We start from the raw sequence: 72,089 nt of genomic DNA, 5'->3' as shown, positions 1-72,089 counted from the left end.
GAAATAAAAATTTTTACTTTTATAAATGACACGGATAGTTATATATAAAGTCCCCTTTTATATACTGATAATGTAATACCCCATTAGCTCACCTTCTATAGCTACTTTCATAAAGACTTATGAGCGCTTTATATTATCAGTAACACTGTAGTTGATAACAATCTTGTAAAAACCCATTTTTTAAAAATAAATTAGTAAAATAAGATTTTTTTAAAACTAGTTTAAAGTAAGATAAAATATGTATAAATAAATGTTAAGTTATACTATTATATACATGTCCTCTTAATGTCGAGTTATGTTGGTCATGATGTTTTTAAATACACCTAAACCTATATAATCTTCGGCTTGCAAACGCTAGGTTCATTCAAAAAATCGATAACAAATACTTATAAAATATATATATATACTCACCAGGTTTAAATATAAACAAATGATTAAAGTCCAAACTTTTACTCTGATAACGACAACTCTTCTACTTAAACGTATGTACCAGATGGTGTCTAAGTTTACTGGTTCGTTGTTTTTTAGCTTATTGATAAAGTTTTGAAAATCCTTAAGCCATCTTACTTTTATTTGTCCATAAGCTTTCATAAAATTGAATAATAATAAAGTTCGTATCTTTAGAGTATTGTTAGGATTCCTAAAATGACATTTACGTATATCCTTTTATATATGTGTACAAACCGAAGTCAACTTCTCCACGAGAGGTTTAAACCGACCAAAATATGTAGGACAATATCGACGGCTTTTTTCAACGTATTATATCCCTCATTCGATACCACGTTGTTAACATTGTACCTGTAACTCAAGGGACAAGAGTCCACTTTCTAGTTACAATTATAGATATGTATTTTTTAAAATTAATTAACTAGTCAAAAATAAAGATTGAAATAAGATCTATGTTCAACGTAGACAACCAATTCCTACTTTCACCGAGCCGTTGAAAACAACAGAAACTAGCTCTTCGTCTTTTCAATTGATTTCTATACCATTTAAGACAATAACAAAGAAGAAGGTTCCATTCATAAAGAAAGAAAAAAAAAAGATTACGGGAATACTCGTTCGTACTGATTGTATTTGTCTTAACGAGAAAATGGCTGTCCTTAGTTTACTATTAAGTTAAGGTTTCCGATATTTCTACCAACTTCCTTTCTCAATACAGAAGGTTTAAGCAGAGTCACTAAAGTTAAATTTTCTACGTTCGGTTTGTAAATGACATAGTTTTTAAAAGCTTTTACTACATTTAAGAGATTTAAATGTAGGACGGTTCCATTTGTTCCATAAATATTATTAAACGTGAAATATTGCTGGGTCGGGTGATCATTGTTATTGAGCAACCCGGGTTTGGTGGTCGGGTTTTACGAATTCGGGTCAATAATAATGATCACAGATTCAGAGAATATTTGGATTACTATTGGGGTAAGGGTAGGCTACACCCTAATAATACTATTGGGGTAAGGGTAGGCTACACCCTAATAACCCCACAGTGTCTGAGGGGGGCAATTCCGGGACTGCAGGAGCAGTCAGGTTTGTGTGTGTGTCGGGTTCTAGTGGTCCGCTACACTCTGAGCAGAGCGATCGGGCAGTAGGTCTGGGATCGAGTCGGCTCTGAGCGGTGTGTACAGGTTGACCACTTGGCCGAGACTATGGTTTATATTGCTAGGTCGGGTGATCATTGTTATTGAGCAACCCGGGTTTGGTGGTCGGGTTTTACGAATTCGAGTCAATAATAATGATCACAGATTCAGAGAATATTTGGATTACTATTAGGGTAAGCGTAGGCTACATCCTAATAACCCCACAGTGTGTGAAAATATCCGAACTAACAGAGAATAAGAGGTTTATTAAACGAAATAAAGTAGTTGTGTTACATCCTATTCTTTAATGATTGCCTCTTGCTTCTGTTTCCTTTTTCAGACATGTTACTTCCATCGGTTTAATAACGCACCTTTGTTCTACTCCGTTGTCCTCTCTATTACAGCCGTTTCGCCTAGTTCTTCTTTACTTATACAATATATAATATAATGGAATAAAGTCACACTTAATTGTAGAAATACAAAAAGTATAGCATAACAGTACTAACATAACAACGATAATGTAAAAGGATTTTTAATTATAAGAGAAAAGATTAAATTTTAGTTTTTAAAGTTTGAGATTATAAAGTTATAAACGAACGGCCGAATAAAATGAAATAAAAAAAAGAACGGCTTGTTAATTCGTAAAATTTTATATAAATATAAGAAAATATTTTTGAACGATAAATTTTTATAAAAAGAAAGAGGTTTACATTATAATCTAAAGTACTTTTTTAATTTTTTTAATTTTTTTTAATTTTTTTTTATTAAATTTTGAGATAAGTAAGTGGGCAATGAGTTAATAATACAATATTGAGGCACGTACGTGCCCAATTGAACGAACAATCAATTTATACTTAACTCAGAGAAGTCAAACGAGAAATAATAAACATTAAGAAAAGAGTATTATAAGATTTATAAATAACTCATATAAATATATTATTAAAAAAAAAGAGTATCTCAAAAAAAAGTAACAAGAGGTAACCTAATATTAAGATAATAATTTCGAAAGTAATATAAAAAGTAGAATCATTCAGGTTAGTATATACTAATATAAGAAAACCAAAAAGCGGTATAAAAATAAATAAGTAAATTAGACATTTAAAAATGATTTTAAAAATGGCCGCGTAGCCCGCCCAGGGACGTGATTGATGACTCTGATTTTGAGCAATTATTATAGCGTGTTGACTCCCCCCCTTCCCCTCCTTTGACGTCCACGAAATAAGAAGCCGAGGTCGCCCGCCGCCGCCGCCTCGATCCCGTGCGTGGCAGCAACGTTACGTCCGTCTAGGGTTAGGGTACTTCGCTTTCTCTTTTGGGTATTTCTCGTTTTTAGGCTTCTTCTTCTTCTGCTGCTGCTTCGGGAGCCCCCGGTACCGCCGCCACCGCCTCCGCTTCGCCTCCTTTGGATCGTTCTCCTACGAGTTTGAAAAATTCTTCTCCCGGGTTTTGATGGTGAGGCTGAGACTGCTGCTGCTACTTCTTCTTCAACAGCTCCTTCCCTCTTCTCCTCTTCGCTGCGGATCACTACCCTTACTACTCCTACCCAGCCGCCTAAGGCTCTCTCCTCCTCCGAGGCTTCCGCTGCTGCTCCCACTACCGCTTCCTCCTGTAGCACCGCCCTAGTGCTCCAAACTACTTCCCACATCCCGCAAATCCCAACGAAAGAGCTTCTAATACTTCTCCTTCGAGGGGTTACTACGTGACCAAGCACAAGAAGCTTCGTTAAAATCTAAGAAAAAAAGAAAAATAAAAAATATCAAACCAATACTCCCGAACCAAAGGACTAATCCCAAAACAACAACAAAAAAAACATAAATAAAGCCACCATCCCAGGATACAATAGCCGCGTGTTCTTCGACCACCACCTCTTCGACCACCTCCTTCTTCGTCTCGTGTTCCGTTTTCCCCTCCGCTTCTTCCTCTTCTAAAACCACCCAATAAAGAAATCTTCGAGGATAACTGTATAATACGAACATATAACTCTTAAACTTAATTCAGTACACGAACACCAACACTAAGTATCGTCCGTAACCTTTTCCCCGTACATTTCGAACGTTTAAAGAACCTACGTTTCCTCTTCAGAGAATAATTCTAACGTTGTTTTCCTCCATATATCAACCGTTTATTACACGATGAAATACAGATTCAATTTTGACAATACGACGAAACGACTGATTTTTTATAAGGTGGAACGTACAAACCACGACTCTAAAGTCAACATTCCGATAAATTACTCCATTAACTTATCAAACTAACCCAATCAAGGAAAAAACAATGAAATTCTAAACTTATTTCTCAGACCCCAAATTAAAAAATGAAGTTCGACAAAAGGTGTCCAATCGTTCCGTGTTTAAAGAGTCTCTCCAAATTTAGGAAGTTCTTGTTTTCAACGTTTTCCATGAAGAAAAAAGTTACGGGAAATGACGAACACAACAGAAATTGAGAAACAACCTATGCATAAGCATTTTAGTAACTTACATGTCTCTGACATCCGAAGTAGAAGAAAGACAAACTTTTGCAACATCGTACCCTTAAGGAGATAACATTAACAGCAACAACAACAAAAAAAAAAGGACACTACCAAATACGATATATTATTCTCTCATACTCAAACTCATACAATACTAGGATAGTTAATTTATTAGACAGTATACAAGCTCAGTCTTAACTCGTATTAGACATCAATTGGAAGGTCCCAGTAGGTATTTCATTGTAACCGCTCGTACTAGTATTAGGAAATATATTAAAGAATACATGTAAAATACAGTAAATCCTAATAAGAATCAGGTTGAAGAAAACATCGGGAGGTACAACTCTACGAAAAAGAGCGTAGGATTCTAACCGAACTTAGATAGGAGGTCAATACGAATTGGAAATAGACCACAACGACTTAGGAAGATCATTTACTTGATAGAAAGTTACTTTAGTGAATTTATTCCTATAATCCGACAGTTACTTACTAAATAATCGACGTTTTGTAAGTTCGAAAAAACTCGATAGTTTGAGTGACATATCCAGTGTGCGCAGACACATTAAATAATTCACATATACTAAAACTATCTTCATACATGCATATTCGACACTGTACATTTTCATCACGGGAAATGAAACGTGCTTGAATATATAAGTTCGATTCTCAAAAACATCTTGTTCCTAGACGATAACGGATCCTATGTATCAAGACGACACGGATCCACCACCTGAAACAACTTCGAGGGTTTATCCTACCGTATCCCACAATCCGTCCACGAATACACTCTTATATACGGACAAAGATTACATGTGTCCTGTCTCTAAATATCGAATACTTAAACTTATTCTTAGTGACAATACTCAATAACATCATCCCTTTCTATCTTTCTTCTGAGAATCCCCCTAGAAGATGAGAGAAAGTTAGCTTAAACCACAACGTTTTCAACAAGAAACTCAATATTATATGATAGCTTTAATTATAAATAAACAATACAATAACACCAATTAACCAGAAGAATATAAGAAGAATTTTAACAAAGAAATTAAAGAATCTCAACCGTTTCGTTTCTTTTGCCTGGAAGAGTGGTCTCGATTTCTTCAGTAGTTGAGTTCCAGTACCTCTGGTGAACGGTAAGTTAAGTAGGTTCCATGAGTAACAGTAAACATACCAGTGGAAAAAAAATTTACCTAATGAATAATGTTCTCAACTCATAAAGACACAAACTGAAATTGATCCTTCTTTATCATTCAAAAAGTTCACGGGACGAAGACTACTTGAAACAATGGAAAAGAGACGAAATGTTAAACGTCTACAAGGAAAGAACTCACAAAGTACATTGTGTAAAAATAGAACGAAGAAGGTCTAAAAGTATATCTAATTCGTTAATATATAACAACCTTTCTTCTACAATAGTTTAAAAGAAACGTTTCTACAATAGTTAAAAGCAAGAATAAAGAATTTTTTGAAACTAAATTACTATTTGTTTAATTTGTAAAGGATACTACGGGTGTAAACCGTAAAGTAATAAATCATATTATCTCTTCGACTGAGGGAAACCTTTAGCCTTTTATCCTAAATTTCTGGTAAACCAGTTGATGTATTCCGGTGATCAACAACAGCCTGTCATTAAACCATCTGTGACGAATGAAACGTAATACGACCTCTATGTCAAAGAACTTATACGCATACTCTATAGGAGTGTGATACATTAGTTTGACAACCCTATTTTACACCAGCTTAAATGCTTTTCAACAACAGCTTGTCATTAAAACCGGAGAATTAAATAGATCAGTACAGGATTAGTTTACCGAAAAATAGTAAACCGACTAAAACTAATAGAACCTGACATTATGATTATCGCACCAACGAAAGCCGAAAGATTAAGACACCTCTTTCTTTTACTACTACTTGAACCCACCCGCGGTAATGCACTATCAATGTACGAATGATCAAGGTTCAACTTCCTGACCCTGTTTTACGGTCATTCTTAATTGATCCGTAAATAAATAAAAAGAAAAGACGTATTAATTGACTTCCACATATCAAAATAAAAGTTGATAATAAAGAGATTTTTGTATTATTAGAAAAGTAAATCCTAGGACGACGTAGTCAACCAGTCCTACATAAAGGATACCTCTCATCGAGGAGACTGCTCCTTATCTTCAGGGTCTTATTCCATTTACGTCAATATAGTAGTAAGGTATCTTTATTATAAGTGAGAATACTTCGCGTTAGGAATCCACTTACATTTAAAACAAGAAATGATGGTATACCTTTATCTCATCCCCATTACGAATGTAGATTAGATACTAACCTCGCTAAGTCTTCATGATATATTTAACGATCTAACCCGGTCTTAGTCCGGTTGGTTTAAATTGAACCGTGTTTTACACCGACCCGAGTCTGCAACGAATCTAGATAATCGTTTCGATAATGTGTTCGACCCCGGTCTACACGAGTCTTCGGAACGATAAGTGACAAAAAACACGTACATAGTCTTCTGACGTATAAGGTAATAGGGCATCTGTTGTCTTTTGTTGGTTATTCTCCTGAGGACCGCGAGGTCACTGTCCTAAACGGAACTAAAGAAAGTCGTAACTCTATGAAGAAAAAAAAACCTATAATTTAAACACCAAAAGAAGGTATCGTGTAGTACAAACCCACATAATGGAATCAGTATATTTCAGACCTATAGTACTATCATCACATCGTAGTTTAAGTATTCACTCGAATAGAAGGACAAGAAAACGTATATATAGTTAATTATTAGATACAAGGTGCAATAACAATACAATAAGAAGAAGAATTTAGAGGTCCAACAATCACCGAATTTCCGTTCCAGTGGTCTTTAAAAACATCTACTATTTAGAGTCAAACAATACTACGAATTCAATAACTTTAGTTCGACTTATCAATAAACACGTTTCGTTTCCGACAATGACACAGTACACTTCCTACATGTCTCGAAAAGTAGTTAAACCTATAAATGGAGAATACTAAAGATTAAAGTAACATGGTAATCCTCATTTACTTGGCTGATGTTAAGGTAAATTCGTACAACGTCCAAGATCAGTTGTGAATACACCGAGGAAAAAATAAAAACGAAAAAAAAAACCAACTGATTCGTTCAACGTCTACCAAATCAAGGAACGATTTCCAAGGGTAACCAAGACACTAAGAAGAAAACTGTACATTGATGCTTAATAAGTTTAACAAGTACCCGTTTTCTTCACATGTTCGTTTCTTGAACAGTTCTCAAACACATGTATATTAACGTAATGTCTCCCTACTCAACCACGCAACTTTGTACGTTGGGACCTAACCCAATCTTAGGAACAGCCGACGTACATTCAAGAACAAAACATAGAGTCTACTATATAACTCTCGAATGAGTCCGTAAGCTCTAACCTAATCTATTCTTCGAGGTGAACCTTCTTTATTTCAGCGCGAAAGCAATTCGAAAAGTCATCAGTTTGTTGGAGAAGGTTTTAACAATAAGAGAAAATGTAATACGTGTTAGACTAGCAAACTACACTACGTGTATGTATCAACTTTATTTACAAACAATTTATTTCGAAGTAAAACTCATAACAAAAAAAGTAAGAAAACATTGAATTTTTCACATCTTCCAGCTTACAATATCTGTAAATAATACCATAAATATAAATAATCCGTTGTTTTTATTTTTATAAAATGGTTTTGTTTAGATAAATAACTATTATTACTTAAATATAAACTCGTTGGATACATACATATCAACCGCTCGTGTAGACCACGAGTTAAGTTATATATTAAATTACTTCCTAACCGAGCTCTAGGCCAATGAAATGATTCAAACCATTTATTCGGTAAGCGTCCGGATACAACCCGAGCAAGTGTCGGGTAATAAATGGTTGACTTTGAACAATTATTATTGCGCGTTGACTACCCCCCTTTCCCCTCCTCCTTCGACGTTTACGAAATAAGAAGCAAATATCGTGATATCTGCTCTCTCACCCTCTCTGTGCTTGATGAGTCGACCGCGTGTACGATAAGGTGCCGCCTCCGCCTCCGTCGCTACCACCACGGCGGCGTCGGTACCGCTACCGCTCCTACGACCACTCCACAAAGAGCTCCTTCGCCCCGGTCCTGCACGCCGCCTATTTGGGATTCCACGACTCCCTCCTCCGCAGCCTCTAGGGATTCCCTGATATGGTCTAGGCAGTTCCTAGTACCCGGAGAGTGACAGCGGTTGTGGACCTTGAAGCGGTTACATCATTTTTTACCGCTGAACCGATGATGAGAAGAGAAGGGAAGAGAAGAGGAGAAGTCACCGCAACTTTTTTTTTAATAAAAAGAAGAAAAGAAAAATTTAGTTATTCCACCGAAAAGCAAATAGACTGAATTAAACCTCAAACATCCCAGAAAACTACCCACCTTATCATATCCACACTCCCAACCCGTACGTGCATTACACAAGCTACTTAGCAGACAGACTAGGACTCAGAACCTTTAAATTGGAAATTATCAACGATATTAGCTAAACATAACGATCGAGGAAATAGTAACACAAAAGAAACCGTAAAGATATATAAACACAATCAAAGCACAACACTGGACTTAAAGTCAACCAACTATTCCTTATACAGTATATACAATAACTAGTATGTATTCTCCTCTTTGGGCTAACCAAATTATTACGTGAATCACCCTTAACTAACCTGCGCCAATGAGCAGCATTCAAGTGAATACAACCAATTACAGTCTTACCTTACGATTTAGTAACACATGATTGAAGAAATAGTAAATTTTCGTCAAAAAAAAAAACAAAGGACGAAAATGGTAACACGGATAAATGACAAAATCATACAGCGGTTCAGGAACACTACAGTATTACGTAGAACTAAAGACTTTAATTCCAACATCCCTAAATAAGTCATCAACGTACACGACAACGAGCTGTATAACCCTTCTCTTTAGGTATACGCTATTAGACTTATTACTAAATATAAAAACGATCTCTCTAGTAAATCAATGATTACAAAGTAATGAAAGATCAAGACCACCATTTAGACTATTTCGAAAAGTTTTACCTCGGACTCTTTCCCACTACTGTTACGCTTCCTTTCTCATCAATTTTTCAAGGGTCAAGATATGAACTTGTGGATCGACCGGCTAGCTTAAAAACGATACATATAACCAAAACCGATCGATTAAACAACTGATGTAAAATGGACCCTCTCCTTCACTATAGAGAAGTTATAGTTAAACATTGAAAAAGGCGAACAGATCGAAAGTTAATGTGGTACTGTTGGCGTTATCTTTATGAACATAGTTGGTAGTCTTTGAGAGAAGAGAAGAAAAGAAAAGAAGAAGAAGAAGAAGAACAAAGAAACCATACTCGCTTAAATACCTTATACAAGAATAAATGAAAGACCTTTCAGTGTTTCAAAATTACAACATTGAAAAGAAAACTGGGAAAACGACAAAAAAAAAAACATAATACGTTGATCGCGAGCTAAGTAAGTAATTCGTTAGATCCGGGACTTGGAAAAAGATTTGTTGAGTAGATGGTACTAATCAATAACTGTACTTCTTGTATGCGTACGGATAAAGAGAAGATTATTTGTCTCAAGAATCCACAAACCGATAGGAGAAAGTAAATTGTTACACATTCTAAGAAGAAATAGATTTCCGTCTTTGAATACTGTGATAAATTGATAGTTATTCCTACACTCACAATTACCGAAATCGTCGTTTTGGGTGTACTTCTATTACGAGTTTACCTACTGTCCAGCGTTCTACTACTTTGACAGTACATGGGTGTAACCGAGAAGGTTTTTCAAGCAAACAAGCTGAGAAGGACTTCTAGGCTTCCGACGAGTCGGCTGCTGAGGAAACGGCCACTGACTCTGGCACTTTTAAAGTCATGTCCCATTCCTCTCCTCCGGCTTTGGCAGGGGTGGGTTTTTTCCTCCACTCCGAAATACGACTAGAATGTATTGAATGTACTGCTCGAATATAAGAAACGAAAATACAACCTAAACTTAAAGAAAAAACTCTCCCTTCAGTGACAATTTAAAAGTACAACTTAGAGTGAACTTTCGTAACTACTTGAATAACTAAACACTACTTTTTATGACGTACCTACTAAAACTATACGGGGACAACCACTAGTAACGCCATAAAATCACAACAAGAAGACCTCCTAGCAGCACCATAAATCAAGTTACCATTGAGAATTATAATTTGACAACAAGTAATCTATTGCTATGTGACCACCATGGACTAATATAACTCGACAACAAGTACAATCAAAACAAAAAGTAACGTAGTCCTACACGGTATTTAATAAATTAGATCACAAATAGTACATCAAAACGGGACGTTTCACAGTCTTTGAGCAGTGGATATATAGTCTTAAACGTGTTACTTCCTCTTCCTTTTTTGAGGTAAACTAGGTAATTTTTCTTCTTCATATCTTATGTTCTCAAGTAGGAACAAACGAGGTTAACTTACCGCCTAATAGTGCATAGAGAACAAGGAACTACTTAGAGTCGATCAGAAACCTGGGAGTCTCCGCCGCCGGTTGCCCACTAGGTGTTGAACTCTAGAGAAGAGGAGAAGAAACGAGAGAAAACGATGAAGTAAACAACCACGTAGGAGGAACAGGAGCCCGAAAAGGCCGTGGTGACGACTACTGAGCCCGAAGTTGAGAAGAAGTGGTCAGCAGCACCGACCCAGCTGTTCAACCCCGAGAAACCGCAAACGTCGGAGCCGGATAGTTACACACGTGAAACGAAGTGCCAGAGAGAGTACTCCCTTTCTTATATTTCACGCTTCTTTTTACTCCGGGGAACATAATAATGGATGAACTATAAGAGTTCTTCCTAAAGTTTTACAAACCCAACTAAATAAGTCCCAGACAAAGTCGGTCCCATCTAGAAGACGTCTAAACTATAAACTCGTCTCCACTAGTTTTGAGATCGGACATGAAAAGAACCGATTTACGACTGATATAGTAAGGTTTCATCTCTTCGAAAATGTTTTACCTCCGTGTATCCGTATTAATAAACCGTAAAGTCTAACCTGAATCTAACTCATTTTACTCTCCGGCGACAACCCCGTCTTCCAAATCACTAAACTATCGTAGCCGATCTACCCCTCAACTTAAACTTCGTAGGACAACATAAGGCAACTCCTGGTGGGTTGAGGACTACGACGGATGCTCATCAGCGATTAGGGAAGAACACTGGGTTGTAACGTCACATAGTACATATACGTTACATTATCTTAGGCTCTTCGGCACGCACAAACACTCCGGATGAGGTGCTTCGAGTACGGTTAATTAATTAGTGGGTATGAGGTTCGTAAGTGATCACTTGGAAAATTTTATACAAATAGGTATCTGCTACATTTTTACGGTAACATGTGTTTTTGATAGCCCACATCATCCCGAATTAACATTGGATATTTGGAAAAGATTACAAACGAAAGAAACTAGTAGTACCGTAGTCTCGTGATTATATTGGGTTTATGTTCCCTGATTCTTTTTCTTCTAGGTTAATTTTTCCTCCTATCGGGCTGGTCCTGGTTGGGTTTTTTTTTTTTTTTCTTTTCCATTTCAAGAGGTTATATAAGTTTTCCCTTATTGGTTAATTATTATATACCTCTCTTATTAATATATAATTTCCCGCATTTCAAGTTAGGTGAATCCCACGCAAACCAAACGCGATAGAAAAATTCTAAAGATCATTGAGTTATCCTTATTTTTTTATACTGCTACAAACCGATTTGTGTGATTCATTAGATCAACCATTATAACCTAAATGAACCCTTACTCTACGTAGGGTTTAATGATTAGAGTAAGGAAACTAACTGCCACCTATAGGAATATAATTACCTAACCCTATTAATATTATACAGATTAGAGAAAAAAAGAAGGATGGACGGCCGATCAACCATAATAAAAAGAAATGTGAGATTGGAGCATAGAGAGAGATTTGAATAGAAAAAGAGAGATTTGAAGTTGAGAAAAAGAGAGAGATTTGATTCGATAAAGAGGGGGAGAAAAAGATTTTAGAGTTGGGAGAGTAAGAGAGATTAGAGCTGAGATAAAGAGAGGATAAAGAAATTAATACGAGAGAGAAAGATTAGATATAATAGAGAGAAAAAAGTTTCACTTAAAGTGAATAGTAACTCGATTTTCCGGAGAAGCCGCGGTGAGAAGTTGGCTTCTGGCTCGTACCGGACTCTGTTCATAGCAGTCCAATAGCTCGTTTCGACCGGTTCAGCTATTCTGGAACTAATGACGCTGACGAATTTTGAGTTCGACGCACGGATTTCGAGAAAATCCAAAAATACATGTTTTATATGTATTTTTGTGTGTTTCTTTCGATCGGAACGAAATGTTGGATTTTGTCGTGAATCTGCGGTCGATCAAGATTAAACGAAATCGCAGCTTTGTTGTCTCCGAGGTGCTGATCGCACCGGTGCAATCCGTTCGCAAATCTGACGGACGGATCTGCGGAGATCGCACGTTGATCGAGGAGAGGTCGGTAGTGGCAAAACGGTATTTTCGCGAAAGTCGTGATATTTTATGTACCGTTTCGCGAGGGATCGCTCGTGGAGGGGCGTTCATGCGTTTTAGTCGTTCGGTGAGGGACTCGGATTGAAATTCTGATGTTTGAGGGGCTTTCTTGCGAGTTGTACTTTGTTTATATTGTAGTTTCTAGGGTTTTGTTCCCCTAACCCTAACCCTAGCCAGCCCCCAGCTACCCTAGTCGCCCCAGCCACCTTCTCCCTTCCCCCTGCCCTCGCTGCACCACCCCCGGCCGCCGCCGGCTGAGCCCCGGCCGCCGCCGAGCCACCTTCCTTCCCTCTCTCCCTTTCTTTCTCTCTCTCTCTCTCCTCTCGGGTTGTGAGGAAGGCCCGGGGCTGCGCCTCCTGCAGACCCTCCCTCGGTGTCACCCCGTGCTCCGGCGAGCATCCCCGTCGACCGCCGCCGTCGCGCGCGCCGCCGCAGCCGCTCCAGCCGCCTGCAGCAGCCCAGGCCGAGCTCAGGCCGAGCCGGGTTGCCACAGCCGCCAGTGCGTCGCCGCCGCCTGGGAACCCTCTCGCCGACGTCCCCCGTGCCCCGGCACCCTGTCCCGCCGGTCGCCGCCGGCCCAGCGCGCCGCCGCCGCCGCCTCGGCCGGCTGCAGCCGTCCAGCCCGAGCCCAGGCCGAGGCAAGCCTGCGGCCTTTTTCTCTGCGCCGCCGCCACCGTGGACCACCCCGGCCGACTTCCCGGAGCCCAGGCACCCCTTCCCGCCGGTCGCCGCCGCCCCGGCGCGCCGCCGTCGTCGCCTCGGCCAGCCGCGGCCACCCCAGCCCGAGCCCAGGCCGATCTTATGTGCGACCCCTTCCCAGCGCCGCCGCCACCTTGGGCCATCCCGGGGTAACTCCCCCGACCTCCTGCAGCCCGCCTCCGCCGTCCCGGAGCTCCCCGGCCGCCGCCGTGGCCGCAGCAACTCCTGGAACCCGAGCTCGATCTCGTGCGGGCTCGGTTTGCTCCGCCGACGCCGCCGCCGCTTCCAGCCGCCACCTGAGGTGAGCACGGTGTTCCTCACCTCCCTCTCACCCGACTCAGGGCCCCGCACGCGCCGCCGTGCCGCCGGAGGTCGGCCGAAGCAATGTTGCTCCGGCCAAGCCCGAAATAGGGCTTATTGAGTGGGTTTCTTGCTCTGGGCTTCCTGAGCTTCCCCGATCTCTACGGAAGGGAGCACGATGATCCTGGCAAGTTTCTGATCATCGTGCTCACCTTAGTTTCTGTCGGGGAGACTCCGTTCCGCTGTTTTGGCGATGTCGCTCCGTTTCAGCCTGTTTGGCTGCTGTTTTGGGCTTGCGCACGCTTATCCGGCGATCCGAGGCTGTCCTGATGCCTCTGGAGGTGAGAACGGTGATCGTTGGTCAGTGCTGATCACAGTGCTCACCTCACTTTGGATCAGAAGTGTCCGGTTAGTTCTGTTCGGCGCGATCTTCCCTGACTGCGCGCTATTTGCTGAACCTTCGGGTTGCTCCCGCGCTTCCCACAGCCAGCCGCTGTGCTCCGGATCATGAGCACGGACTCCGGTACGTCGAGACCTGTCAGTACGCGTCTCTACGGACTTCGAAAGTCCTCGGTTTGCGTGAACGAGCCGCTTGATCGCTCAAATTACATAAAAGATGAGATTTTATGTAATTAGAGGGGCTCTTAATTATGCAAATTGTGCTTTGCGTGGCTACTGTGGGCAGTGTGTGGGAGTTTGTTATGATCGCTGACCTGATTGTCCATGCGCCTTAGCTTTCGCGAAATCCGGTAGTTCGATTTCGGTGCGTTTTTCGGCGAAATTCGCCGAAAGAACGCGGTTTCGGTTCGATTCTTTCCGACGGTGTTGGTTGCTTCGTTATTTGTCACTGGAGCTCTTGTTGCTAGTCACCATCATCATTTTGTGTTCGATGATGGATAGGTGAGCGACGGAGGGTTCCGGTTTCGAAATAGACACTTCCGGACCCCGGATTCGTACGATATATCCCGAATGATCGTATTGTGTTACCTCGTGTTCGCTGCCAAGGCATCCAAATTGGAGTGCTTTGGCAGCGGGTGACTCATGGCACGATTCGGTGAGTTCGGGACACTTAGTGGTCCCGACGGGCCTCCCGGTGTGGTTTTCGGGACTTCCGGGATTACGGTAATCGTTTTGGGAAACCATTACGGGGATCTTGTGTGGGGTTGTGAGTCTCGTGCTTTGGGTTATGTGTTTGGATACTGACAGTGGTGGATCCTTCTTAGGTCCGTTAGACTTGTGCGTACCCAGTGTTCCGACCGACAGTGACAGGTGGGTGCTTCGAGCTGGTATCGGTAGAGCGTTTCACTTCCTTCTCCTGTTTTGCTATTCCTTGTGTTTAGACCTCTACAAGTCATTGCTTGTTATCGTTTGTTATCGTACCCACTTGATTGCATTGTATAGTTGTGGATAGACATGTAGAGCAGGTTGGCATTTGTATTCAGTATCTCTGGACCGCTTGGGTCCAGGCACACATCGGACTCTCTTGTCGTGGTGTTTCGATCTGGTTGATCGACGGTTCGTTGTACCTCTAGCTTCTATTTCAGTTTGCCATTGTACCCCATCCTGTTGTTGCTTCGCTGGCACCGGCTTTAGCCGGGTTTGTTTTGTTTGAGCATACCAGCATGACTTAGTCACGGCACTTGGGGTATTCATGACACCCGGATCGTTTGGCCACCGATCGAGGTGTACTTATCGCGAGATAGGTCGTCCTGCGGGGCGGATGGATCAGGTCGGTGCATTAGTGACAGGGACGCTGAGGTCTGCGGACCGATACAGCAGCACAGATTGGTACAGTTTCTGGTTCAGTACTTTGAGGCATTCTTTGCATATTTTCTATACAGTAGCAGGTTATTATTGATCTCCTATTTATCTGTTGTAGCTACTGTAGTTCTATTTATATCAAGCTCTACAGTTATATACTTGTTTATTCTATCTCCTTTGGTTTCCGGTGATTACCGACTTGCCTTCGTGGCTCTGTCGTACCCACTGAGAAAACCATGGTTGCGGTTTTCTCCCACTCCCCTTTTCCCCCCCCGCAGGTTACAGAAGACGAGAGTTGGATTTGGGCTATCGACAAGGACGATCTAGTTAACGCAGTAGCGACCGTCACCCTGGTTATTTCTTTCCCGCCTTAGTAGTTTTTCTTAATAAATGGTTCAGTTAGATGTTTTGAATTGGTGATTTCTTGTATGCATGAGATTAAGGATGTTTTATATACATGAGATTGGAGTTTTCGATCTGTTGGTTTTGGTTCTGTGGAGATTTGGTTTTCTTGTAGTCCCTGCATCGTGTTTTCTACCCTCGAGGATTCGTTTTCAAAATACATATTCCGGTGTGGGAACAGTTTTTAAAAAGATTTCGAGATGGCTTTTAATAAATGATTGAATTAAGAGTTTAAAAATAAAGCTTCCGTGTGGGAGCACTTTTAAATAGGGATGTTGTGTATTGTCATCGATCATCCAGCGCCTAAGGAGTGCTTAGGAGCATGCATCATTCTAAGGATTGTTAGCTGTATGAAATACATATCATGCTTGGTTGTGATTGTTAAATGTAGGTTGTGGTTGAGATCTCGTTGTATCGTTGGTACGCCGTGCAAATACAAAGAGACTCTGTCTCGATGGACAGAGGACTTGTATTTGCTGGTCGGTCTGTACGTCGCGCTGTCCAGGTGAGAAAGATATTTCATAAAAAAAAAAAATAAAAGAATGGCACGTTTTCCGCAACTCTGTTTTAAAAAGACTTTTAAAATCGGCCCCGGGGCGTGACATTTCGCTTGATAGAGTAATCTACTGCTTGCCCTTGAAGAAATAGCGGCTCCACTGTCTTGAATCTTCGGCTCGGAGGGTTCGGTGCAAAATGAGAGTTCTGCCGAGCACAAGTACTTCTCCATTGAGGTGGAGCGCAGATTTGCGGGGGTACGCTGGGGTAGCGACCCATTCTGAATGAGGGGTGGGGTCCGAGCGGTCGGTGTCCAAATGCATTCTTATTGGGCTCAGCAGCCCAGTCGGAGCTTTGGGGGCCTAGGAGATGGCACTTGCGGGGTAGAGGAAAGAGGCCTAGTCTGGTAGGGCCCAAGCTAGGCATGTGAAGGAAGATGATCCACTGCGAGTCCGACGAGGTGTTTCCCACGGGAAGGGTAATTAATGCAAACGTCACAGGAGACATGAGGCCCAAGGGAGGGAGGTTGTCGTAATTAAAGCCATGATGACTTTTCGAAATCTCGGGCCCCCCCAAGTTTTCAGACCAGTCTCCTGTGTGTGGACGCGAATCCCCGCAAATGATACTGCTTTTTGGAAGAACCCAAAGGGAGGCAATTATGGCAGAGCTTCGGGGGGGGTGCAAATAGGTCTGAGTCAATCGAAACAGGTTTGAAGCAACCTGTCAACCCAACACCTTTGTTCCCCTTTTGACCCAGTTTCACCAAAAAAGAAGGTCCGAGACGATTCCGAGGCGATCTTGTCGGATCTCTGGCAGCCAGGACTCCGCTAAGCGTGACGCCATCGACCAGTGCTCCTCCGTCCGAGTCACCGCCGACCAGGACCCATCCCACTTGATCTCCACTAGCCAAGGCTCCTCTGGCCAAGTCTCCACCGACCGAGACTTCTCCGAGCAAGGCTACATCGAGCAGGGTTGCGCCGCCGATCGGAAGAGATCCGGCCGTGTAGGGGGGGTCCCCTGAGCATGGACGTCGGACGCGGGGGCAGACGGACAGCGTTTGGCCAGAGCTCTGTCAGCCCGATCTCCACTGCCCAGGATGCGGCCGACCGGTACTCCGTCGATCGGGGCGTCGCCAACCGGGGCTCCTCCGACCACGGCTGCACCGCCGCTGCCGAACGTAGCCGGGGCGTCGCCAACCGGGGCTCCTTCGCCTATCAGGGCTCCTCCAACCATGGCTGCGCCGCCCAGGCGCCGACCGCGACTGCCCAGGATGCGGTCGACCGGTTCTCCGTCGGCCGAGGCGTCGCCGACCGGGGCTCCTCCGCCTACCGGGGCTCCTCCTACCACGGCTGCGCCGCCGCCGCCAAACGTAGCCGGGGCGTCGCCGACCAGGGCTGCACCGCCGCTGCCGCCGACTGGAGACCCCAGAGCAGACCGACCAGGTAGAGGGGCAAATCTCGGGCGCATCGAAGTGGAGGGATGGACGGATGGGTAGGGGCAACGCCTCCTATCCCTAATCTCTGAGGAGTTCCAGGAGTTGCTTGAGTTAAAGTCGGCGGTATTTGACGCTCTCCTCCCTATGCTGTCAGCAATGATGCGGCGCTCGACATCGCGCGAACCCTTCCCAGGTCCGCTGTCGCCGTTCCGGGCCCACCTTTCTAACTGTATTAGCACCGAGATGGAGATATCGCCTAAAGCGATGTCGATGTTCTCAGGGATATCCGAGAGATAGTTGACGGCCACGAGACAGCGATAGCCCGAAAGATCTGCCATCCGCCTAGTAAAATCGTCCGCTCTGATAAATCGGCCGAAGCCACTGACGAGGGCCGCGACAGTTCGGGAGGACCAGCATTCGTACGGAAAGCTGACCAACCGAATCCATGCGTTGTAAGACGGCTAGAAGCGTTGGACCTCTCGATACGGATTCCAGACAAAGCACCTGATCCTGATCTCGCCCAGGCTGATGAGCTCCCAGCGGATGAGGGATTCGGCGGGGACCCACTAAGGAAGGAAGACAACAAAGTCGCGCTCCCTGTACCTGGAGACCAGGAAATTCGAAGGGTAGCCTCCAAAGCAGTTCGCGAGGACGATAGCAGTAGTGTCCTGCGCGAAGTGGTCGAAGGTCGCCGGGGGTACCACGTCGACGAGAATGGCATTGCGTCACCTAATTTGTCGGGCGGAGAAGTCTTCAGATAGAGGGACGAAAGCGCTCAGGTATGCAGGGCGCGCGCGCATCGCGCGGTAGACGCTGAAAGGTAGACGATCTATGCAATGGCGAGCTTTGTGGCCCGTTTTAAGACACAAAGAGCACCTAACCGGGTCGCGGCAGTTGGCAGCCCAGTGGTCCCTTCCTAGGCAGCGGAAGCACCTTCCTTTGAATGTGAAGTTAGAGTGCCTGGGAGCTCGGGCAGTGGAGGAGCGAGGTGGAGTTCGATGTGGTGTAGTTGGGGAGGTAGAGAGGAGAGCCTCCTTGAAGCTCTTCTTACCCAGAGAAGTAGGTGTACTCTTGGTTAAAGCTTGCCCAGTCCATTGCTTGTCATCCTTAATGATTCCAGGGGTGGTGGAGACATCTTTCTCAAAGATGGTAACTCGATTTAATGCTGAGCCGCAGGCATCCGTCCAGCGCACTATTTTGGAGGGGGTGGAGAAGCTTCCATAATGACTTGAATGTTGGAGGTGGGTGGGAGCTTTAATGCCGTAGCCAAGTTTACTTCTGAGCATCTGAAACCTCGTGTCAAGATTGTGGCAGAGCCCAGAGGAAAAAGAGTTGGGGGTCTTCAGGCTCCGGTTCTCCAAAGATTCAAAAGCCGTCCCAATTGCCTTCCCTTGAGCTTGACCTCCGCCGTCTTCCTGTCTTGGGTCGCCTCCTCCGTCTTCCCTGTCTGCGGTAACACCGTCTTCTCCGTCTTCCCTGTCTGCGGTAGCTCCATCGTCGTCTTCCTTTTGCGCCAGAGTTTAAGCTTCGCCTCCGTCGTCTTTCCTTTTAGCTTCGCCGCCGCCATCAGAAACCGAGTTGATCGAGGAACAAGATTATTAATTTCCTTTAAGCGTAGAATTGATAAGCTAAAAACTTAGTAACTCCCCCTAGAGCAAGTGACAAAGGGCTTGGTGGTTGGTACCCGAGACCCAAGTTCGAATCTTAGTTGATTCACATTTTCAGCTAAGTTTATTTCTAAATAAAATAAACGAAGCAGGTAGCGTGCTACCTATCTCTCAAAAAAAAAAAAAAAAAATTTCCTATCAATTATTAAGTTTGTTTTGCTCATGGCCTAGTACATTATTATACTTCAAGGAAATTGAAAGCTCATCCTTAGTTATTTTTACTGACTGATTTTTCAAATAATTTTGTCTTTTATTTCACGATTTGCGTTATTTTTAAAATGACTTTTATCAATCTTTCTAATCTTTAGCCCTAGTTTGGTTAAAAGTCAATCTTTCTAATCTTTAGCCCCAGTTTGGTTGAGGTATAAGAGGTGGGATAACCCCTTATCCCATCCCTATCCTTTATACCCAAACAAAAAAAAAGATGGGATTGCTAACCTTAATTAATATATTGTTTATCTGAGCATGAGTAGGCTCTGTACATGACAGCCGTGATGTTATGATGGAAATTAATTTCCTTATGTATTTGGCTTTGACCAAATAGTCATAATACTTACAAGTGTAAGAATAGTGTGTATGTTAAAATAAAAAATTAAATTAAAATTAAAAATAAAATCAGATTAGTACTTTTCTATTAGGCCGTGTCAAAGTTTGCAATCACCTACTTTAAAAAATAAATTTTTTAAGTCGTTGATGACGTTGAACGGTTGATTGTTGGATATGGAAAGTGGAATTAAATTTTTTATGCAACTAGTACTTACAAAACCAATAAAAAACACTACAACAGAATTAGATTATAGGAACACATGTTTGGGGCACTTTTGTATAAGTGTCCCATTTATGTCAAAACTTAAAAAAAATCTACTAATGCCTAAATATAAAGCTCAATCCAACCAAAAATAAAAGGTTACTCTACTCAACCCATCACACCCAGCCTATTTGGCTCGATTACAAACAAAAAAGAAAAAAAAAAAAGAAAAATCGACTGCCATCTCCCCTTCTTCCCTCACTCAATTCACTGAAATCCTAAACGAAGAGCCCTTCCCTCTCATCCTCCTTCGCCACCGCAGCCAACGAGATAGAGTTCCGGCGATTGCTAAATACTTAAATAAGTGTTGTTAAATTAGCAGCACTTTTTTAAGTTATACCGACATTCTTTAACTGTCACTATATACCTAGTGACTCCACATATAGCAACACTTTTTAAAAGTGTCGGTAATTTAGCCAGCAGCACTTTTTGTGACCTGTACCGACATTTAAAAGTGTCGTTATAGATCGTTTTTGTTGTAGTGAAAATAAACAAAACTTTTTTTTGAGAGAGAAAGATAGTATGCTACCTATTTTGTTTATTTTTTAAAAAAAATAAACTTAGCTGAAAATAAGTGTTGTTAAATTAGCAACACTTTTTTAGGTTATACCGACATTCTTTAACTGTCACTATATACCTAGCGACCCCACATATAGCAACACTTTTTAAAAGTGTCGGTAATTTAGCCAGCAGTACTTTTTGTGACCTGTACCGACATTTAAAAGTATCGCTATAAATCGTTTTTGTTGTAGTGAAAATAAACAAAACTTTTTTTTGAGAGAGAAAGATAGTATGCTACCTATTTTGTTTATTTTTTAAAAAAAATAAACTTAGCTGAAAATGTGAATCCAAGCTCGCATTTGCGCTAAGGACGGTCCGTAAAAAATAAATAAATAAATAAATAAATAGATAAAACTAATTTAAGAAGTGGGATATTTCATTAAATGCATAAAAAAATTGAAATACATGTGCCTCTTTTATAGGTATGTTGGCAAGTCATGTTACCACATTTTTAGCTCCCATAATCCATGTTCCCATCACTAATAACCATTTAACTCACAACTTACTACAAAGTAGAAACTAATACCTAAAACCTCTCCACTAATTAGATCATGGAGAACATGTCTATAGACCACTTCTCATAAATTATATACCACTTTGAACACTAACTAGATCATAGAGCTAGAATGTGTCCATAAACCACATCTCCTAAATTCTAGATCACTTTGAATCATACATTGAAATGTTCAACACTCCTCCTTGATTTAAAAGTTGCATACACTAAGAAGCGATCTGAAGTAAGCATATACTTGTTATGAGGGAGTGACTTGGTAAAAATATCTGCAATTTGTTCATGTGTATTACATTACTTCAGCGCCACTAGTCTTTCAGCTGCCTACTCGCGATCGAATAAAATGATGATGCATGTCGATGTGCTTTGTTCTTCCATGGAATATTGGATTCTTTGTCATTGCTATTGCCGCTCAATTGTCGCACAATATTTTAGTAGCTCCTTCTTGAGGTTGATCAAGATCTTCAAGTAGCCTTCTTAGCCACAAAGCTTTGCAAGCTGAAGATGTCACAACCACATACTCCGCTTCAGAAGATGATAAAGCCGTCATCACTTGCTTCTTTGAACTCCACGAAATAGCTCCTGATCCTAGAGTGAACATACTGCTAAAATGATTTTTCTATCATCCAAACAACCTGCCTAATCACTATCCGAAAATCCAAACAAGTTAAAATTTGTTACATAAGAATACCAAATTCCATAGTTAATTGTCCCAGCAATGTAACACAATATTCGCTTAGCTACTCCAAAGTGATGCTTGGTTGGATTATGCATGAACCTAGAAACAACACCAACTAAAAATGCGATATCCGATCGAGTATGTGTCAAATAGATTAGGCCACCAACTAAACTTCTAAACAATTTTGCATTTGCCATTTTTGTACCATCTTCAAGCCTCATTTTCTCATTGATGTTCATAGCAGTAGCTGTCTCTTTGCAATTTGTCATTTTAAAGTTTTTCAACAAATCTTTAGCATATTTCTCTTATGATATAAAAATTCTATCCTTACTTTGCTTAACTTCAAAGCCAAGAAAATAGTGAAAAAAGCCCAAATCTTTCATATCAAAATGTCCCGTCATTCTGCTTTTAAATTCTTGCATGTGTAAATTAGAATAATCTATGTATATCATATCATCAACATAAAGGCAAATTAAAAGAAAATCATTACCATTCTTCTTTAGATAAAGTGTGGGCTCATTGTCACTTCTCTTAAATCCAGTTTGACAAAAATATGAGTCAATCTTGGTGAACAATGCCCGTGGTGCTTGTTTCAATCCATATAGGGCTTTCTTCAGCTTGTACACCGTATCCTCATTGCCACTGATCATGAAACCTTCAGGCTAGCAAATAAAGACTTCTTCTTCCAATTCACTATTTAGTAAAGCAGACTCAACATCAAATTGGTAAATAGGTAATTTTAATTGAGCAACTAGAGATAAAATAGTTCTTACAGTTTCAAATCGGGCAACAGGAGAGAAAGCTTCTTGAAAATCTATGCCTTGCTGCTGTGCATACCTTTTGGCTACGAGTCGGGCTTTGTGCTTTTCTATGTTTCCATCTGCATGATATTTAGTCTGAAAAACACATTACAAACCGGTCACATTTTTACCTTTGGGCAGGTCCACTAATTCCTATGTTCCATTTTTCTCAATAACTGCCATTTCTTCATTCATAGCATTGCGCCATGCCTCCTCCTCAATTGCTTCATCAAAACTTACAGGATCTGAAATAAATAAAGCAAACTTACTAGTTTCATAAATTTCTTCCAATAATCTGAATTTTCGGGGACTTTCACTCGTGGATTTGGAAGAAGTCTAGCTGCTACTACTTGGTGAGGTTGGTGGAGATGAACTGGTTGGAGAGGTGCTTGTACTTACTATTGTCGAATGAGGAGTTGAATTTGCTAACACATCATTAGAAACCTGAATTTGTGACTCCTCTTGCTTGTCGTTCCATTTCCAACTTGCATTTTCATCAAATATCACATTTCTGCTAATAACAACTTTGCCACTAATTGGGTTATATAATTGAGATGCTTTGGATTGTGCGCAATAGCCAATAAAAATGCATTTTTTGGACTTCTTTTCAAGCTTGTAATGACTCTCAGAATTAATCAAGGCATATGTAATTGATCCAAAAATTTTTAAGTGGCGGCTTACCCCTGGTGTTTTACCTTTCCAAGCTTCCTAGGGAGTCATACATATTACGGACAGCCTTAGTGGGAGGGAGGATGTTTAGTAAGTACACTACTGTTGCAACAGCTTTAGCCCAAAGATCATTCGAAAGGCTCTTTCCTTTTAGTAAACTCCTAGCCATCTCCACTACTGTGCGGTTCTTTCATTCTGATATACCGTTTTGCTCTAGCGTGTATGGAGCAGCGAGTTCCCTGTAGATGCAATTTTCATTACAAAAACAGTTAAAATTCATTAGATAAAAACTCACCACCTCGATCAGTACGAAGAACCTTTAATGGGTAATCACTTTGCTTCTCCACCAACACCTTAAACTTTCTGAAAGCTCTGAATGTTTCTAATTTGCACTTTAAAAAGTAACCCACTTCATTCAACTGGAATCATCCGTAAGGATTGAGTCCTCATAGGCCCACAAAGATCTGCATGCACAAGCTCAAGAGAACATCTTGCTCTCCATGCCTCTCCAATTCGGAATGGCTTTCTACATTCCTTCCTGTATTTGCATCCTTCACATACACTATCAAAAGAGTCAATCTTAGGCCGTCCAAACACCATATCTTTTTTATTTAACAACTTCAAACCATTTATATTTAGATGCCCATATCGTAAATGCCACAAAAGAGACTCATTCTTTAAGCTAGCAGTCAATGGATGCCTATCAATACTCGAAATTTTGAGTGAAAATATTTTATTTGCTATCATTTGAACATTAACTATAATTTGCTCTGAACTTTTCTCTTTAATAGTACATAAGGCATTATCAAACAAAATAGAATAACTACTGTTCATTAACTGCCCAACACTCAACAACAAGTTGTGCGCCAAACTAGGAACATAGAAAATATTACAAAGATGCTTTACTTTACCATGGCTTGTTTTTTCCGTAATTGTACATTTTCCTTCATGTTGAACTTGTTTATCATCTTCAAGACTAACTTGCATCTTCTGTGATTCATCAAGATTAATTTTGAAATATAGATCTCACTCCAGACAAATGGTTAGGACATCCATTATCTAAAAACCAAACTTCATTTAATTCATTATTAACATGATAACAAGCCATGAACAACTTACTTTCATCTTTTTTTTTCCTTCTACATAGTTAGCTGCATGCTTTTCTTTGCTCCAACAATTTGCCTTGATGTGCCCAAATTTCTTGCAATGATAGCATTGGATTCCACTCCGGTTGCCTCAATACTCATTGAACGATTGTCGTTGCTCATCAAATCACCCCCGACGTCGGCCTCGACCATGACCTCGGCCACGGAATCCGCCTCTCCCTCGACCTCTTGCTACAAAATTATCAGACTTATCTTTTTTGTGTAAAAGTCTTCCCCTTCACCTGAAATGCCTTCTCTTCGACATTTTCAGTCGATCTGTTCATTCTAGCATCATGAGCTCGCAAAGAACTCATTAGTTCATGAAATGAAAAAACAGATAAATCCTTAGATTCCTCAATTGCAGCAGCAACATGATCATATTTTGGAGTCAAGCTTCTCAAAACTGTTGCAACTACTGTTTCTTCAGAAATCTTTTCACCATACAATTTTATTTGGTTAACAACAAATGTAACTCTAGATAAAAATTCTTGTCGCGATTTATTGTTTCTCATGAGCAAAGTTTCAAAATCTCGACAAAGAGGCTAAAATATCACAGTAAATTACCTTTGATGACCCCTGAAACTCCTTTCCTGAGCTTCTTTTGCCGTAGTTGCTATAGCAATTCTTGAGAAGATGGACTCATGAACTGCTTGTTGAATGAAAAATAGTAGTGCCTTGGAATCCTGCTTTCTATTTTCCTTCAACTTTATTTCTTCATCGGGATTTGCATATCCATTCTCAACCAAATCCCAAGGTCTTGTGACGTAAACAAAGTCTTCATTTTAATGCTTCAAAATTCATAACATGCACCATTAAAGATCGGAATTGAAGGTTGAGAAATGCTTACGGAGCTTCCAATAGCAGCAGTGATGCTATCCAACACCTTGATTGACACCTGGATGTTCTGATGCCAAGAATGTTGGATATAGGTGGAATTAAATTTTTTATGCAACTACTAGTACTCACAAAACCAATGGAAAACGAGCGAGCCGGCTCGCGTTCGACTCGTGTTCGGCTCGATATTCGGCTCGCTCGAGCTCGACTCGAAATTAAATGAGCCGAGCTTGAACAAAATAAAAGACTCGAAATTCATTTCAAGCCGAGCTTGAGCCTAGATTTAGACTCGAAATTAATTTCAAGCCGAATTTGAGCTGACATAAGCTCGCTCGAGCTCGGCTCATTTCCACCCCTACACAAAACCAATGGAAAAATAGACAAAACTAATTTAAGAAGTGGGATATTTCATTAATTGCATAAAAAAACTGAAATACAAGTGCCTCTTTTATAGGCATGTTGGCAAATCATATTACTACATTTCTAGCTCCCATGATCCATGTTCCCATCACTAACAAACCACTAACTAACAACTTACTACAAAGTAGAAACTAACACCTAAAAACTCTCCACTAACTACATCATGGAGAACATGTCCATTGACCACTTGTCTTAAATTATAGACCACTTTGAACACTAACTAGATCATGGAGAATGTGTCCATAGATCACTCTCCTAAACTCTAGATCACTTTGAATCATATATTGGCATGTTCAACAGAAATAAGATTTAAAAATGTAGCTATGAAACTAAAACCATTCAGCATCAAGAAATTAAGAATATTTCATCATCGCTCTAATTAGTTGTTAGCCCACTTATTGTATGCAGGGAATTGATGATTTGTCTCTGTAAAAAAAAAATGATTGAGTGAAAATAAGTAAAAATTTAAAATGAAGTGACAAACCATTGGTCTAACTTTCCGACTTTCTTTATAAAACTTCAATGTACAGTAGGAATTAATCAAGAATGGAAAAATATATATATAATACAAAAATATTTTTGCTTTTATGTATTGTCATTAAATCCATGTAAATTTCAACTAAATTAGCAAGAAAATTTTGGTCCAAAGAAACCAGTAAATAACTAGTCAAATCCCTATTATTTGTCCATCAAATCTCTATCAAATATTCATAAAAAATAAAAACTTCATTTTCTAATATTCTCCCTCAACCTCAAGCTAGTGTGTGAAGGGATGTAACACCAAGCTTGCTGACCAAATATTGAAATCTTTCTCTACCAAGTGCCTTCGTAAAAATATCTACTAACTGATGATTTATCGATATATGTGTCATAATAAGGAGCCCAGACTATATTTTCGCTCATATGAGATGACAATCTAGTTCGATATGCTTTGTCCATTCATAAAAAACTTGGTTTGAAGCAATATGAAGTACAGCTTGATTATCATAATAAAGCAACATCGACTAATGATGGAAAACAACAAGATCATCAAGTAAATATTTTTAACGAAGTTAACTTACAAGCTGTAGTAACCATGGAACGGCCTCCGCCGACAAGTGAGAGACAACACATTATTTCTTGGCCGGCCATGAAACGTGACTTGTTCCAAGAAAAGTGATATAGCTAATAGTTAATCGCCGAATCGTGGGACAACTTGCCCAATCTGAGTCATAATATGCTTGTAATAATAATGGAGCTATCACACCCTGATGCCCCTTTTGGTAAAGCCTTTCAGGTTGAAAACAGAGTTTAACGAAAAAAAATGCTTTTTTTTTTAAACTAGGAGCCCACCCCAAAACTACCACATGGACAAAATCTTTTCTATACAAACAACCATAATCTTTTCTGTACATGTACGATATAAGAACATAGTTTACATTATTCAACCACACAACCAACCACAATATCGCATAATACAACTACAATAGGGTGGAGAAATCAATCGTAAGTATTACCTCATCTATAAATCCACTCAACAATAAGTAGAGAGAGATAACAAGTCTAAACCACTATAACATCTTAAAAAATCAAATTCAAAATTTATGAGAGATAACAAGTCTAAACCACTATAACATCTTAAAAAATCAAATTCAAATTTTATTTACTACAAGAAAATCAAAACCGATCAAAATTCAAAACTTTAAGGTTGACATCCCAAAACACATCTACATCACAATTTTAAAAGCAATGAATAAAAGGTTACAAAATTATGAAAGTTCGAAGTTCACGAGATAGGTCTAGAAATGAGGAAAGCTAACGAGATTTTATCTATCACGACCTCATAAAGAGTCCCGAACCTCACCACCGCCTCACTTGTAAAACATTGGGGTGAGAAATATGTAAATATGTTTTTCAGTGAGGGCAACATGCAGTCAAGCTAGTCAGCGGAATAGAAAAGATGATAACCAACTAAAGTTGTATAAGAGTAAACGAGTAAAAAGTATGTATGTTAATAGATAAGCTGTAATCAAATCGAGGTACAAAGTATACCATGTATGAACCAGACGATGAGTCCAAGTTATACCCAATCCACAGTTGCCCTATGGGTCTATAGACCTCAGGCAAAAGCCGCACTGCATGAACATGACTTACTAGTCACTTTTGATCTCTTTTCCAAGAAAAGAACATCTATTGTCGATGGCTAAATCAAAATGTTGCACGTGAATGCGCATCATGCAGTGGCGGATCCTGCTGTATGCTTAATTAATCGAATTGCTGAGGAAAGCCGCAAGGTTTACGAGGAGCAATCTGCCGACCACAAAGGTCAAAACACAAATAGAGTTAAGCCAACTAGAAGGTCAATCATATGCCATATTCATAATCGAATGTAACCAACCAATAAGGACAAAACCCATAAAAGAGTAATTATGTGTCATCCAATCCTACTCTACATATCATATTTCCAACACGACAAAGTTCATACTTGAAGATCATGAAGCATGTGAAGAGGAACACAAAATTAAGCCGACGTGTATAGTAACTAAGCATGTATGATATCACGATGATCTATATAAACCGCTCTGCGAATCAAGTATCATCCAACAACATGATATAATAATAGATAAAACTAAAAAGTAGATCTAAATCAAAACCCTAATTGAATTAGGAGTATAGCTCTGGGTAGCATACTTTAATCGGAAGTTAGCCAAAATTCATCATATCAGAGAAAGCATCTCGAGTACATCAAAATCAACTACAATTCAAATCTCTAACGCCTTTAGGGATCAAAAGACAAAGACATTCACAGTGAAAAATTTCTTCTAGAATTGGAAAGGCCACTTTTGACTGCAAATTTAGAGGACTAAACAGTTTCGAAAGGTCATAACCGAAACCAAACTTGTAGAAACCAAAGTTCGACCACCAGATCTCGTATAGTTCTCCTTATTAGATTATGGGACCTCAAACCCAAATAGGGTATGATTAATGTATATTTATAGCAAGATAAGTACAACTATTACAAAAATATCCACAAGTAATAAGATATATAATATATACCAACACTCCCCCTCAATCTAGGCGGGAGGAACGAACGTTTAGATTCAAAACAAAAGTAGAAAATTTTGCAACAGTGAGGTCTTTGGTGAGAACATTGGCAAGTTGATTATGAGTCGGAATGTGTCGGACTTCCATATCACCTAGTGCTACCTTTTCACGAACAAAATGATAATCTATATCAATGTGCTTCATTTGAGAGTGCATAACTAGATTTTGAAACAAATATGTTGCCCCTATATTATCACAGTAAGCTGTAATGGGAGAATTTAATTTGACATCGAGATCCTTTAGAATATGTTGTATCTATGTCACTTCAACATAAGCTGCAACAAGTGCTCGATATTCTGCTTCTGTAGTCGATCGAGCAACCATAGGTTGCTTTTTCGTAGACCAAGAAAGAAGATTTCGACCAACAAAAATACAATAACCCATCATAGAGCAACAAGTTTGATGACACCTAGCCCAGTCTGCATTAGAATACACTAACAATTTTTCAAAATAATTGCGATAAAGCATAAGCTCAAACTATATAGTACCTCCAAGATAGTATAATATCGGTTTTGCAGCTTGCATGTGATGAATCTGTGGAACATGCATATACTGAGAACAAAGATTTACTGCAAAGGTGATACCAGGCCTCATAAATGAAAGATATTGTAGTCCCCCTGCTAAAGTACGATACTCATTTGGGTCGCACAGCTCACCATGTTCAATACTCCAATCATGCTTTATATTTAGTAGTATCGATACTTGTTTAGCATGAAGCATGTTAAATATGTTCAACAGTTCCCTTGTGTACTTGCCTTGTGAAAGTAGCATTCCTTCCAGTAAAACGGTAGCTTCGATACCTAGAAAGTAATGTAGCAAGCCCAAATTTTCCATTGCAAATTCTTTTTAAAAAGCTTGAATTAGACTATGGATCAAAGAATCAGAAGAGCCGGTGATGATAATGTCATCAACATAAAGCAGAAGAAAAACTATACCTGTACTAGTAGAATAGATTAACATACTTAGATCAGAGGGGCATTGCAGAAATCCACAGTCAAATAGAAAGCTAAATGAACCGTTGAAACCAGGCTCTAGGTGCCTGCTTTAACCTTTTTTAAAGCTTGCATACATAATCTGAAAAATCAGGATGAACAAATCCACCCTGTTGCCGAAACATCAAGCTGCCTCATGGACTAATTTCGATGAAGTGCAACAGAAAGAACAGTTCGGACGATGGTAGGTTTCAGAACAGGAGAAAAAGTCTCCGAGTAGTCAAAATGCAACACACCCAACACGCATGAAAATAAAAATCACCAGGCTGAAAGTATGGGCTCCACACTGGTCCTGAGCCCGTAGAGTTTGGATAAAGCACTCCAAAATCAAATAATGACCTTTCCTACATAAAAGTAAAATTTAAATTGAACATGGAGGCAATTCCTAAGTATGTTCACGGATATATCAAGCTGTACAAAACAAAGTGCCAAGAATCGATTTACTATTAGCCCATTAAACATTTCCGCATTGATAAATTATAGGAGTGCAGATTTTATTCCCCATAAAATGACAAAAGGGCAAGGAAAAAAAAAAAAACAAAAAAAAGCACCAAGAGACCTAACTTGCAACATATGACCCACCAAAAGGGGAATAATTATCAAATACTGTACACAGCAGCGAGCTTGCAGATTGAACAACGACACAAAATATCTGAAGGCTCCATAGCCGATCGTCCTTGGGTGTTTTCGGGAGGAACTGTTTCGACCATCACAATAGGGTCTCACTGTCATCACTGTCTTGTTCATATATCTTGTATTCATCATCACTCGCATCAGCACCATTGAAGAGATGCGTAAATTGAGAGTTTTTGCCTTCTCTGTCAAGAGGAAAGCCACGCAGAAGCTCCTGAAGGTAATCATTCGGGATGCTTTCTCCAACATTATCTAATGTTATGTATAGGAATGATCTCTCTTCAACAAGCAAAGATTAGTGTCATCGATGTGTTTTCAAGAAGCTAAAGCTACACTGAAATTTGCATGCAATTAAGAGATAGCTTCACATAATGGAAATTAAAAAAAATAACTTCAAATTATCAAGTAAGATGTTTTGATTACTCTACTAATTCAACAGCCTCAATAAGAGAATGAATGTGGATTATGGAAAGGATATCTGATCAAACAAGAGTCGATGTCTTAAGTTGCACTACTAGCCCCTGAAATTCTACTCACGTTTCATGTTGGTCTTAAAATTTTAAGTGGGACATTCAATACCACAAACTTCTAGAAGTGTTTCATTTTAGTCCAACCTCATCTACTGTTGGAGGAAAAAAATATTTCTTTTGTCAGGTGTATTTGCATGTTCATGCACTACAGCCCTCAAATCTCTTCTCATATTTTAATTCCTTCGACTGATTGAGTTGCAACCTTTCTCTCCAGTTATAAGTTAGACTGTTGGATTAAAAGTACAAGATGGATAGAGGGCCAACAAAATTCATGGTTTATACAGATAAACCAGGCACAGGGAATATTTTTTTTCCATTACTGTAGATTAGGAAATATTTTTCCTCTTGAAGTAGATTGGAGGCAAGTGTTAGTGTAACAACTCAAAGAGTCTGGCATCGAATGGCAAACTTAAAAGTTCAAGGGTAAAAGCAGAACTTGACTAAAAGTTCACAGAATAGTAATGCAATTAGCAAAAAATGATTGAGGTCATTTCTAGGAATGATCGAATGCTAGGCGTATTTTCAAATTTTAATACCTCTCTAAAATTATGTGACAAAAACAACAGAGATTTTCTAGTGGGAACAACTACCAAGATTAACCGCTGCTTGAATATTAATGAAGATGAGAATCGAATAAAAGTTGTTCAGCTTTAGTATGTGAAGCAGAAACAACGTGGATCCCCATTATCCATCTTAAAAAGCTTTAGAAGACTTAGCTTTGTATAAAACATTGTCAACTCTTGACAATACTTCCCCTACCTTAAGAGAGCAGGGATACAAGTCCCAGCCAGAATGAGCCAAGTATTGCTAATTTGCAAACTAAAATAAGACAACATAATTTTTAGGTTTTAAAGGAAGATAAACAAGTGCAAAAACAAAGAATAGAAAAGCTCAATCTGCACTTTGTGATGCAAAACTTTCTCAAAATGCTGTTAACTATGCAAGTTAGAATGGTAAAAAGGAACAGAATATATTGCATCTCTCACATTGCAAATTAAAAGGATACAAGAGTTACCATCAATAGAGAAACCGCCATCCTTTTGTGCCTATATATATCAAGGAGGAGAAACCAATGAAGGAAAGAAGGGGAAAAAAGGGAAAAGGAAAGAAGTGCAGTAGACTTTATTACCATATCAGGAGAATCATATCCGTCCGCTTCCTCTTCTTCCTCTTCATCTTCCTCTTCCTCAGTTTCACCATTAATTATGCCATTTTGATCCTCATGTTCATGCTCCTCAGGTTCTGCAGAAGACGCCTCAGCAAAACAACTAGAATCTGCAAATGATTTGCAACAGGATCATTCAAGTAAATAGAGACAGATGAACAAATCTAAAACGAAGTATTCCTAGTAAAATTTAGTCTGGAATGAGGAGTAAACCTGAGATTATTTGCTGTTCCTCCTCTTCCAACTTCTGAAATTTGCTAACAGCTGCTTCTTTCTTGGACCTCTCAAGTAGTACCTTGGCAGACCTTAACAAGTCTTTCGCAGAACCAATAGGATACAGAGACAAAAACCTTACGGCAACATGCAACCTCAAGGTTTTTATTGCCGACCTAGAGAACCAACCTGTTGAATGCTAAGGAAACAAACTATATTTAAGATAATAAGAATAGATAGCAATATTTATTTTAGATAAAAATGTATTAAACTTTCCAAATTATAGGTCATTTTGATTCGGCTACCCAAACTATAAAAATTTTGATTTTACCACTCAACCTTTCAATTTGTTTAATTTAAGTCAGTCAACAGTACTTTATTTCAGGTAAAAATGTATTAAACTTACCAAACTATAGGTCTTTTTGATTCGGCTACTCAAACTATCAAAATTTTGATTTTACCACTCAACCAATCAATTTGTTTAATTTGAGTCAGTCAACAGTACTTTGGGTTAAAAATGTGAATGTATCATTTATCTTTATAGGTTTAGTATCGTTTATCTTTATAGGTTTAGTTAGTATATTTCATGCAATTCTTGCAACTATATATTCATTAAAGTAATTAGCTTAACTTTTGATGTCAAAGAATTGTTGACCGACTCAAATCAAACAAATTGAAAAAGTTGGGTAGTAAAATCAAAATTTTGAAAGATTAAGTAGCCGATTCAAAATAGTACATAGTTCAGGTAAGTTGTAGACTTTTACCTTTATTTTATACTTCAGACAAAAAACTAATACTAAAAGCTAAAATAAGACATGGCTACTAAGTATGATAACCCAACTTGGGTATAAATATCATAGCAGAGTCATTATTTTGAATGTTACAGCCTAACCTCCTTAAAGTTCCTTTCAGAGATAGAAAATATTTCCAAGTACAATTTTTAGACACCATTTACTTTTAGTTACTCCTTGTGCACACCAGTATAACTATAGCTGGAGCAATTCTTTTCCCTCTTTTATAGAATTCATATCAACAATTTGAACAAAAGCCATGGAAGTGCTCTGGCATATAGATTGTTTAACAGATTTCAGTACACAATGCCCAACTAAATCAGAAATTGAGAATATTTGTACAGTGCCACTTTTTGAATCACCCCTGCTAAAAATTAATCCAAAATTCCAAACTTGCCACAGTTTAGTTAGGGATGCAAACAGATCCGGGTTGGTGGAGCTCCCGCCCCGATCCGCCCCGACGGGGGCAGTAAATGGGAGAAAATAAACAGATTCGGGGCAGGAAACGGGATAAATTTTACGATCCGAGACTAATTCGAGGCAGGAAACGGGAGAAATTTTGACCCGCCCCGAATCCGCCCCAAAATTATTTATATTTTAAAAAAATATTCTTAAAAAATAATATATTTACAAAAAAGTTCAAAATACAAATAAGTTAGTACTCTCATTTCTAATGTATTTGAAACTTTTGAATTTTGTTTTGAATTGTGATTGATATTTTTTATTTTTATAATTGATATTGTTAAATTATATATATAATATTATTAAAAATTATTAATTTATATTTTATAAAATATTAATAATATTATAATTTTATAAAAAATATTAGTTGGCATGGAGGATTCGGGGCGCCGGCGGGAGGCGGGTTACGAAGCGGGGCGGATTATGGGATGTATTTTTTAAACCGTCACGGATTCGGGGCGGAGGCGGGGCGGGATTTTGCTAGTCGGGGCGGGAGGTGGGGTGGGGCTCCCGCCCCCAGATCCGCCCCGTTTGCATCCCTAAGTTTAGTTTAGCTAGCAAAAATGCAATTGTGCCCAAACATGAACGGCATCCTGTACAGAAGCTTTTTTATCCATTTGACCATAAGGAGCACAAAAATAATTTATGCATGCTGTGTATGACATTATTTGCAGATCTTATTATGCTTGCAAAAAACCCTTTGTATAGTGGAAAGGAATATAACCAACATGATAAAAAGCTGCGAGTATCATCCAAACAGTACAAGGTAATTAAATCTGAAGTAATTGAATCTTATACTTCTAACCTTCTGCCTCATCAAAAATTTCGGCATAAAATCTAGAGCATCATAAACTTGAGAAAAATCTTTCAATAAACAAAGGCTCCTGAGAAATATGCTCAGAATATGGAATGAAAATGAATCAGAGCAAAAAGAACAAAAACCAAGCAAAAAACATTCAAAATTCTTTAAAAAATAAAAAAAAAAGAATCAAATCATGTACATTCTCTCTCTCTGGCATATGTCAAGGAGCTATTTGATAATTAGCTGTTGCAATTGCCTAGAGCTCCAGGCAATTTGATCTATATTTTGCTATACTACTGTAACAGTGATCCAAAAGAAGATTCTACCTTTTATCAACTGACTTCAATAAAGAATCTCACTTTGTTAACTAAAAATGAGTTGGAAAAACTAATATACGTACCAAGCAATTTCTTTGCTTCGAAGGTTTTCTTATTTCTTCTTGTATGAAATCATCAACAACTTCAAAAAGTTGCAAGCAAACAAAACTCTTCGAGGGTATTACTTGAAACTGACATATATCCTTCCACCTCTGCTTACTCCTAGAAGCAACATGATCTAAATATAAGAAGCAAATAAAGAAGAAAAAGGAAATACTTAAAAACATCCTTTTTTAAAAAGAGATCATTACTAATAGTAGACATTACATTATTATCACATACATAAAATCAATGCAAGCAAGTATGGAAACAACAATCGATTTTAATCTACAGCCTACTGTGGCATTGCGTCTTCTACAGTTAATCAGGTTCTTCTCACCAACTTCTAGCAAGGGTGTTACTATATGGCATGTTAGTGTATCTGCATTTTTTTTAATATCGTGAGCAAAATGAAAGTGTCTTTGTGTAATGTGTGTTGCAGTCGATACACATAATGATGAAGATCCAGAACAAATGAATCTCAATCTCAAAGAGAACTTCTGAGAGAGAGACTATAGGAGAACTTCTGAGAGAGAGACTATAGAACATACTCTGCCATCTAGAACAAGAGAAGAAAGACAGATCCTTCATTTGATGAGACCTAGGTCTTGTTATTCTACACCTCATTCCAGATTTCCTCATCTTCACGACATCTACCCCAGTTAGCATTCTATGTCCTTTCATATGTGGGCTGCTCTAGAAATCATGACCACCAACATTACATATATCACATATCACTGTGAAGGATTCAGGAACTCCATTGTAAAATATATGATTTTTGGGCCCATTTTAGCTTTTTTTTAATTCAGAAAGTCAAGGTCTTTTTATCGATTCAAATTTGACGTAAATGACCACTGAACCTTCAAGGAAATAGGACAAGCACTGGCTTCTTCAATTGAATGCATGAGAAGTGAAACAGAGAGCATCCAGGTGTTATGAAGTGTGAGACAACCGCAAACAGGTGCAAGAGGCCTGAATTACATAGAACAGAAGTGGTCTGTGTCATGTCGTAGATCACACTGTAACTTCCCTTATAATGGACGACACAATGGTCTTTCCCTGCTTTTGGTTTCAATGAAAATATTGTTTATGCCAATACATCATTATTAGAAAAGCTTTGACTTCCCCTTGTGGTGTAGCATTTTTTGCACTTTGCTACCCTATGGTTTCACTTAACTACTGTGCGTTTATCACTTTGTTACATCATACCAACCTCCCAATACAAGAAGGGCCAGAAATGGCACATGGAGTCAATGGCTTTATTTTATCCTATTTAATATCAACCGGTTTTCGTGAGCCCATAGGCCACTTTGAGTCTACCCCTAATGGGAGATCCTTAAGGCATAAAGGAATAGTAACAACAGTGCAGTTAAGTGCAACAAATGAAACCGCAGGGTACTACAATGCGACTACACTAAACAACTAGAGGGTTATTTGCAACTTTCCCTTTAAATCTTTGCAACTTTCCCTTCAAATCTTTCTATCTTGTGTTGTGACCAGTTTTCAATTGTGGATAGTTCTATCAATCTACCACAACAGGCTTTACAGTTTGAAAATGCACGACTAAAATTTCAGGAACCAATACATGAGATATTATAATCTCTCTCAATTTCGATTTTCGTTTAAACCAAGCATTTAAGTGCCGCGGCATGGGGTTGTGTCAAGAATTTACTGGCATGATGTGGCTCGGTGCATGCCATGTCACACCAATATGTGCAAGTAACAAAAATACCAATGTGCCAATATACTTTGACATGAAATATTTATTATATTTTTGGCACCACAGTACTCAATTGCTTATTATATGGCTATCTCAAATCTTTTGTTCTTTATTGAGATAACTACTTGCTAAAATCAAAGAAAAGAGGATGTTGAACCGTGCCATCGACACGAAGGTTGTATCGTGCCAATTTCTTGTTGACGCGGTATGGCACGATAGGCACCTAAAACCATGGTTTATCAATTGTTGAGTAGGGAGCGTTACAAAAACCACGTGCCTATTTAAGATAAACTGATATAATCTTCAAGCTGCCTGCAAATTTTAAGCACACCAAGCTAAAACCCTTCGATTGACAGTAACAATAGATACGAGATTAAATGGATCCCTAAAGAAATATGCTTCTATGCCAACTGACTATCTCTATCCATAAACTAGATGAGTTATATACATGATATAGCTTGTCTAAATTTTCTACAGCAATCCAGTTGATTAAGAAAATCCAAAATACATACGCAATAAGTACTTCGTGGGATGAATATTTTCTAGATTACCTCAAATTTTCCATAAAGTGTAATTAAATAAGGAAAGAATGTTTTGGAGAAAGCCACGGTGGAATGTATAGAAGGATAGCTCTACTGGTATTTGGATGTGATTGAACAAGCAACATATCAGACGTAAGCAAACATCAAATCACTAGATTTGATATTATTACTTGGCAAGATAGCAAGCCCTAGTAGAAAAGCAAAGAGATGAATTTTCATTTCACAGCAAAATAGATGTAAAGAGACATAGTGATTAGAGAAACGTAATCGCGAAACAAATAAAGACTCACTCAGTATTAATAGTCAAATCACCAAGATTCCGTAACTGAGGAGGCACCCTGAAATCAACCTTCTGAAATCTGTTCAAAAGCACAAAGATTGAAATCTAGCACTTAGTTCTAAATTGGCACAAAAGAACCAACAAAAAAAAAACTAAAACAGCATAGGACCATAAAAGCTTGGATTATTCAACTGACAGACAACGAAAGTCAATTGCAAAATTGTACAAGTAGTAGCATGTCAGGAAAAAGACTGAAAGAAAAAGAAGAAAACAATATCTGCAAGAATCATAGCATAATTATACCAATGTACGCTCCCAATAGCAAAAAACAGCTGAAACAAGCACCATATGCATAGACATGCATTTCGATGAGCAAATGATTAGGTTTGCGCACTTGATCAAATCATTTAGAACCAGTTTAACATTTTTTAGATCACAAAAAGTCAAATACAAATTATCTGCAGCATAAAAGCATGCGAATCGTTTGTTTGGGGAGTCTTTGCCTTGTGCATCAGAATATGTGCAAATTTAATACTCCAAAACAAGGTTTGTAAAAAATTTACTATGTGCAACAATTTTTTTATTTTCTCGGTTTTGAATAGTATAGATCTTGATGATCTATAACTATTTCAATCCAGAAGCCTCATTATATGTTTTGCTCACTAGCATTTCACATTTTATAAAACAGTTTAAGCTTAAGTTTACACAATCTAACCATTTTAAATATGTGCTTCTCCTCTGTGTGGTGTTCGTGATCACCCTGTACGCACAGATTTATGGATTATTGCATGGAAACATATACCAGATAACAGCAAAATATAGTTAAGTTATGATGTTTATGGCACAGAGAGGGATTTTATTTCACCATCATGCCAATTTAAAGAAAGTAAAATATGGAGCAATTTGGCTGATCTTTCTCATAGGATAACTATCTAAAGCATAACTGTTTATGAATTCCATTCTCCCTCAGAGGATAGGTTTTGGTCCAGAGATCTCCCTTCCCTGGTGTTATCTCTTCTCTGGTGAAAATAAGCTTGATGAGATTCATGAAATTCATGCCTGTTCAAGGTTCATTCAGATGATAAGAAATTTTCAACAGGAAGTAAATCCTTCTCAATTAATATATAACTGGAGATCATTTTCTAGGTTCTTTTTTCACCAACCAAATACAAAACCCCCTTCAGCTAGTTCGATATTAATCCACTGATTTAGGAGTTGCTGAAGGTTATGTTTATCCAAGAGATTGTACTAGTAGGTGGTCACAGTTGTAAAGACAGCTATGTTGTACCATGGCTGGTTAAATTTGTGATAACCAGGGCATGGTTAGGTAAGAGCACCAACTTATAAAGCAGTCTTTACACCCATAAATAATATTTTAGTTTCAACTGGAAAACTGTGGCTTCATATAAACAATAAGATTATTTCTTCACATTTGTTCAATAACTATCAAAAGCGAAATGTAAATACTAAAACAAGTGATATAGGCTACAAATTTTACTTTAAAGTGAAAAAATATACATGCTTACTTCTAAATAGCATTCTGAGGAAATGAACTTATCCTTTTTTGTTGATAATCCATTTGATTATCCTCCTTATTCTCTTTATTACTCTCTTTTTTGAACTCACACTTGAGCAACAAAACATATTAAAGGTCAAATATTTGAATTCAGCAAAATTTAGCAATGATATAAGATCCACTACCAAAAAGCCAAAAAATGACAGTTTTCTAGACTGCCCTCTTGGCTTCTACCTGCTGATTCGGGCAGAGAAAGCACCAACGCATTTCCCTATATGCCTAAGAGGCACATTTAACAACATTGAAAGTAATTACCCAATTTCAGCTTACTTATTCACTATTAAGAAGTACAAGATTGTTGAACCCTAACAACCCCCAAAACCACCATCCCACCTCCCCACCCCAAAAAAAACACACAAAAAAAAGTCTATAAGACCAAAGGCAACTCAAGGACACAAGGAAAACCATTAACGGTCCTTAAAAGGAATAATATGGGAAGTACCACTCTCGGCACACGAGCAAACTGATCTTCTTTGTGATGTTATTTCTGAAAACCTCTTAAGATGTAAACTACCTCTAAACAGTCTAACATACCCAACGGACAATGCTCTAGTACTCACTTTACTTCTGACACAATAGTTCAAATACAGGATTTGAAACACGCCTTCAAACAAAGAATCAATCATTATATCAAAGCCATGCGACTGGCACAGGACATGCTGGTGTGCTACTTAGCACATAACGGCACACCGGCACGCTTCAGCATAAACCCTCTTTTATATATTGGCACAGCCGGCATGAGCAGCATAGGCTAATCGACATGGGTGACACAAGTGACACATGCTGGCTGTGTTCCAATCCATGCCAACTAGCACGAAAATTCTTGCATCAAAACAAATATATAATCCATTCAAAATAGTTTGACAACGTAGATCCTCAAAAGCAATCTTTGAAAGAAAAAAAAAAAGAAAAGAAAAATACGACAAAATTTCTAACGAGTCCACATTCAATACTTATGTAATGAAAAACACCGAAAACCATTCCCAATGCTTTTGTGTCCTATGCTAATCAAAATAACATAGTATTTGGATCGGAAACTGTCATTCTAGATAACCCTGATGCACATCTGACTTCTAACCTCATCAATATAACCACCCAAAGTAACAAGAAGCCTATGATTTTCATATAACTCTGCTTTCCGATGATAATCCTCACTTAGTAGCATCATTCCACACCCTTCATTACTAAATGTGCTTTCCATTCTTACTGTTGAGGCTTCAATCCTTTTTCACTTATTGCAAACTGGAGTTGGCATAAATTTTAAAATCACCAAAATTCTTGTTTAGATAGCTAGCATGTTGTGCTGGCATGAATAAGAAAATAAATTGCAAAAAACCTCATTATACAAACCAAGGTTTTAAGTGCCTGTCGGTACGGACCGTATCTACCATGTCGTACCGTGCCAACAAGATACCGGCACGATACAGACCCCGTGCCGATGGCACAACTCAAAACCCTCTATTCTTTAAATTAGTAAATAATTTTCTCAATAAAGTTCAAAATATGTGATAAAAAAAACATAATAAATAGTTAAAATATTTTGTTGCTAAAGAAAATAAATATTTTATGCTATTATGTGTCGGTACATAAAAATTTTTTTGACCGGCACGCATCGGCACGGCTCGGCACTTACCGTGCCGGCAAGTTTCCTGCACGACCCTGTGCCACGGCACTTAAATCCTTGATACAAACCCTTCAAGTTTATACTACCAACAGCTCGAACATATTAATAAGTTATCCAACTGCACTTTGAGTCCAAAATGCAATCCAAAAGATCTCTCGAGTACTTACAAAAGGAAAATGAAAATGCATATTGCACACATTGGTGAATGCAAATATCCAAAATAACAGAAAGCGAGAAAGAATGAAATGAAGCTCAAAAAATAATAATAAAAATAAATAAATAAATAAATATCTGATCCATAGGAAAAGCATAAACAAAAAATTGGAAATAAGATCCACAGAAAGGAATATAATATAATTGGGTTTTGGGGGGGGGGGGAGGGGATCAGAATGAGAATTACAAAGCAATATTCTTACATCCGCGAATCAGGATCTTTTCGAGGATCATATCCTTTTCGTATCCAAAATCTACCAAACGGTCCAGTAGAAAAATAGTAGCCTGCTCTAAAGAGAAGCCTGAGGAAATCAAGAGCGAATCATAAATCAGACATAATTAAGATGCTTCTGATTGGAGATTTTTTTATTAAAAAAAACCTAGTAAAATAAGGCAACTAGCTAATAACCAGTAAGATGCAAAAGTGTTTTTGGATTTCTCTATTTTCTTTTTCTTTTCTTTTCTTTTTTTTTTTGCTTCTATTGATTTTCATTTACAGTTTCTATTTATGAGAGACAAAAAGGAATAAAATACACAAGACTTGGAAACTTGAAACTTTCGGCTAACTTAGCATTTCAGATCCAATGGGAATTTGGTGAGCTGGATAGTTTTCCTGCACTATCAGATAGCCATAGTAACTTTAATCATAGCCTGATTGTATCGGACTATTTTAGGATGTGTTTGGTTCCACATAAAACAGGGAAAAAAAAATTTCCGTGGAAAGAAGTTTTTGGTGGAAAATTTATTTTACGGTTTTTAGTGTGTGGTTTGTAGGAAAAGAAAATTAGTTTACAGTTACAGTTGTTTGGTTAAATGGTTGAAAGGAAAAAGTATAAATTTTTTTTATTATGTATTCGATATATTATTTATTTATTATTTATGAATTAAATATATGATAAATTTATAAGTATTTAATATAATATATGTAATAGTCTGCATATAATATTATATAAAAATATATAATTTTTATAAATGAAAATATAAAATTAGTTTTTCTTTATTGTTGTTTGGTTGAAAGAAAAAAAAAATTATAAATAAAAAATTATTATATATATTTCTTCTTATTGTATATATTATATAGTGTGGAGCTACTATGCTATCGGAAGTATAGAGAATCTTATGCCTCCAACTTTTTTACCATTGGATCAAAAATTATACAGTTGGGATGATTGCGGTCCCCCCAGGGTTGAATAGTACCCCTAGGGTTGAGTGCTCCCCACAAGGTAATAGTATTAATCCAAAGGTGAGAAATGATCAAAGGGGTTGATCTAAGGGCCAAAAAATCGGAAGCACCAGATCTTCTATACTTCCGATAGCATAGTAGCTCTACTCTATTATATTTATATATATTATCTATATATAATAATTATTGATATATAATAATTATCATATTACATATATTAGTATTATAATTTATATTTATAAAAAAAATATATCTAAAATATATTATACATTAATTATGTAATATAATATATAATAATATATATTAAATACTATAAAATAAATTATTATGTATTTATAAATAATATATATAATATTACACAATAATATATTTAAATAATAAAATTATATATATATATATATATATATAAAAGAGGGGGAGAGAGTCCACAGTTCCACTATGGACTCTCTCTCACGCGGTCCACGAGGTGAGGATGGCCTCGTGGACCGCGCATGCCCAAAAGCCCTGAGCCGCGATTTTGGGAGCTTGTAGTTTTCGTTTTCCGCGGACGGCGAGCGGAAAACGAAAAGTCGAAAACACACATTTTTCGGAGAATCTGTAAAAAGGGTTTTCCAAAATTTTTTTGTACAGATAACCAAACATTGGAAAAAAAGTTTTCAACTGAAAAAAAATTTTCGGAGCACTTTTACAGGGAACCAAACACCACCTTAGTGAAACAACGCGAACTGTTTGAGAAATTGAATCAATAACCCTCAAAGTTCCATTTTCTCACCAATATTAGTAATCGCACATATGTTCTCCCTCTATATGTATTATTAATCTTTATGTGTTTGTAAATTTTAGAGAGTAGGTTGTTCCAAGGTTGCATCTTTTAAACAAAATTCTGGAAGTAGGTCAAAATAAAATGAAGTATCATCTTTCACCTTTTATAAACAGTTCTGGCTGGGACAATTACAACCTAAACATTTATAGAATTCGTATAAAAACATAAGTCTAGTTAATGGGTTTGTTAGTTTACTCTTAATGTCAAAGTATGTTTAGAATTTTTTAGAGCATGTTTTATGAAGTTTGAGAATATTCAGTAGAGCTTGAAATATGAATATAATAGAATGTGATGTCCACTTCTTGAGGTAATTAAACCGTTTTCACAGGATTGCCCCAATTTTGCTCGTTTAGAAACGGTAAAACTAGTACATAAAGCCAATAACAACAAAATCATAAAACATGAAATTCATTAAAAGAAAGTTCATGACATCGATGAAAATTGAAAGAATGGATGGGAAACCTTTTCAACTGATTTTCAGAGACCTGCATGCCATCATCAAGCAAGTGTTCATGAAGTGACCTTCTGGGCCATATTGGCTGTTCCTCAAATAGTTTGCATACAGCCACCTGCCACTCCCACTCAGTTGTATCCCTTGGTATGTTCTCTTCCCAGTTGATCTTCGTTGGAATACTTATATACCATAAGCTCAACAAAGTGTTCAACAAAATATACATTCCCCAAATTAGATCCAACAGTTTTAAATGATGTGACACAATAGACAACAAAGACGGTGATATTTCTTCACACGGATTTTTCCATTTGAAATGATAATAGGCTAATTTTATAGAAACTACTTTAGTTAAATTTATAGTATTTAAACTAGATCCTCAAATCTGAAGTCCACAGGCTCTGAGATGGAATAATAACACTACAGATGAACACAGAATGGTAGCAATAATTTCCTGTACAATCTAAAAATATAAGGAAGCAGATTGCTTAATTGCACTGTAAAAAAAATTTCCATGTATATAGCAAGGATATAAATTCAGAGAAAGGATATTTTGTCTATCGAACGGGATAGCAAGGCATTCATCAATGTCCATCTGCAACAAAAGTAGATGTAATGTCAATTGTTATAATATCTTATATATTAAAAGAATAGCAAGATGAGAAGCAAAAGTATCACATCAAACTTAAGCCATTGATTTGCATCAGAAGTGCAACAGGTACAAGACAATACAATTTGAAAGAAAATATTCAAGTAACAGCTAGACCAAGCAAAATTGCTGCCATGAACCACGTATCATCCAAGCCCTTTCAGAAAAATATAGATTCAGATTTCAATTAGACCACGATTTAAAGATAAGAAAGCTCCAAAACAACAAACAGACCTTTACAATTTGTTACTATCTGATGGCATAGCTTCAGAAATCAATATCAAATTATTGGCTAAAGCAATTAACCTACGAGAAGTTCTTAGGCGAAACTTCAGGCTATCCAACCACTAAATGACCTAGTGAACATTTAACGAACACAGAAAACATAAACCAAACTATGCTCCAGCTCAGCCAATTTTGGTTCAATTAGAATGACTCCAGTAAATTGCTGCAGATAAGACTGCTCCACTTAGGTTCTATTTTCAGTTTTACTCAATGTATAAAATAGCGGCCACAGTGGCCACCACGGCGGATTTCCATGCTTGCCGCCATGCTTTTTGCATAGCGCATATCCATGGTGTTTTGGCACAAAGCGAGCCGCCATGGCAGATGTTGCCCGCCATGGTGGCCATCATGGAAGTTAAAAGGCGACCCCGCTTTGTGGTAATGGGTTGGAAACCCTTCTTCTAAATGGGTTTTAAAACCCCAACACAATAACAGTTTCCAAAAGGGTTTGCGCAAAAGGGTCGACACCTCTGAAGATTAAATATTGAACGCTAGCAATGACCACCTCCTATTCTTCTTCGTGAGGCTTGAAGAACCCATCGCTGAAGAAGCCCATCGCTGAAGATTGAAGAATCCATCGCAGATAGCTTCCTCCTCTTCTTCTTATTCTTCTCCAGGTTTCTTCTTCTTCTGCTCCTCTGTTTTTCTTCTTTCTTTCTTTCTTTCTTTCTTTCTTTCTTAAAAAAAAAATTTCTCAGCTTTTCTTCTTCTTTTCCTCTGTTCTTCTCAGTTTCCCTTCATGTTCTTTCTTACTTGTTGTTGTTCTGCTGGCTGCAGCTTATGAAGTTATGCAACCAGAACTTATCGCATGCAATTGCCCCGTAATGTGTTTTATTTATTTGCATAGGAATAGCATACATATTTCATTGTTACATAAGCACGAATAAAGCATTATGTGGGTACTTTCATTTTGGTTGTTTACACATCATCATGTTCTGCTCTTTATTTGAAGTAGGTTCTTTACTTCTAACTGTAGAGTTCTTTCCAACTTTACTACGTTTGCTCCTTTCCTTACCTGTTCTACTTTTCAGTTATATAGACTTAGTGGATAGGTCGTTGGCGTCGGTAACGGTACCCACTGAGGACTCCTTGTTTTATAGTAATTCTCGCGCCCGATGTTACCACTTTTCTTGCAGAGTCATCTGTTCTTGCTGCCGCCACAGATCGAGGTAAGAGAGTCGCGAGCTAAATCCCTGTCTACCCAAGTCGTAGAGCTAGAGTACCATTTTGGAGATAGTTGTTCTGCTTATAGTCTTGTACATACAACTGTATTTATTTTTGTTTCACAGTTTAGAGTTGTGGGGCGATGTGATGCAGACCGAACTCAACCCGTCTCATCACCCGAATTTCAGGTCTATCAACGAAGGCGACGCAAGTTGGCGCCCGAACCCACTATATGGATCTGAAGATTATTCTTGATTTACTNTTTTTTTTTTTTTTTTTTTTTTTTTTTTTTTTTTTTTTTTTTTTTTTTTTTTTTTTTTTTTTTTTTTTTTTTTTTTTTTTTTTTTTTTTTTTTTTTTTTTTTTTTTTTTTTTTTTTTTTTTTTTTTTTTTTTTTTTTTTTTTTTTTTTTTTTTTTTTTTTTTTTTTTTTTTTTTTTTTTTTTTTTTTTTTTTTTTTTTTTTTTTTTTTTTTTTTTTTTTTTTTTTTTTTTTTTTTTTTTTTTTTTTTTTTTTTTTTTTTTTTTTTTTTTTTTTTTTTTTTTTTTTTTTTTTTTTTTTTTTTTTTTTTTTTTTTTTTTTTTTTTTTTTTTTTTTTTTTTTTTTTTTTTTTTTTTTTTTTTTTTTTTTTTTTTTTTTTTTTTTTTTTTTTTTTTTTTTTTTTTTTTTTTTTTTTTTTTTTTTTTTTTTTTTTTTTTTTTTTTTTTTTTTTTTTTTTTTTTTTTTTTTTTTTTTTTTTTTTTTTTTTTTTTTTTTTTTTTTTTTTTTTTTTTTTTTTTTTTTTTTTTTTTTTTTTTTTTTTTTTTTTTTTTTTTTTTTTTTTTTTTTTTTTTTTTTTTTTTTTTTTTTTTTTTTTTTTTTTTTTTAACTTATACCTTAAAACTTAAATTAAAGGGTATTTGTAGGCGAAATCTATTACTATTAAATCCTAATTAAATTGGGATGGACAAGTGTATGTCTAAAAAGTATAGTTTGACGGACAGTTCATAGTAAAACAAGAAAGGAAATAGATAAATATAGGTCTTGAAAGATATTCTGAGTATGTTTAAAAATAGGATGAAGGTCAAATTTAAAATCTCCGTAATGGAAAATAAGTTGGTTCAAATATTTTGGTGTAGGTCCCGTATGGTACTCCCTTCTAGAAATCACGATAAAAATTTTCTCGATTGTTTTTTATATTTCTAAAACTCTTTATCTTATTAAATTTTCGATGATGCAATTTTCCTAAAACTTGGACTTATGATGAAATTTAATTTTCTAAGATGGATAATACCACTTAAGACACAGTGTTGGTGCACAAGACCCTCCTGGCGTACAGTTTTCAAAGAACCTCGCTCTAACGCCGCAAAGCACTTCGGGCTATCAATGGTGAATTTTACAGAGCATTTCTCTTATCAAATCTGCCAAGCATATATGCTTTACACTTGCTTAAGCTGAAATAATTACCCAGAGAGAACTCATAAATTTTCATTAAGAGTCCAAGGAAAGGGAATCATGGGGCAAAGAAAATGCCATGGATAGAAGAGTTCGAGAAATATAATATTAACAAAGGATAAAACTTACATCACAACGCTAGAAGGTTTCCCTTCCGGGACTTCCCGGGGGGGAAGAAAAGACTTGTTTGTACAGACTCCTTATTCCAAGATGCAGTTGATGGAAAGAATATTTACAGGAAAAGCATGAAAATAAAAGCCATTGGAAATATTTGTGGAGCTAGGGTGCTATTTCTAATAGGATGGATGCTTCATTCTTCACTTGTCGTCGAAAAGATCTTCCTTTAAGCTTCAGTGCTTCTTCATATAAGGCAGTGGTTAATTGGATTTTTTCTCTTGTGGTGCTTTGCTCTGAATGTATCGATGCTCTGAGGGAAGAAGGGAGGCCTCTTTTTATAGGCAAAAGAGGAGGCGGTTTGGTGGAGGAAAACCGCGGCGGCACCCGGAATTCTTCAAAACTGCGGCTGCCCAGGTATTGGAATGTGACGTCATGATGATGCGGGGGCCCATAGGTTTCTCAAAAAAACCAGGGGCGGAGAAGGTTTTGCTGTGGACGGAATCATTAGCGGGGCGAGGCCCTTTTGGAGTTCTATGGTCTTGGTGCATGAACGCCGTCCACGTGTTGTTCCATTAGTTGTCCATTGGTGGCCACGTGTTCCATTGGTGGCCACGTGTTGATCCATCATTTGCTCGTTGGAGGCCAAAAATTGTAGTGCTCAGAATTTTGAAAAAGTCGGATTTTTTGAAATGGTGGTGTCTGTTTGGGAACAGACCTTTGAACCTTCTTTTTGGTGGTGGAGTTAGATCACAAGGTGATTGGTGGAAAATTAAAGTCCTAAACTAAAAATCCTTATTTTTGCCTGTGAAAGAATCACAGCGGGTTAACTCTTTTTTTTTTTTTCTTTTTCTGATTTTTTCTTTCTTTTCTTGAATTTTTTCTTTTTTTTTTTCTCTTTTTTCATTTTCGAATTTTTTCTTTGGTTTTTTCATTTCCAGATTCTTTCTTCTTCTTTTGATATTTCCACTTTTCTCTGAAAAATTTTTGTTTTTTCCTTTTTCTTTTTGCTTTTTTCTGGATTTTCTTTTTTTTTTTTTAGCAGTGTCCTACTAAGTGGACTATACGGAAAAACAGATGCGTAGCTGAAAAACAGATGCGGAACTGAAATAAATATGTACAAATATGTACAGAATATCCGAACCAGATCCGAACCAGATGTTAAGCATTTTCCCCTAATTTGCTGATTTTGGGAGAAGATGCTTCTAGTATCATAGGATCTTCTTGTCTCTCTTTTGTGTTACCTATACTAGGGTTTGGTATTGGTTCTGAAGAAGGTTCAAGTTTTGGTAATGGTTTGGCAATTGGCTGTGGATTTTTCTTAGGTGAAAATTTTTGTAGTGGAAAAGATGCGGATGATATAGGAATGGGTTTTACTGAGGTGGATGGATGGACTACTGGGATTAGTGAGTTTTGAAAAGGCGTATTTATATTGGTAATAGGAGGAAAGACCAAACTTGGTGTTATTGTCATTATAGGAGGATACTTTGGAAGAGGAGAAGAGGGGGATTGAGATAGAGATACAATACCTTGTTATGGACGATTCTTGAGGTCTCTGATCTGCTGTTCTAAAATAGCAATCCTTTGGAGATTGTTCTGATCCTTTGTTCTTAGTTCATCACAAATAATATTTAGCTTTTGAAGCTGTGTGGCCATTGTTGAGCAGTTGTCACAGAAACTATTTTTCTCAAGTTTGTGGGTGGATGGAGAGGTTTGATTTTGTGGAGAAGAACGAATAGTGGGAGAAATAAAAAAATTTGGACCAAAGTGGGTGCGAGCAATGTCTAAGGCTTCAGAGATAGAATGAAAACCTTTGTAGAGAGTTTGTGGAAAAGTAATATGTGGAAAGATAAAAACACATAGTTTGAAAACCTTGAAATATCATATAAACGGAAAATTTTGGCTGAAGATATCCTGCTATAATAGATTGTCAAAACATTTTGTCCATCAAGTTGTAACATAAAATTCTAGTAAGCTTATATTGGTAATCTAAATTGTAATCTTGAAGATTTAGTTTGTCCCAAATATATTGCTGGCAAATATCTTCCCAGTCATCGTTGTCTGTAATACCTTCAGGTGGATAACCAAATAATATTCTGATGTCTCTAATAATTTTGTTTTGGTCTTGCAAATCATAATATTGAAGGTTAAGTCCATCTCAAAAATATTGTTGGTAATAAATTTCCCATTCGTATTCAGGGCAGTGACATACGCCTGAAAACCAGATCTGCAAATCGCTTTTGTCTTGAATTCTGTCTAACCATAACTGTCTATTTTGTGAATTTTCGAGCCTTTTGTAAAGACTTTGTCTATTGTATTCGTCACATGCTGCTCGTAAGGCGTCTTCACCTAAATGCTTAAATCAAGAAAGGATAATGTAATTTTGTATATTGATCCAGACATTTCAGGCTCAAACAAAGACATGGATCCTCGATATTGCCCAATTATCGACGACATATTACCCGCTTCTCTTAAATCATCTGAAGAACCTCTTGATGATATAATCCAAGACATACATAGGTTATTTGAAGACCCATTTGCAGTTATGCCTTTCCACATTATCCTTTCATATTTGACACAAATTAGAGTAAGCACATATATTATGTTCCTACTGTCACTTTTAAGATTCAAAAATATATAGATGTTGGTTTTCAAGAAAATATAAAGAAAAAAAACCTTGTTGCATGAAGATGAAAAGTTACAGGAGTGACAGTAAGGAAAAAAATTACGAAATGAAAATTACAGAAGTGACAGTAAGAAAATAATATGTTCTATTTTAAAGCATCGACATCTAAGAACTAAGAAAATTATAGAAGAGTGATAGTAGGGAAAAAATATTACGAAGTGAAAATTACAGAAGGAGTGATAGTATGGAAGTGACATACAATATCTATACTATTTATAAAATCGTGAGTTTTGAATTTTTTTCTCTTTCCAAAAATGCCTCTATCATTTTTTACTAATATTTTTATGTCCAGTAATTTTCAGCCAATCATTTCAAATAATTAACTATGTAATAATTTATTCCCAAATAAAGATAAATATTTTCTTTCTTATGCGTAATATCTGCACCCGCCAATTCTTTCGCAACGTAATAGGTGACTTTGAAATAAAATCCCCTTCATTATAGGTGATTTTTAATAGCATTATAAAAGATATTAATTTTTTGCCATTAGATCTTATTTAATGATTGAAAATAAAATTATCTGTTACTTTTTATGACAATATTACCCTCGCATTTATATCCTATTTTCTATCTACGCGTTTCTCAAATATTTTCCTTCTCACGCGTAATATCCGCACCAGTCAATTCTTTCACAACGTAATATCCGTGAATTTCTCAAATATCTCATTAATCCACCTATCATTATAGTAAATAGAATAGATACGATGACATGTAGCAAGCATATAGAAAGCCACGTATCAGCTTCTGACATAAAGTTCATAAAGGGTTTTTCTTAAAAAATCTAATTTTATTTTCCCTAAAGTATTATTTCCTTAAAAAATCTAATTTTATTTTTCCTAAAGTAGAAAATCTATATTTGAGTTTGACACGGAGATTTTCTATATAGTAAAAGATATTATTTTCTTAAAAAATCTATTTTTTTTTCTAAAATAAAAAATNTAAATCCAGAAAGGATAATGTGGAAAGGAATAACTGCAAATGGGTCTTCAAAAAACCTATGTATGTCTTGGATTATATCATCAAGAGGTTCTTCAGATGATTTAAGAGAAGCGGGTAATATGTCGTCGATAATTGGGCAATATCGAGGATCCATGTCTTTGTTTGAGCCTGAAATGTCTGGATCAATATACATTATGTTAATATACATATTTACAGTCTAGTAGAGAGAATTCTTTTAAATGGATAATCTCCAAATATCAGATATAATATTGTCTAAGGGTTCTTCAAATAGTCTCCATATGTCTGTAAGAATATTATCTTGAAGGCATAATTCACAAAGAATTTGTCTGAGTTCTGTTATTCCAAAATCTTCACTAAAATCTTCACTTTCTTCCAGGATAGTTTCCAAAGTAAAAAACATTCTTTGGGTATGATTATGGGTTGTATTTCTTTCGTCATTGTCTTCTGTTTCCAATGTGTCTTCGTCTCTTTGTCTGTTTTCTTCTATAGCGCTGAACCACCACATGTCTAGTTCATTTTGTTCAACCATAGTATTGTAAAAGTCTGGATCAGCGAATTCTGGAAGTTCGTCATCATAAGTCTTGCAAACCATTTTTATAAGGTCTTGTATTTTTGAAAAGTTTAAGGTCAAAGAGATTTATTAGTAGAACTGGAAGTCTGATTTTTTTATGTACTAGGAGTGTTAGGAGATCTAGGTTCTGGTGAAGTTAAATAGCGTGGGATTTTTCTATGAAAGTTCCATGGCTGGATAACTTTCTTTGGAAGGGTATCTTTTGAATGCTCTTGAAATTGGAGTGAAGAAAAATGCTTTGTTACTTCTTGTATAATAGGGGTTGTATCTATGGTAGGAGTAATGCTTTCAGCTTGCTTTTGTTGTATCACCAAATTTTCTAATGTATGTATTCTACTGTGTAATCCTAATAAAAGTTGTATAATAGTATTGTTCTGTTTAATTATAACTTGTTCAGATAAGGCTTGTGGGAGATGGGATGAAAATCCTATAGAAGTTTTGTCAGGACTATAAGGTTGTACTTTTGATAAAGTTTTATGTAAGATTTCAGCTTCAAGGTGCTCGGGATTAGTCATCCAAGAGAAATTTGTTTAATTTCAGCTAACCTTTGAAGACTTGAATGTAAATCTTGTTCAATTTTTAGTAGTTTTTGTTCTATCCTTTGAGGTCTTGCCTCTAGTTGATTTAGTCTGAAGTCGATATTGGAAAGTCTTTGTTCTACTAAAGTAATTCTGTTTGTGTCCTAATTGTCTGATCAAGTCTAAGTACAAGTTGTTGAAGAGTCCTTAGTGGATCTATTTTGAAATATTTTTATGAAAACCAAATGTAAAGGTATGGAATTTTCCTGTGAGATGGTAAATAATAAAAGGATAAGGAAGGTTTAGATTTGATAAAGTCTTATCATATAATGTTAAAAATGCAAATAATAAAAGGGCTCTTTGTCTTTTTGATTTTCTTTTAATTCTAGCCGTGTTTATAAACTTATAAAGAACAAGTAGAGTTTGGAGAGGAGTCTAAGAGTCTTATTAGTTTATTAAGAAGTTCTGAGTGGGAATTACTATTTTTTTCTATAACTACTAAAATCTGTTGGATACTGAAAAGGACAATTAGAATGCTTAAAAGACACAAAGATGGGACTAGCATTAAAATCTTCATGGAGGAGGAGGAGGTCGTCTGGAAAGAATATCAAAAAGATGAGGGTAGTGTATAAGTTCTTTATCTAAGGCAAGTATGATACAGAAAAATAGATCTAGATACCTATGAGGTTCAATGTAGAATGTTTTCAAAACACGAAAATGTACTAAAGTTCCAATAGGATGATTAGCGTAAATAGGATTGTTTATTGGATCCCAATTAAAGGCGTCTACGTCAAAAGCGTCTTCAACTGTTATTTCCAAAAATCTTCTTCGTCCAATATGGACGATATTGTATCGCCAGTTGAATTGTCTTGGGCTTGTGGTATTTTCACTATAGTCTGAACTACTAAGGTCTTCTTGTTCTTGATCTCTTAGAATTTCGTCACTATTGTTATTGTCTTCGAACTGTCTTAGATTTTCGTCGCCGTTGTTATCTGCTTCGTAATCTTCGTAATCAGGTAAAATTTCGTCTTCGTTTGGATTAGCCAGTGTATTAATTATCTCCGAACAATATGAAATACAAGAAAAGGGTCTATTTCCCAAAGCTGATATATAAGTTGTAAAAAGTTAATTATAAGATGGAGTGGTATTCCTAAGGTTAAGGAAACCAAAATAAAAGTTTTAATATAATAAGGGGTAAAGAGAAAGTCTAAAATGGAGTCAACAATACAATATAAACTTGCTAAAAGAAATCTAAAGGTAGAGTCTATAAGTAGATATATTTGTATGTCTTTATCCAGTTTGAAATGTAAGAAATAACAATTTGATGATTAATGTTTCTTTGGGCCAATATAACGAAAAGGCCAAGTAATAAGATATGGGTCAAAAGTTTCCCAATATATTATTAATATATCTAATATATTGTATATGATGTCTTCTAGAAATCCTAACAGAAGTAAGGCGAGGATAAAAGTTGTTAGGGGAAAAGGTTGGTCTGTGATGTTACAGAAAAGTTGATCTGGAAACCCATTAACTAGACTTCTGTTTTTATACGAATTCTATAAATGTTTAGGTTGTAATTGTCCCAGCCAGAACTGTTTATAAAAGGTGAAAGATGATACTCCATTTAAAAGAATTCTCTCTACTAGACTGTAAACATGTGTTAGACTGTAAATATGTATATTAACATAATGTATATTGATCCAGACATTTCAGGCTCAAACAAAGACATGGATCCTCGATATTGCCCATTTATCGACGACATATTACACGCTTCTCTTAAATCATCTGAAGAACCTCTTGATGATATAATCCAAGACATACATAGGTTATTTGAAGACCCATTTGCAGTTATTCCTTTCCACATTATCCTTTCTGGATTTAAGCATTTAGGTGAAGACGCCTTACGAGCAGCATGTGACGAATACAATAGACAAAGTCTTTACAAAAGGCTCGAAAATTCACAAAATAGACTGTTATGGTTAGACAGAATTCAAGACAAAAGCGATTTGCAGATCTGGTTTTCAGGCGTATGTCACTACCCTGAATACGAATGGAAAATTTATTACCAACAATATTTTCGAGATGGACTTAACCTTCAATATTATGATTTGCAAGACCAAAACAAAATTATTAGAGACATCAGAATATTATTTGGTTATCCACCTGAAGGTATTACAGACAACGATGACTGGGAAGATATTTGCCAGCAATATATTTGGGACAAACTAAATCTTCAAGATTACAATTTAGATTACCAATATAAGCTTACTAGAATTTTATGTTACAACTTGATGGACAAAATGTTTTGACAATCTATTATAGCAGGATATCTTCAGCCAAAGTTTTCCGTTTATATGATATTTCAAGGTTTTCAAACTATGTGTTTTTATCTTTCCACATATTACTTTTCCACAAACTCTCTACAAAGGTTTTCATTCTATCTCTGAAGCCTTAGACATTGCTCGTACCCACTTTGGTCCAAATTTTTTTATTTCTCCCACTATTCGTTCTTCTCCACAAAATCAAACCTCTCCATCCACCCACAAACTTGAGAAAAATAGTTTCTGTGACAACTGCTCAACAATGGCCACACAGCTTCAAAAGCTAAATATTATTTGTGATGAACTAAGAACAAAGGATCAGAACAATCTCCAAAGGATTGCTATTTTAGAACAGTAGTTCAGAGATCTCAAGAATCCTCCATAACAAGGTAGTGTATCTCTATCTCAATCCCCCTCTTCTCCTCTTCCAAAGTATCCTCCTATAATGACAATAACACCAAGTTTGGTCTTTCCTCCTATTACCAATATAAATACGCCTTTTCAAAACTCACTAATCCCAGTAGTCCATCCATCCACCTCAGTAAAACCCATTCCTATATCATCCGCATCTTTTCCACTACAAAAATTTTCACCTAAGAAACATCCACAGCCAATTGCCAAACCATTACCAAAACTTGAACCTTCTTCAGAACCAATACCAAACCCTAGTATAGGTAACACAAAAGAGAGACAAGAAGATCCCATGATACTAGAAGCATCTTCTCCCAAAATCAGCAAATTAGGGGAAAATGCTTAACATCTGGTTCGGATCTGGTTCGGATATTCTATACATATTTGTACATATTTATTTCAGTTCCGCATCTGTTTTTCAGCTACGCATCTGTTTTTCCGTATAGTCCACTTAGTAGGACACTGCTAAAAAAAAAAAAATGAAAATCTAGAAAAAAGCAAAAACAAAAAGGAAAAAACAAAAATTTTCCAGAGAAAAGTGGAAATATCAAAAGAAGAAGAAAGAATCTGGAAATGAAAAAACCAAAGAAAAAATTCGAAAATGAAAAAAGAGAAAAAAAAAAGAAAAAATTCAAGAAAAGAAAGAAAAAATCAGAAAAAGAAAAAAGAAAAAATAGTTAACCCGCTGTGATTCTTTCACAGGCAAAAATAAGGGCTTTTAGTTTAGGACTTTAATTTTCCACCAATCACCTTGTGATCCAACTCCACCACCAAAAACAAGGTTCAAAGGTCTGTTCCCAAACAAACACCACCATTTCAGAAAATCCGACTTTTTCAAAATTCTGAGCACTACAATTTTTGGCCTCCAACGAGCAAATGACGGATCAACACGTGGCCACCAATGGAACACGTGGCCACCAATGGACAACTAATGGAACAACACGTGGACGACGTTCATGCACCAAGACCATAGAACTCCAAAAGGGCCTCGCCAATGATTCCATCCACAGCAAAACCTTCTCCGCCCCTGGTTTTTTTTGAGAAACCTATGGGCCCCCGCATCATCATGACGTCACATTCCAATACCTGGGCAGCCGCAGTTTTAAAGAATTCCGGGTGCCGCCGCGGTTTTCCTCCACCAAAACCGCCTCCTCTTTTGCCTATAAAAAGAGGCCTCCCTTCTTCCCTCAGAGCATCGATACATTCAGAGCAAAGCACCACAAGAGAAAAAATCCGATTAACCACTGCCTCATATGAAGAAGCACTGAAGCTTAAAGGAAGATCTTTTCGACGACAAGTGAAGAATGAAGCATCCATCCTATTAGAAATAGCACCCTAGCTCCACAAATATTTCCAATGGCTATTATTTTCATGCTTTTCCTGTAAATATTTTTTCCATCAACTGCATCCTGGAATAAGGAGTCTGTACAAACAAGTCTTTTCTTTCCCCCCGGGAAGTCCCGGAAGGGAAACCTTCTAGCGTTGTGATGTAAGTTGTTCTAAGGTAGAGTTTTAAGAAACCTTCTAGCGTTGTAATGTATTTTTTACAGAGCTATCAATCTTAATTATATAGTACATATTAAAGTACACAAGCTAGAGAAAAAAAAATTTAGACCAAAGTAAATATTCAACTAAAATGCAAAATTCAATCCTGCTCTATTATCTATGAACTGGTGTGCACAACAATTTACATTTACATATTGATGTGCGAAATAAAATGATAACTAAAATTGATATGAAAAATTACAAATGACATTAATATTTAAGCATATAATGAGATCAACTAAACTTTCATATTTGACACAAATTAGAGTAAGCACATATATATTATGTTTCTACTGTCACTTTTAAGATTCAAAAATATATAGATGTTGGTTTTCAAGAAAATATAAAGAAAAAAAACCTTGGTGCATTGAAGATGAAAAGTTACAGGAGTGACAGTAGGGAAAAAAATTACGAAATGAAAATTACAGAAGTGACAGTAAAGAAATAATATGTTCTATTTAAAAGCATCAATATTTAAAAGCGAAGAAAATTACAGGAGTGATGTGAGTTTTAAATTTTTTCCTCTTTCCAAAAATGCCTCTATCCTTTTTTACTAATATTTTTATATCCAGAAATTTTCAACCAATCATTTCAAATAATTAACTAAGTAATAATTTATTCCCAAATAAAGATAAATATTTTCCTTCTCACGCGTAATATCCGCACCGCCAATTCTTTCGCAACATAATATCCATAAATTTCTCAAATATCTCAATGACTTTGAAATAAAATTTCCTTCATTATATGTAATTTTTAATAATATAGTAAAAGATATTAATTTTTTATAAAAGCGTTAGTTTTAAATTTTTTCTCTTACAATATTACCCTCGCATTTATATCCTATTTTCTATCTACGCGTTTCTCAAATATTTTCCTTCTCACGCGTAATATCCACACCAGTCAATTCTTTCACAACGTAATATCCGTGAAAATAAAAATATCTGTTAATTTTTGTGACAATATTACCCTCGCATTTATATCCTATTTTCTATCTACGCATTTCTCAAATATTTTCCTTCTCACGCGTAATATCCGCACCAGTCAATTCTTTCACAACGTAATATCCGTGAATTTCTCAAATATCTCATTAATCCACCTATCATTATAGTAAATAGAATAGATACGATGACACGTGGAAAACATATAGAAAGCCACATTAGGAAATTGTCTATATCCTTTTTTACTAATATTTTTATGTCCAGTAATTTTCAACTAATAATTTCAAATAATTAACTAAGTAGTAATTTATTTCCGAATAAAGACAAATATTTTCCTTCTCATCTATATTTGAGCTTGACACGTAGATTTTCTATATAGTAAAAGATATTATTTTCTTAAAAACTCTAATTTTGTTTCTAAAATAAAAAATCTATATTTGAGCTTGACACGTGACAAACATATAGAGCGCCACGTGTCAGCTTTTCATATAGGGTTCATTAAGGGTTCTACTTTAGTATATAGTAATAGATTAGTAATAAATTAGTAATATATAGCATTAAAAATTCAAGTCTGCGATGGACCCATAGAGCCTGCTATCCACTATCCACCGTGAAGACCCCTTAACTGCTACGTGCCTGGCGGCGCGCCATTTAGAATATTGGTTTTAATTGCTTTTTTCAACTTTTTTCCAACTACTATATGATTAGCTTCTCATTCGTTTTTTATCTAGTATATTGTCCCACTGATGAACAATGGTTCTAAGAAGAATTCTTATCTTCTTTGGAGTATTATAATTATTATGCTAATTTTCAAATAGGATATGCTGGTTAATATGAATCAAATTAAAATTGTGGGCCTTTTACATAATTTGGTTGTTTATTGTAGACTTTGGTGCTTAATGGGCCCCATTTTCTAGGCCTTACATCTCTGTCAATCCTTATGAACTATATTAGTATAGTCACCTGCCAGTACTTTCCCAACTTCTACGCCTTTCCTGATTTTATCTTTCCTATTGTGACTTTGTTTTGTTTTGTGAGATAACGGGGGGCTATTTAACCAACCAGCTTTTTTTTCCTGCAAGGTTTTGGATGTTGATGAAATTACATGGGATTTGTTGTCCCTGCTTCTCACCTTCACCTGTGCCTAGATTAGTCGCCTCTTCTTTTCTCTTCTAGCCATGGATTGACACTATTTTCCTTTCTCTCTTACTCTCTATTCAACATAGTCTGCCCTTGTCTCTTAGGCTGCTGTAATTGCAAACCCTTTTCGCCACCCCGATCTGCTGCCATGCTTTCTTTCATCTTTTTTCTATCCCCCGCCACAAGTAGTATTTTCTCCTCCCAGCATGCCAGTGCTGCTCTAACAGTTCCTCGGCTTTTTGATGGTTCCTGATGTGCCTAGGGACATTGCTACTATTGTCCCTTTGCACGTGGAATCTTATAGAATGGTTTTTGGTAAATTTTGATGTTGATATTTTCCCTATTCCTGAACCGGATTCATATCCTTCCTTGTGACAAATGTGTGTGGCTTTATTTTCGTCAAAACATTTGCAAAATCAACTATTCTGACTCCCAGCACACCCTTAATCATGGCCTGATTGGTGCTATCATGTGCAGTAGGAGCCCATTCTTATCTTCATATGTCAGCTACCTTTCTTTAGCCAAAAGAATAAAGATTAGTTTAGAATTAGTGGAAGTTTCAAGGATTTTTGTTCTGGTATAACAAAGAAAATCTTGTAGTAGTTACCAGGATGTTTTGGAACCTTTTTTTGATTGAAAGAGATTGCTATATGTACGTTGGATTTAGGCTGGGAAGTTCGTGAATTGATACACAAGTAGATTTTTTGTCATCTTGACTTTCATTCATTTGACTTGGTTAGATGTTGTATAGTTCCCATTAAAGTGCTTGCTCTTAATGCTCCTAATACCATTACTTAGGCTTCTTTATTTTAGATGTCTTCTATTTCATCATAAAACTGTTTCAGCTTTGCCTTAATATTGATAAATTCAGTTTCTTTGTATCTGTGTTACATGTCCTTCAGCGACATGATAAATGAACTGGCTCTAAGCTCAATGGAAATAATTCGTATTTGCAAATATGCATGAAAGAATCTTGTTTGCTTGAACAATATAATATTGTAACTCAAATACGGAAAATCATTTGCTTACTGTAGACAGTATTTACATATGTATGTGCGTTCTATGTACAAATACTAAATTGTGAGGGGGGAGGGAGGGGATCTAACAATGTACAAATGTATTTCTGTACTACGTCTATACGTATGTCAAAGATTGTTTTCCATTGGTTAGGTTGGAAAAATAACAAATGTTAAACTGGTGACTTTAGCTTGATTTGCCTAAAAAAGTAAACAAACAGGTATACACAAAATTAATCTAAACTAAGTAATACGGAGATTAGACAGATAATAATCAGTAGAAAGGAAATCAACACTTGCACCTTACAAGTCATTCCTCCGGCAATTGCTAAATAGAGTTGCTCAAGAACAGCTATAATTTGAGTCAGAAACTAAATTAGCTCGCTCAGCCTCAGTTCATTAAAGAATAAGACAAGCAGCAAACTTAAGCTAAGCTTGTCCACTCAAACTCGGGACCTATTTAGGTGCTTGAGTTTACCATCTAGTGCCAATTAGCAGAAAAACACCGTAAAGCCCTTCCTTATGTTAGCATTGCAAAGAAAGGTGAATCATCAGCATTATGGACATGCAGTTTACTGGAGTAGCACAATAGTGCTGGGATAAGGACTACATTTCTAGTAAGTATATTTTGCACAGGTTCAATTAGAAGATGGTTAAAATGGAAGTACATAACTTGCATTTTGTTCCCCAAAAAGAAAATCATTGTACTACCAAGAACTTATTTTACTAAGCCTCATATACAATCAGAAGAAAGGCACTTCCCAGGCCGCCTCATTTGGCAGCTAGATAAATAGTTTTAAAAGCTTTAAACTAGTGCAAACAAAAAATTAAGACGCTTGAACTGTACCAAGTACCCACAGAACAAGATAGAAAGGACCAAAGTGAACATAATGACATATGTAAAATGTATAAAATAAACATAGCATGAAATGTCCAAAAAACATACCTCCCATCGATGCATTACAACTCCTCTTTGTATGTTTTTCGAAAACAAATTGGCTGATGGGTTAAGCCTGAAAAATTCGAATAAAATGAAAAAAAAGATTAATAATTGCTCAATTACTAAAATGACATTAAAAAGATAAAATTGATGGAAAATGCAATGCTAAAACATCCAATTCAACAGATATAAGCAGTCTTTGTAATTCTATAAAAATATGAAGTTTATGGCTTTCCCACAAATTTAGAAAATAAGGTACCTCATGGCATGAAACTCCCACACAAGGTATATGACGGTTAAGATATATACAACCTTAAACCTAATATGAATAGGCTGCTCTCATTGCTCAAACTTGTTACACCAAGGTGCAAAGGGCTAACATTGCCCATCATACCAGGTAGTGCAAGTAAGAAATAAAACATAAAAATAAAAAAAGCTTTGACTAGAAGTCAAGAAATTTATCTTTAGTTGTGCATCAAAGGAAATATTATAAGCAACTTCTTAAAAAAGCAAGAGAAAGTACATTTTAACAAATACATATTTGAAATGGAAACTACATTTTGTAATGATTAACAAGGATGTACCACAGCCAATGTCAGACTACGGGAGGAAAAGGACCTATTTCATGCTTAGCCAACCTAAACAAAACTGATCTGGGTTAAATGACAGATCTTATTTTAATGAAACAGTGAAACCCTCAAACAAGCTTAACTTGAACTGAACACAATAATCCAATTTACCTATTTTTACAGATTATATTTAATCAATTTTGATTTATCTTGACCTCATCTAGACGAAGAGTTGAATGATGTACCAAATAGTGCTTCAACATTATAATTACTATCACTGAACATGAGAAGAAATGCTCTGACGTAGGACGGGATGTAGGGTCCTACGTTTTTAGAGGGCTCTAGAATATAATTTATAATTTTTGAACCGTTTTGAAAATTTGAAAGTCTTTTTTTAGAAATTTTCGTAATTAAAAAAAATAAGTAAAAGTTAAAGAAAAGGTAGAAGACAACGACGGTGGACACACTTGGCGACGGCAACAATAATGGGATGTCAAGGAAGTGCGGATGGAGCCGGCGCTGCTATCAGTAGATGGCGTTGATGGTGCTAGACTTCAAGTCGGAGAAGAAATTGCAAAGGAAAGGATAAAGATAAGGGACTCGCTCCCTACGGACTCGCTCCGGTCGACGCATAAATGCGAAGGAAAATTAGAGAACACATCTCATTTTAAAAAATAACATTCTTCTTCATTGATTAATTATCGTCCAATGCATAGAATATTTATAGAGCTTTCCTGACAGTGATAAGCTCAAAACAAAATCCTAACAATAAAATCTCTACCAAATTAACAACCTTCATAACAACTTCTAGATAAAATCCTAACAATAAAATTAACAACTTTTATATAAATCTCTACCAAATTAACAACTTCCCTAACAACTTGATGAACTAAATCGGTTTAATCCGATCAACATAGGTTCAAGTCTGTTCTGCATCATTCGCTTCTGCTGCGCAGGATCTCGTCCTCGAGATTAGTTGGATTTGTAAGGAGATAGGAAACAACCAAGTGTGTAGAATAAAGTGATGCAACCCAATGCCTGCATGTCGAACCACTTGTATCATCTGAGCTTCCGGTTTGGTATTGAAGTAGGAAGAACAACTGACAAGTTCATGAGATTTCGTAAGGTTTGATACCCATAAGAAATATGCTTTCGATGCAATTTGAAGCTCTAGTATAGTGGACTCATATTGCTGGGGCAATAAGGGTAACTTGATCTGTAATCTTACCTCCTCAACACACTGATTTACCTTATCTTCATGAATCAACTCTGGATTTTCTAAATCTAACTCGGGCTCGGCCACATCTGGAACTTCTTGGCAATCGAATGGTGTGGATGGAACTAGATCAGAATTGTCGACTTCCAACTGTGCTATAGGTTGTGTACTCTGTTGAGCAACTAGGGTTTCCAGTTGAACTTTTAGTTGGATCCATCGATACTCATCTCTGACCTTACCCATCCATCGAAAATCATCTTCAGCAATTTTAACACCATTTTCAATATCATTCAACCTTTTTTCTTCTTCCTCCAAAAATATTATGTTAAAATCAAGATAAGATATTTGCCTTTGTCTATACCACCATCTCAAGTCATTTAGTATTTCCATCCGAATAACATTTCTTTTTCTCTCAAAATATGACCTCTGATCGTACAACCATTCATCAAACTCTACTCCTGTCATCTCGCATATTTCTTTTAAAGACTCAATATGAATTCCTTTTCTTCTACCATACTTTTGAAAAACTTTTTTAAGACATTCTTTTGCATCCATAATATTTTTTTTTCCTTTTTTTCTTTTACACACTCCCCATTTTTTTTTCTCCACAAACTTTTCTTTCAACTTTTTTTTTTTTCACTCCACTCTTTTTACAATATTTTTTTCACCTTTTTTTTTTAATTTCCACCTTGTTTTCGTCCACAAGTCCAAAACTTTTGGCGAAATAGAGCCGTCAAATAGCCTAAACTCTGATACCAAATCTAACGTAGGACGGGATATAGGGTCCTACGTTTTTAGAGGGCTCTAGAATATAATTTATAATTTTTGAAGCGTTTTGAAATTTTGAAAGTCTTTTTTTAGAAATTTTCGTAATTAAAAAAAATAAATAAAAGTTAAAGAAAAGGTAGAAGACAACAACGGTGGACACACTTGGCGACGGCAACAATAATGGGATGTCAAGGAAGTGCGGATGGAGCCGGCGCTGCTATCAGTAGATGGCGTCGATGGTGCTGGACTTCAAGTCGGAGAAGAAATTGCAAAGGAAAGGATAGAGATAAGGGACTCACTCCCTACGGACTCGCTCCAGTCGACGCATAAATGCGAAGGAAAATTAGAGAACACATCTTATTTTAAAAAATAACATTCTTCTTCATTGATTAATTATCATCCAATGCATAGAATATTTATAGAGCTTTCCTGACAGTGATAAGCTCAAAACAAAATCCTAACAATAAAATCTCTACCAAATTAACAACCTTCATAACAACTTCTAGATAAAATCCTAAAAATAAAATTAACAACTTTTATATAAAATCTCTACCAAATTAACAACTTCCCTAACAACTTGATGAACTAAATCGGTTTAATCCGATCAACATAGGTTCAAGTCTGTTCTGCATCATGCTCTGTTGCCAAGAAAGATTTCCTTAATTTATGCGCTTTAAATGACTCTTATTTCAAAGTAAAGTAGAGAGATAATAGGCACCAAATATCAATATCGAAAGAGATATAACCAATTGTAGAGCTTGCCAACCAGGATAAAATTTCAATTGACAGTTGAGTGAACTAGTGTTAGTATAACCATCTTTCTCATATTTTCAGGTCTAAGAAACCTTTTGGTAGTGCTTGGCTGGGGGATGCGTATTAAGTATCTAAGAACAGGAGAAAAAATATTCCTTACATGTGTTCCAATTCAAGGTGTTATCTATATTGTGTTTGGTTAAGCGATAGTAGGGATTCACTAGAATTATACGCAATCCATGGGAACAGCACAAGGGCACAAGCCCAGCCTGCTAACCATTGGAAGAACTGAACTACTTCTCAGAAGATATCCACATATCTAAGTAGTGTTTCTGTAATACGCTGAACTTTAGCAAATTGCGAAGTTCTAGTGTTAGAATAGTAATTGAAACTATTCTAGATCTTGTGAGGGGTTGTCGAGAGTATATCGGCATGTCACTTGAGTGTTTAAGTGGCCGGAGGAGTGAATTAGCATGGAAATTCGAAGTGCTGGTTTTTTTGTATTGAGTACCGGTACCCCCAAGCCCAAGTACCGGTACCCAATACAGCAGAATGTGTGGATAAGGGGTTTTTTGGTAATTTCACTCCAATGCTTATCTTTTAAACCCCCAGGCCAACTTCCCCAGCTGGTTATGCAGTGTTTGAGCTCGAAAACAGGGTAAGGGTTTCTCTTTTTCTCTCTCTAGAATTCTATTCTAGTTTTGAGTAGAATAGATGGAAATTGAGGATTTGAGCTCTCTCTTCCTTTCTCTTGATGTTAGCTGGTTTGGAGTGTTTGGAGCTGTTATAGAAGGGTGGAATGAGGAGTTTTGGAAGTGTTTCTCAATCCTAACTCATGCTAGTAACTGAGTTGAAGTCTTGCAAGGTGAGCAACTCAACTTCTCTCTAGTTTTGAGGTATTAGTAGATGTATTAGTGGAGTTTATTGTGTTAACTCACAGCAGGTTTGTGAAACCTCTTTGGCCGAGTATTTGTAATCTTTGTAGGTTGGCTTTGGTGCGTTCCAACTTCCAACCTGAATTGAAGTGAGGGTTTAAGCCTTGATCCTATACTTGGTGAGATTCTACCTAAGTAGGGTGATTATGTGAAGTTCTTGTGTGAAGACTTGGTTAAGCTCCTAAGTAATTTAGTAAGCTTGTTAGGGTGCTTGGAGACTAGCGAACATCTTCGCTCGCGAGATTGACAAGAGTCGACAGCGATTTGGTGAGTTTGACCTCACAGAAATGGGTGAATTCTCCCTATGTTTTTATTCCTGACCTATAGAATTATGTATATATTTAGATTGCGCATATGGTTATTAGCGACGGCATAAGTAAGTTGTTGGCTGTGATAGAGGCATTTACATCATATAGCAAAGTTATACTCTAAATAGTAGAGAGCTAAAGATGTTAAACTTTTTGCATAATAACTAGCATACTTGTGTAGACAAGTCGAGAATGAATATACTATGCTTAGACTAGCATGATATTGAGATTAGCATGATATTCATGTATTGTTATAGTCTAATTGATAACTAGCATTTGATATTGTACTTAGATTCCGACCTATAGGTTGGTGTAGGACATTCCATATTTGAGACATGACGATTGAGAGCTTTGTATTGTGGATCATGCTTGCTTGCCATTGTGCTCATTCGCACATGCTTGTGAGGGTCGCTCCCCACAAACCGGCACTCCAGAGTTGGCCTACGCAACATTGTGCTAGCCCGTGCAGGATTGGGTGCTAAAATGGATTGCTGTGGGGAGTGTATACTACCACGGGACCATTAGGCACAGCGCAAGCCGGACTACCTTGTGTAGATCCTTATGAATTGAACAAAAATACTAAATTGTATTGATATAATGGTCACTACTAGATAGTGTGCATTTATGAGACGATATAGCATGCTTACTTGTGTAGAGTAGTTACTTTACCTGTTGCATAATAGTTGTTGTATTGGAAACATAGTAGTTCTACTACTCATTAGTTGCTTATTATCATTGTTATTCCTATCATGTTGTAATTATACATGCTTTTTCTTTATACATCATGAACCTAGTGGTATAATTCGCTGAGGTCGGCGGCTTACCCACTAGGAACTATTGATTAATAGTTCTCACATCCTATTTGTTGTTGTTTTATTTACAGAGCCATCCACTGCGGGAGAAGCTAGGGATCGCGACAAGGGAGTCGCGTCTAGCTAGGTATAGCTTGGAGTCCTGCTAGGTGACCACCTCTCTGTTCGGGTTGTGTTAGCGAGAGTGATGTTCTACCTTTGTACAGAGACCACCATAGGTATATATAGTTGGTTCTTGTGACCATGTGATGGATGTGTGTGTGTTGTTGAAGAGTTGTATTTACAGTTTTATACTCCTGCTTCCTTTTGTCGTTAGTAGATATTGTATATGTTACACTCTTGCTTTTAGTACTTCTAGTATATTTTGTAAATTCTATGCTCTGATACCATGTTAGACTCTTCTATTGATTGTTACTTTTCTAGCATGGTTTTGGTAGACGCCTTGTATACTTCAGGTATATGGCGGGTCTGTGCATGTATCGGGTAGGCTTCCGCTGATACCCGGGCGTGACAATTTGGTTGGCCGATGGAGACATTAGCACTATCTCCACTCTATTGCCCAACCAAATACTATATTTGGGTTTGGATTTTGAACCCATAAAGTTCATCAAACCATTTCATAGAATTGACTTATCTTCTACTCCTGAAAATATTATTCGGAAAATATATGAGTAAACTGTAACAGTTTTCTCCAAACTAAAGGTTGAATCACTATTTGGTCCCTAAACTTTAATTTATTTGATGGCTCAAACTGTTTTAGGTGCTGCAAACAAGTCATGACGATAAGTTCCAATTAACAAAGTTGACTGTAGAGTTGACAAAAGCATGACACTGCCTCTTCATCATTGTATATGTCACACAGATTTGGGTTTCAAAGGTAAAGGGAGGAGGCAACCAAACATGCAAAGTCACAATTTAGAGGATGAGGAAGAGCTTACTAATTTTAATAGGGATAGAGATAGTGTTTAAGGGGAAGGAGAATTGGAGTTAAAGGGAGTTAAGACCATTGGTGATGCAAGTTACGGTTCCCCAGGAGTTTAGGGTTAGATTAAGAGTTAAGATTGAGATTGTTTTTTTTTTCTTTTTTTTTTTGGGAGAAAAACTATCCATCAGCATAGGGGTTTTGGCAGACCCCTAACTACTTTATAAAAAATAGAATATTACAAATAAAAGTCTAATCCACCCAACACAACCTGTAAGTAGATTAGTAGAATATGACAGCAAACTACAACTCCATACACTTTAGACAAGCAACAATTATTTATATTTTTGAGATTGTTTTTAGACTGTCAAGGCTTAGGTTTGAGGGGTCGAGAGAGAGGAGGGAGGATCATAGGGGTAAGGTTATGATTAAAGCTAGCTCCGGGCTTGAGGGTATAGAGGGTCAGATGAGCAAAGAAAACGGAAAGAGGACCTTTTGGATTTTATTGAATTATGGATAACATTACAGTTTGAAGAGGAGGAGAATATAACCACATCATTTTACTGACAACTCTATCAAATAAGGCCTACAGCAAAACTTGATTGTACACTTTTACAATATTTAGGGCATAATATGGGCAAGTTAAAGTTTAGAGACCAAAATGCAAGGCTGCCCAAGTTTGGGCTACCAATGCAATACAACTTAAGTATGATGGCCAACTTTTACAACTATAAGGGAGAATCAACTATGAAGAGCCTCTCTCTTTTAACTATGCAATAAAATTAGCATACTCAAGGGAAACAATGATAAAGAGTTTCAGGACATATTAGCAGGTTTCAAATTGAAAATAGATTCACATAGATAATAGATATCAAATAAGAACAGATACGGCAAGCCCAAAAGAAAAACAAAGTTCATTATTAGCGGGAATAAAGCAACTTTCTTTCCTTACAAGTTCCTCTTTTTCCATTTATGCTTCTTGCATTAAGCTAAGGGCAGTAAGAAGTACAAGCTGTAAACTTCAAATATATGCCAAGCCTTGGCATTTTATGAATACTTGTAAACAGCACAAAATCAAGATTTGAGCATATTTTAACTGTTATATAGTGCACAAGCAAGCTATAGTTTCATGGAGGATATGTGAAGCATGAAATGCTATGAGCTTTAAAAATTGCACTAGATTAATCTCCTCAAAAGGGGTTGGTCCGGCGAGGTCAGGTGCGTCCTATGTTTGGATGAACCGGAGACTATTGACCATCTGTTTTTGAACTGCTATGTGTCTCGCGAGCTACTAGGTAGCCTTTTACCAAACAAAAGCCGCCTACGGACGTGTGAATCTGTACGTGACCTGTGGAAGGACTGCAGCAGTAAATGCGGGGCGATGGCCAAGAAGGAGGCCGGAATCTTAGTTGCTACCTGGTGGGTGATTTGGCTAGAACGTAACAGGAGAATTTTTGAAAACAAGAAGCTCACGCTAGGAGAGGTGTTGTTGGATTTACGATCTCTTTGCGAATCGTGGGACTCCTATAGCATCTAGTTTTTTTTTTTTTTTTTTTTTTTTTTTTTTTTTAATATCAGCTTTCGGTTTCGGTCCTGTGGAAGCCTAGTTGCTTCCCGCATTTGCTAAGTTCAATCTCTTTATGAATGAAACGGTAGCATGCTACCTTCTCTCAAAAAATAATTGCACTAGATTTCTATACAAGTGGAAAGAAGGATAAAATAAATCCATTGCGTCTGAGCAGAACAACTTACACTATTTTCTCTGGCCGGTCCTTGGAAGTGAAAAGTGGCGGGACCAGCATCATTATGTCTGCCCCATCCATCTCCACACTCCCATTCTTTCCTACCATTTAATACATAATTGTGATTAAACAATGTGTTTCAGGCAAAAAGGAGACTTTTTTATCTCAAAACAAAATACAAGAAAAACGTGTCACCTGAATTCGTAGCATCAATTGAATCCCAAGGCCGCTTCTTTACCCTCGCCTCAGCAGCGTGTACCCCAAGAACATGTTGGTAGTCCACCAAACCTACTCATCAAGCCAAAGAAACACAGATAACATTGAGAAGGGAGTAGCCACAAAGAGAAAGAAGTGTGGTGGTTTAATCATTTCATCAAACAGGTGATGGGCATACCAGAAAGGACCCACCTTCAAAATGGTACGCATGTTTCACCCGCGCCATAACCTCGGCTGAGAGATCATTCTTAGTTTTACTGATCCTAAGGAGGAGGCTAGCCGAAGGCCGAAGCTCGCCGAAGGCCGGGTGGCAGTAGGGATCTTCGGGTCGAAACCGGAGCTCCAAATTGCCCGACTCCGAGCTCCGCACCTAGGAAGCGCAAGCCAAGATACGAAGCAAGCAAACCCAAGGTAGGCACAGGGAATTAGGGCAAAGATTAGGGTTTTGTAGGGGTTTTACCTTGGCGATCTCGGAGAGGCCGCCAAGGGCCTGGACGGCGCGGGAGGGGGAGGAGGGGTAGCCCGGGAAGTGAACGGCGAAGGCCTCGCACGCGGGGAGGACGCCGGAGACGGCGCCGTCTTTGATTAGGGCGGAGGTGGAGGGTTTGGGGGAGTCGCCGCCCCCGCTTTGGGACGCCATTGGAGAAGAGAGGGCTCTAATGGGTGGAGGTGGCTAGGGTTTGAGGATGGTATAATAAACAAGGAGGTGGCGAAGGCGAAGGCGAAGGCGAAGGCAAGGCGACGGCGACGGCGACGGCGACGGCGACGGCGGGTGGAGGCGGAGACGAGGAAGGAGAAAGAGGTGCGACGCAGAAAAGGCGGGGACAGGACGCACGGATTCTCAAGAACGAGAAATTGTCGCTTATGGGTTGCATGGTTAAAATCTCATAACCCTTCCCTCGTATCTGTTTTAAAATGCCTATATCTATTATAGATTACAATTTTGATCACCAATCAACAATTTATTATGTAGTTCTGAAATTATTTAAGAAAAAACTTCAAATACTACCCATAATATCGTACTTTTTATTTTAATATCATATAATTTAAAATATATTAATTTAGTACTTCGTAATTTTTTTATTTTTTTTATTCCTTTCACTAATTTTTTTTTGATAAATTAGTGACAAAGTTAAAACTAAAAACTACTGCAGTGAATATTCAATAAACCTAAGTGGGGTATCTGAAGCTTTTTGTATACAATTTAACAAAATATTAACGAAAGAGCTAACGAAATGAAAAAAGTGAAATCACATAGTACTAAATTGATACATTTTAAACCATAGGGTACTAAAGTAAGAAGTGCTTGATAATTAATTTGAAAAATATAACTGTACATCCAAAACTAAGTGGTGTATATCTTACACTGCCTATACAAGAATTTACACACTCTTTGTAAATTTTAATATTATTAAAAAAACTAACAAGGTATGAAAAATAATAATAGCCTTTAGATGATAGGGAGCAAGTAGTAAAGGGCTTGACGGTTGGTACCTGAGGTCCTAAGTTCGAATGCTAGTTGATTCACATTTCCAGCCAAGTTTATTACTAAATGAAATAAATAAAGTGGATAGCGTGCTATCTATCTCTCAAAAAAAAAAAAAAAGATTTATCCATTTTTGGTATGCATGATAGCCAAGCTCAATAATTTTTAAAGTTTGTATTTTTTTGGTGAAAATATATTGACATCCCCTCAATAATAGGCAATTTTAAAACGGCCCCTCAGCTATAATTTATTTTGTTGAAACTTCTTTACTTTATTTAAAAAAAAAAAAAAAGAAGTGATTCTAGCTAAATAAATTGTGAATTTTACTAAATAAATTGATAATTTTATTGAATGCAAAACCTTAAACTATTTTGTAGCAAATAAAACTAAATTAATTAACTGCTAACTTCTAACACAATTATGAAATTTAATAAAAATTTTTAAGCTTAGACAATATGAAATCATAAATTCAAAGAATTAAAAATTAAAATGAGCGCAATCAAAAAATTAGAATCTATTTCAAATGAGTCATAGTTGTATTGTTTTTTCAACATCTTACTATTTATTAGGACTTAAACTGCCATGAAACTTTTTTTTATTGCTATCTCTTAAATCATATATATATTTAGTTAATATTGCAATACTTCCGTACTTATGAAAAAATTACGAATGATATACAAAAGATCGATAAATCAGATATGTAGTAAATCACATAGCACACAACAATTAAAAAATAAAATGAGTCCCCCCCCCCCGCCCCCACCTCTTCTTTCTCTTTTTCAGAAGAAGAGAAAACGAAGAAATGGAAGAAAAGATGGAATGTAAACAAGGAGGATTCGGGGTAGGAGACCTACCAACCTCCTGCCCCACCAACACCGAATCTGCCCTCCCTCTAGTGAAGTATATGTCTGCTAACCCGCCTCGCCTAAAAATCTGCCTCCAGCCGAGACCCCAAATCTGTTAGTCAACCAATTTTTATTTTTTCAAATTAAATTAAAAATTTTATTATCATAAAAATAAGTCTATTAAATCTTATTTATTTTAGAAAGAACTAATATGTAAAAGTCAAATAATATTCTAAAAAATTGAAAGTTGTCTTATCTTATAATTCATTTAGTTATTTGGAGCGGATTCGAGGCAGATTCAAGGCGGATCAATTTTTTCACCATCTCTCGCCCTTAATCTATTTCGCACTATAAAAATACTCTCAATTATTACTTCGAATCTATTTATTGGTTCCCATTCAGGGCGGATCAGAACGAGAGCTCCGCCACTCCGGACCCATTTGTATCCCTAAGAAGAAGAAAAATACAAAACATAATGTAAAGCTAAAAAAAAAAGAAGAAAAGAAGATTAAAATAAGAATATCAAGAAAAATAGGAGGTTAGTGGTGTTCGACATCAAAAGAAAAAAATCGTCAAAGTTTCGAGAGATTTCGGGCTATTTTGGGTGCGCTGCTGATTGCAGATGCACAAAAGGGTATCTTGCTACCCTGATATGATTAGAGGGTGTGTTCGGAGTGCCATTGGGCTGAGCATGGGTTTTATATGCATTCGAACACCAAAGTAGCACCGAAATACTGATTTCGAACCATTAGCCAGAGAACCGTGCTCTGTCTGCTATATGACTCTAGTTCAGCCAAGACTTATCTCACACTTTCTGCTAGTGATAGGCTCTAATACCAACTGTGATGCCTCGCTTTCTAGGAGGGTCACCCATCCTAGAACTACTCTAATTCTGGCACTTTTAATCCTATTAACCTCTTAGATCTAATCACTGTCCAATATGCTATAGCCGGGTTAAAGAAACTCACAAGTACCAAGCAATTTGAGACTCGTCTCGTTAGCCTTAGCCAACCTTGCGATGATCCATGCTGCACCCACAACAGTCACTGTCGAGAGAGCCACGCTCTGCCCACTATATAACCATGGCTCAGCCAAGAATTATCTCACATTTTCTGCTAGTGATTGGCTCTGATACCAACTGTGATGACCTATTTTCTAGAGTATCACCCATCTTAAGACTATTCTAGTTCTAGCACACTTAACCCTCTTAGCCTCTTAGGTCTAATCACTATCCAACATGCTAAAACCAAGTTTAAGAAACTCACAAGTACCAAGCAATATAAGACTTGTTTCGCTAGCCTTAGCCAACTTTGTGAGGAGTCGCGCTCTGCCCATAATAGTCATCAGTTAGAGAGTCGTGCTCCACCCACTATTAGCGGCATCATACTAATCATCAACTAGAGAATCGTGCTCTGTCTGCTATATGACTCTAGCTCAGCCGAGACTTATCTCATGCTTTTTGCTAGTGACTGGCTCTAATACCAACTGTGATGCCTCGCTTCCTAGGAGGGTTACCTATCCT

At 37.1% G+C, this 72,089-nt stretch overlaps 1 protein-coding gene and 3 long non-coding RNA genes across 5 annotated transcripts; 1 reads left to right on the top strand and 3 right to left on the bottom strand.

Annotated features, from left to right (window-relative positions):
* On the bottom strand, positions 21,211-23,644 carry LOC109711390. The gene is made up of 4 exons (XR_002216586.1): positions 23,007-23,644; positions 22,711-22,833; positions 22,428-22,630; positions 21,211-21,846 (listed from the first exon to the last, which is right to left on the bottom strand). It is a non-coding gene; the product is annotated as an uncharacterized LOC109711390 (long non-coding RNA).
* On the bottom strand, positions 24,003-30,101 carry LOC109711389. 2 transcript variants are annotated; one of them, XR_002216584.1, is made up of 3 exons: positions 29,825-30,101; positions 27,837-29,689; positions 24,003-25,339 (listed from the first exon to the last, which is right to left on the bottom strand). It is a non-coding gene; the product is annotated as an uncharacterized LOC109711389 (long non-coding RNA). The 2 variants fall into 2 exon arrangements; XR_002216585.1 differs by having other exon boundaries at positions 24,018-25,339; positions 27,837-28,094; positions 29,378-30,101.
* LOC109711544 (transcription factor tau subunit sfc1-like) lies at positions 30,255-69,143 on the bottom strand. The gene is made up of 14 exons (XM_020234661.1): positions 68,697-69,143; positions 68,429-68,606; positions 68,216-68,308; positions 68,031-68,121; positions 60,002-60,068; positions 43,858-43,900; positions 43,317-43,488; positions 41,052-41,150; positions 37,446-37,514; positions 34,878-35,016; positions 32,423-32,621; positions 32,174-32,319; positions 32,051-32,090; positions 30,255-30,766 (listed from the first exon to the last, which is right to left on the bottom strand). Exons 1-14 carry the CDS (start codon positions 68,874-68,876, stop codon positions 30,591-30,593), a joined length of 1,692 nt encoding a protein of 563 aa, XP_020090250.1. The 5' UTR covers positions 68,877-69,143; the 3' UTR covers positions 30,255-30,590.
* Positions 30,644-35,989, top strand: LOC109711545. Its single transcript, XR_002216638.1, has 2 exons — positions 30,644-30,734; positions 35,761-35,989. It is a non-coding gene; the product is annotated as an uncharacterized LOC109711545 (long non-coding RNA).

This window comes from Ananas comosus, linkage group 6 (assembly GCF_001540865.1).
Source record: "Ananas comosus cultivar F153 linkage group 6, ASM154086v1, whole genome shotgun sequence".
Classification (NCBI taxonomy): domain Eukaryota; kingdom Viridiplantae; phylum Streptophyta; class Magnoliopsida; order Poales; family Bromeliaceae; genus Ananas; species Ananas comosus.
This window is presented reverse-complemented; position numbering and strand designations above follow the sequence as displayed.

Coding starts and splice junctions, on each gene's coding strand:
- LOC109711544 (XM_020234661.1), bottom strand. CDS start 68,876: ATGGCGTCCCAAAGCGGGGGCGGCGACTCCCCCAAACCCTCCACCTCC. Junction 60,069..68,030: donor GACCGGCCAGAGAAAATAGT/GTAAGTTGTTCT, acceptor CGAATTTTTCAG/GCTTAACCCATCAGCCAATT. Junction 32,091..32,173: donor GATATGATTCTCCTGATATG/GTAATAAAGTCT, acceptor TGATATATATAG/GCACAAAAGGATGGCGGTTT.